Source organism: Lissotriton vulgaris, chromosome 1_2 (assembly GCF_964263255.1).
Source record: "Lissotriton vulgaris chromosome 1_2, aLisVul1.2, whole genome shotgun sequence".
Classification (NCBI taxonomy): Eukaryota; Metazoa; Chordata; class Amphibia; order Caudata; family Salamandridae; genus Lissotriton; species Lissotriton vulgaris.
Window position 1 is genome coordinate 171737488 of NC_141686.1, and position 72089 is coordinate 171809576.

Sequence of the window (72089 nt, forward strand, 5' to 3'; positions counted from 1 at the left end):
CGAGAGGGTGATCAGAGGGACCCGGAACCTGAGACAGTGGCCCAGGTCCCTACCAAGAGAAAGGGCAAGGGGCACGGGAAACCGGCCCCTGAGGTTCCCATGGCCTGGGAGGAGGCGGACCTTGAGGGGGACGCCTCGGGGCCTACAGGGGAGCAGGTAGCCGAAATGGGGGACATCTCTGAGCTGACCCATGGGCAGCAAGAGGGGGTCCCTCCAGGGAGGAGTTCTGCCAGGAGTAGAAAGAGTGCCCTTCTCTGGAGGGTCTGCGGCAGCAGGCCGCAGCCCAGGTGGCTGGTGATCAGTCCGGATCACATTGGATCTATTGGGAGAATGATCTACTGAACAGCGAGCCTACGGTCACAGAACTTGGATCAGCCCATGTGCTGGTGGTACCCCAGCACTTCCGGACCTTCCTACTGGGTCTGGCTCATGATATACCTTTGGCCGGACATTTGGGGCAGGACAAGACCTTTGACCGGCTTGTCACCCACTTTTTCTGGCCTCAAATGTGAAGGCAGTCGGATGTGCATTGTCGGTCTTGCCAAACTTGCCAGGCAAGTGGGGGAGGAAGGTCAAAGCGCCTCTCTAACCATTCCCTGTGGTGGGGACACCCTTTGAAAGTGTAGGGATGGACATTGTGGGGCAACTGGATCCCAAGACCACCATGGGCAACAGGTACAGCCTGGTCTTGGTGGTCCATGCCACCCAGTACCCGGAGCCAATCTCTCTCAGGTCAACGACGGCACCAGTGGTGAGCCAGGCTTTTAATGGGGATCTTTTCCCGTGTGGGGTTCCCCAGAGAGGTGGTTTCTGACAGGGTGACCAATTTCATATCGAAGTATATGACTACACAGTGGAAGGAGTGTGGTGTTACATACAAGTTCACCACTCCTTACCCCCCCAAGGTAACGGTCTGGTGGAAAGGTTCAACCAGACCTTAAAGGGCATGATCAAGGGTTTCGCTGAACCCATCAGGCATAAGTGGGTCATCCTCTTACCATGCCTGCTCTTTGCATACAGGGAGGTACACCAGAAGTCTCTCGGGTTCAGCCCCTTCGAGCATTTATATGGTCACCCTGTGCGCGGACCTCTCAGCTTGGTGAAGGGGGGCTGGGAGGCCGCTCCCAAAAAGACACTCCAGGATGTGTTCAGCTACATGCAGGTATTCCACAACCAAATGGTCCGCTTCAGGAAACTCGCTCAGGCGAACCTCGAGGCCAGCCAGGTAGAAATGAGGAAGTGGTATGACCAGATAGCCGCTCTGGTAGAGTTTCAACCTTGGCAGAAAGTGTGGGAAATGGCCCCTGTGGAACCTTGTGCCTTGCAGGACAAGTGGACGGGGTCATTGTAGGTGGTGGAGCGCAAAAGTGAGGTCATCTACCTGGTGGACTTGCAGGCTCCTCGGAACCAGCTGCGGGTCCTCCACGTGAACTGCCTCAAACCCCACTTCAAGAGGTGCGAAGTGAGCATGCTCTTGGCGACAGACGATGGGGAGGAAGCGGAGAGTGAGCCTCTCCCAGACCTCTTGTCCGCCCAAGAGGGGGATGGATCGATGGATGGTGTGACCCTCTCCCCGGCCCTGACTGCGGAGCAGCAGAGCAGTGACGCCAGTTTGTGGATCAGTTTGCCCCACTGTTCTCCTTGACCCCGAGTGTTACTCACTGGTGTACCCACAACGTGGATACCGGTGACAGCGCCCCGGTGCAACATAAGTTTTACAGGTTGGCTGACCAGGTCAAGGTCAGCATCAAAGAGGAGGTCTCAAAGATGCTGGCGTTAGGGGTGGTTGAGCCGTCCAGCAGCCCCTGGGCCAGCCCTGTGGTCTTGGTCCCGAAGGCAAGGGCACCCGGTGCCCCCCTGGAACTGCGGTTCTGCGTGGACTATCGGGGGCTCAGTGCCGTCACGCGGACTGAAGCACACCCCATCCCCGAGCCGATGAGCTCATCGATAGGGGTGGACGGAAGTTACGTAAGGGACTTACGTGGAGAAGCACGGAGATTTTTTGAGATTGGTGTGTTCACAACGCCGTGGTAGCCCGGACCGGGCTATCCACACAAGGAACTCTTTTTATTCACCATATTTTTGAACTGTGAAATTTTAAGTATAGTATTGTGGATTTTCATCATTTGTGGTCTTGTTTCAATTATATAAAAATATTGGATATTTTTCTAAACTGGTGTGGTGTCCTTTTGTAGTGCGTACACTGTGTTACTGTTGGTTATGTTTAAATGCTTTAAACACTGCCTCTAAGATAAGCCTGGCTGCTCGTGCCATGCTACCAAGCGGGTGAGCAGGGGTTATTTTAGACGTGAAACTCCCTTATTCTGACTAGAGTGGTGGTTTTTGCCTGGCTTTGGCCCACGTCCTAGCCTACCAAAAATCCATTTCTAACAGTACGTTTCGTTGGAAAGTATGGTAAAACTCCACCTTCTTCAGTACCACCAAGAATATCTAATTGAAATTCTTTGAACAGCAAGGGGATAGCTAGAATACATAATGATTAACTGCAGACCAGCCACAAACGCAAAACTGTAAACTTTTTTTAATACAGCACTTCTACTGCACAAGTGAGAGGCCTTCACCAAAAACCAAAAATTTGACAAAAAAATAATTATAACCTACAACAAGACCATTGTCGTGTTCACAGAATTTCTTAAACCTTATAACCCACATGGAAGGCCAAAAAACGCCTAAGGTTCTAAAAATAACTCTTGCTTCATGTTCGTTATATGGTGGAAAGTAAAGAACCGATTGTGCAACCTAAAATATGTTTATATATAGGAAGTGGTGGTTATAATACAGTTGTCACACGCGGTGTGCACACAAAACGTAGCATCCAGACTCACACTCAGGCTTCCACCCTGTACACACATAACCTCAGACCTCTCAGAGCTCCACTGGATCCCTGTCCACAAATGCACTATCTTCACGCTCTTCACACACAGTTATAAAGTCTTGCACAATCTAGGTCTCTTATTCCTGAACAGCTGCATCAATTTCCAATTCATGACCACAAACCTATTTTCGGTCAGCCTTCTGCTCACTGACATGATCTGAATCCACAAATCCAGAGCCGGCGGGTACACCTTCTCATCACTCATACCCAAACAATAGCCTGGAACAATCTCCCCCTGCACAGCAGAGCCACCTCCTTAGTCTCTGTTTTCCACAAAAAACTAAAGACATGGCTCTTTACCTAGACCTAAGACTCAGCCAGTCCAGTGCCCGCCCATGTAATGCCTGGATACCCTCTTGAGTGAGATGTCCGCTCTACAAATAGTAAAACCATAACATGTGTTGATATTGTTCAAAAAGATTCTAGCCCTGACAAAGTCATTGGGAAAAAAAAAACACTAGGAGATGATGGACGGAGCGCTGAAACTTTTCAGACACTCACCCCCAGTTACAGATCTGTGTTGAATCCAGTGGCAAAGTGAGTAAGGGATCCATGTTTGGGCATACCCTGCCAACTTAATGTGAACAAAGCAAACACAAGGAGATGATTTACATCGTGCTGAAACATTTCAGACACTCACCCCCAGTCACAGGTCTGGGTTGAATCCATCATCGTACTTTAGCTCACTTTGCCACCTCAGTTCAGACCCAGCTATGTGCAAATTGGTCTTGACCCTGTGCCTCTTTGAACAGTCCAGCCTGAACTGCCAAGCCAGTCTTCCCTGAATCGGAAACAAGCATCATTGACCCAGTTTCGGGATAACACACCTCTTCAGCCAGGCTAGCTTGAATCTAGTGGCAAAGTGAGCAAGGGACCCACACCTTGGCATACCCTGCCAACTTATGGCGAACAAAGCAAACACATGGAGGCATTGGCTTCACCCAAGGAAGGCGCAGTCTCGTCTAGGCTGAAGCTCGTACAATTAAAAATACTTCACAGAATATACTTCTCAGGGCCAGCGTTAAATAGGATGGGCTATGGGGAGGATTATCAGTGTAGGCGACAATGTGGATGAGATGCCACTTTTCTGCACACGCTTTGGGAATGCACCAACATTAAAAAATATTGGATAGACAATTTCTCCTGTATGGAAGAAACTTTGGGGCTGAGCTAGGCCCTCTGGGCTAAAACGTGTTGGGGAGCGTCTGACTTGAGCAGCAAAGAAAAAATATAGGTGGCTTTGCGCCAGATGGTTGCCAAGCGTAACATCACTAGAATGTGGGGGGCACAGGAGATTCCACCCATAAATACATGGAAGAAAGATATGGGCTGGTGTATGTTCAGAGAAAAAACAGTGTATGTCTCCAGGGGCTGCCCGAAAATATGGGGCAAATGGAATGTATACAGGGAAATATTTGTGCGCCACCTCTTCTCCCCCTTTTCCTCTATTGACAAACCTGAATCTATTGAAAATCACAATAAATAATGTACTCACTGTAGCAAAGATGGAAACCCACATATTTCAAAAGAAGAATAAATATGCTCCTTATGCCCAAAGTTACGTGTGTAATGTTCATAAACTGTCATTAATAAAAAGATTTATATATAGGAAAAGTACTGCAGTGAACTACAAGTCATGTAGTTCAACAGTGAGAAGGTGCAACTGTAGAGAAATATCGTCCAGGTGCGCTACCAAGTCTGAGTGCTGGGAGAGGGGTAAAGGATGTGAAAGGAAATCGGGCAGAGAAGGGGGCCTCGATGTAAGTCCCGGTGGTCCAAGGTGGAGAAGTGTAGTTCCGGGGTAGGGAGTTGATCATTAGGGACTCGCAGTGTTCTATGGCCTTTGGATAGCGAGGTTGTTAAATTAGCGAGGGGGGGGTGGTCATTGAGCTTTGAGTCATGTATGATCCAAACAATATTGAATGGATTTGTCCGATCATGGTCCACGGAGGACTTAAGCCGGGTCATTGGCCTAGTCGGTGGTGTGGACGGAGGGTTGAGGAAAGAGGGGTCCTTAGGTGAGAGCAAAGGCAGTGGTTTTCTCGGGAAAATCTCAGCAGGAGGAACAGTTGGAATCAGACTGGAGAGCTGTGCGCAGAGCGAACCAGAAATGTCACTCGCTTCTGAGTCGGGGGTCCAGAGGTTTGGGACAAGACAAAAGGATACAGAGCCGCTCTACAATCAGCTGAAGGCAAAGAATGTTTTAGATAGAGTGAGGCCCTCCCCGCTGTTGTGGGGGGAGGACTGCATAGATCCTGAGTAATGGTAGGGAGTGTGTAGGGGGCATTGGGTTTTGCCAAAGCCGCGTTTTTGAGTAAAGTCTGTGTTTGTATAATATTGGGTAAATATATTTGGCTGCTGTACTTTGCAACAAGGCTTGTTTAGGAGTAACCGGACAGTAGCACACTCTGGAGGGTCTCTGGAAGCATAATATTCCAGTTTCACCCTCTAGAATCTTTTTTAATTAATGCAGCGGACCGCCTGAATAAATCATTCCTTGGTACCCCTGGCTTTATTTTAATCACCTGAAAACGTCTACTAGCTTACCAGGCCCCACACCCGCACTTAATCTATACGGCTGTTGGAAAAAGATCTCCACCAAAGAGCCCCTCTTTGAGGTGTTGCCCGTTGGGTATTGCACCGCCGACCCAAAAAGGAGCAGGCCCAAATGATGAAGCATGACACATGCAAAGGTGTGTGAGGGCATTAAATCCAACAAAATGGATGCCCAGGGGTAATTCCTCTTTTCCCTAACAACATCCTCCGCATCTCTTGACTCATACCTTTCCCCCCCCTCTCCAGGAACAGCTCAGCACATTTTGTATTAACTTGACCTTTTGGGCACCCTGTAGCTGGACCTTCTGCTTACCTTTAAGTAGTAATAGCCCGTCTCTCCTATATTTGAACCCGTTGTTTAGGAGTCTGTCATACAATGGAGCATAATGCCAAGAGCAGCTGTGGTACATGCAGTGGGCAGTGCTGTCTCTGAGCTTTGTTCACGTCACCGGCCTACAATTACCTCTGGGATCAACACTCTCTTTTATTACAGATTAAGGACTCATACACCCATAAAAAGGAGTCACAACACAATGGAAGCCTCAGGTACAACACAAACAGCCTCTGGTACATTAAGGCCACTCAGAATGACGGTACTTGTCGATTTTACCGCTACCGTCTAGTGAATCTGCTCCAGTACTGTGCCAATACAAATGAAACCACGTGGAATGGGAAATTACCGTGCAGGACTGATTTTCTCAGTCATAAAACAACTCAGAATTACCAGTTCTGTGGGGTTTAACTCATACGTTTACCACCTGTTCTGATCCTTGTGGGACCTCAGGCTGGGGATACTAGTGGAAGTGAGCAAAGTCAGGGAACAAAGGTGTTTTCTGACAGGAGGGAGTATTATATTGCAAAAATGCAGAAAAAATGGGGAATGAGGCTTGGCTGCCACTGCATCCAAAGCCTTGTGTGATTTTACCAAGCAGAAATGTCTGCATAGTAAAATCGGGTCTGGTTCTCCCATATCTTGCAAAAACCGGGGGAGGGCAGATTTACAAGTCCCATGCACCACAGTTACGCTGCCGTTGCGTCACTTCTGTGAGGCAGCGGCGGTGTAAACCATGCGCCATATTGCGCCTTATTTACAACGTCGTGCATCTAGGGAGATGCGTCAGGTTGTAAAGCCCTGCTCCACATGAAACCTGCGTTAGGTTTCATGTGGGTGTTCCGGCGCAGGGTGGATGTTCTGTCGCAGGAACGCCTCGTAAAAGTGAGGCAGTGAAATCTACAAGATTTCACAGAGTCACTTTTATGTCCATGCTGCGTCAAAACCCTGCGCCTCCTTGAAGCAGGTGTAAGGAGTGACACAGCATGTTAGGCATAGGGCGCCCCTGGGAATTGCTGGAGCTGCGTGGCGCTTGCGACACGACTCCAGCAATGCGCCGCCCTTACGCCACAGGATGCAACATGCATCGCCCTATCCTTGCGCCACGGTGCACCACATTGTAAATGCAACGCATTTGTGGTGGCGCAGGGAGGACATTGCATGTCACATCTGTTCTGGCGCATCCCTGCTGATTTGCAGAGATGCGTTGGAGAACTCGTAAATCTGACCCTGGGTGTACAAAAAACCTACTTATTTGGAATCCGGCAGAGTGGAATTGCATGAGATTATCTACATGACTCGTAAGGAGGGCTAGAGAGATCCGCAGGGTCGGAGTGCAGTATAGGGTAAGTACGCAGGCAGCGCCTGATGGGCGGGTTTCATAGGTCAGTGTGATGACTGTGGGGCATATTAGCAAGAACCTCATTAAAATGATTGCTGGTTTAGCTGCAGAAAACTGCCGCTAACACGGCGATAATGGGCTTGCTAATAAGCGTTATAGAATTCCAATAGAAGCCCAGGTTAGATGTGCAGGACATCTAACCTGGGCTTCTATTGGAATTCTATAACGCATATTAGCAAAACCCTTATCGCTGTTTTAGCACCAGTTTCCTGCCGCTAAAACAGCGATAATTTTAACGAGGTTCTTGCTACTAATGTGTTCTTTGGTTGTTTGTTGACCTATTTTGTGGTCTTACAGACACGTTTTTGCTTTTTTTTCTCTGAAATTAATGAAACTTTGCCTGCAGCAGGCTTCAATGCATGCAGTCTCCCATGCCTGGAAAACACTTAAACAGGTTTAAAACTTTCCCAGTTTGCAAACATGGGCCACTTTTTTTAAATTAGCGAATTCATTAATGGGCCCGCTTTTTTTGGTCCCTAGGGATATTTTCGGTCTGAGTGTCGTAATTTGACGATGGCTGGGTTAGCGCTTAGCTTTGCTACAAGTTATTTCCCTTAACTTGGCCTTATTCGAAAATGCCATTTTGTATGTTACGGCGGCCATTTTAGGGAACGAGCGGCCTCGTGTTCAGCACGCCCTTTAGTCCTTTGTCCGTGCCACTGACCGCTCGAGTTTGCCCAGCAACAGGCTATTTTTAGTAACGGTCAAGCTTGTACATGCGCAGTTCCAACTGACCAGTCACCCCTTAGGAATGTTCCGCCAAACTGACCAGTGGAGTTGTAACCCCTCCCATGAGTTGGCTGTGCTCCAAAAATGACCATATATGTACCTAAACTCTGCAACCATGTACCGCCTACCTTTTTATTACTGTAAAATCTCTATAAAAGAAGGACTTGCACCGATGTTCGGTGTGATACTTCTTGCATTGCCGAAGGGTGCTGTAGGAATGTACCACCACCCCATGGGGTCTTAATAAACTTGTCTTTTGTACTTTTCAGTTTCCGTGCCAACAGTTCTTTTGGTGTAAGTGGGTATTCTGCGGAGCATGTAGGCCTTGGGAACCCAATACCACAAACTAGCGACCACGAAGGGACTCATCGGCGACTCGGATGCCCGAAGGAGAGGTCGTGACGAAGGATTGGAAACTCGCCATGGACGCGTACGCTGCCACTGAGTGACCCGAGTCTTGGCACACACGGTGTTTTCTTCCCTTCCTTCTGACCTTCCAGGTGGCACAGGTCCCCGACTGAGATTCTGCTCGTCTCTGTTTCTGTACAGTGCCCGTTTGGCTGATTCGATCAAAGACCTTGGCAGTTGGAATCTGGACATTTGAGATTTGGGGAAGATTTGTGATCGGTAAGGTAGTCTGCGGACGCTTACTGAAGTTCTATGACTGTGATTATGATTTGAGTTAGCTAACATTTTGACTTTGTGAATTTTGAATATATATGTGTAGTGCACTTCACATAGGCAGGCATGTAGAGATGTTTCTCTAACTTTGTTCGTACTTTGAGCGGCACATTTGTGTGAAGTACTGTAAGTGCCATTTTTTACGGTATCACGCTTTCGTGGTACTTTTTAAACATGCCTGTTTTAAGCACACTCCGAGGGATGTGCTGTCTTGGAAATGGTACCACATATAGGTTAACTGAATCTCAGCCGGCTCCCCCAGAGGGAACACCTAATCGTGAGATGTATGTGAAATTCGGCCTTCCCCCTATACTGTACAGTAAATTATGGCATAAATACACTAGAACCGATCCCGAGTTGAAATGGCCACTACATGGGTCGTTTGATTTGCGAAAGGTTCAGTTTGTGGAGCAATGTTTGTTTCAGCGCAGGTCTAGACAGGACGTGTTTGATTGTGTGCGAATGTGGGAGAAAGCAGTGTGTGAACGTATGAAGCGTGAGGTTGCCTTGGCGGACAAAGAGCAGCGCAAGGCTGCTCGAGATAAAGCTTTACAGCTTGAGGAGAAGGAGGCGCAGGAGAAGAAAGAGAGGGAGGCACGGGAACGTAATTTGCAAACGACCGGTCAATTTCCTATTCGTCGTCTGCTTTATCCTGTCCTTAATAATGAAATTGATGAGTTTTCGTTATTAGATCGATCTCCGCCTCCGTATGTTCAGCCTACGGCCCCGTCTGAGGATTCCGGTGATGAAGGTCGGGATAAGTCGAGTACCAGGTTAACAGCTGAGAGAGCCGCGGAATTGCGTAGTTTCGCTAGGAAACTGAATTTGAATCATATAACTGTGTCAGAAGTTGTAGCTGAAAGGGATAAGTGGTCGGAACGAGAATTGATGTGTTTTTTAACTACTTTTGCAGATGAAGTTATTGCTCGATTCCGTAAAAATTCAGTGGACTTAGAACCCAAGGATATGTCAGTCCATCATGAGAATATGCGTAAAGGTTTATTTGTTCTTGCAGATGCAGATGGGTTTTTCACACGATTGCTCCAGCTACGGGATGAGGCGTCCAGATTGCGGGAAGCAAGAAAAGCAGACAAAGAGTCCGTGCCGGGGTCGACGGAGCAGTCCAAACAGTGTTCTATCCTGGGTTCAGATAAGAATTCTAAAGTGCATGTTATGCCTATGCGTGAAGCTGCACCTCTGTATGTTCTCCCTAAAGGGGACGGTACAGATGAAGATAAAATGTCGGCAAATTCAAAGGGGTATTTTATATATAATTGGGTGTATACGCCGTGGAATAGAGCAGATGTTATGGCATTGAAAAAAGCTTTACCTGATCTCCGTAAGAATCCGGCAGCATTGTATGAAGGGGTGGAGTGGGCCATTTCCTCTTGTGTTATGACTCTTGTTGATATAGATCTTTTCTTTGGATTAATACTCCCCCCCGATATGTGGAGATCGATTCGTAAGACTAATGATCAAGCGATGTTTGGGGCAACTTGGAAGGAGATAGGCCAGGCCGATTTAGACAGGGAGCCTGCATGCAAACCATGTGATTTAATTTTAGACCTTCCAACGGCTATTTTGAACAAACTAAAAACGCTTGTTCCTCCTAAAAAGATCGATTGGACTATGTTAGCTGCGTGCAAACAGAAGCCAGACGTATCGGTATCTGACGTCTTTACACGTTTCGAAGAAGCGTTTCATGATTACAGTGGTCAATCATTAACAGATGATACGGGTAGGCATCTGTTTGTTGATAAATATGTGGCTAATCTCCTACCGGAGATTGCAAAACGGTTGAAAACAAGTAAAAGCTCCTGGACCACGGCGACCCCAGCGTCTTTGTTAACTATGGCTCAGTATTATGAGCGGCAGGAATTAGAGGCTAAAGAAAGTGTTGATAAGAAAACGAAGGAATTGAAAACGAAGGTGATGTTGGCACAGGTTCGCGATACGCAATCTAGAGGAAATGATAGAGGCAGGCGGGGAGGGGGTAATGCGTTGTACGGTCGTAACGATATTGCCGAGGACCAATGTGCATAATTAAAGAGTTTGGGCATTGGGCTGAAGATTGTCCGGTGCTTCGTGAGCAACATAGTCAGCGTGGTCGAGGAGGTGGAGGGTCGAGGAATAGTTATTCGGGAGCAAGTAGGTTTGAAGCGAGGGGTCGTGGTCAGGATGAACGATATATCTTCGATAGACGGAATCAGTATCAGATATCGGAGGGTGAGAATGTGGAGCATCAGGATTATGTGCATGCATAGGATTGCGTAGGATGGGGTGCGGAATCAGTTGAAGTGCCAGTAGATCAAAGAGGTCCATATGTATCAGCGGGCATTTTGGGTTCTACTGATCAGTTTTTAGTTGACACAGGAGCTACTCGTAGTGCATTGTCTAAAAACTTGGTTCCAAGGGCTCCCCTGTCTGGCGAAACGATAACATGTATAGGGTTTGATGGCACACCCTCTCCTAGCCCATTATCACAACCTCTTGCACTTTGTATTGACACATTTTTCAGCTTTTGCCCATTTTTGTTGTCACCTCACACTCCAGATAACATTATGGGCATTGACTTGCTTAAATATTTTCGAGCAACGATACGCTGCGCTCCTGAAGGAGTGCGGGTTATTTTGAACGACAATTACCCAGATTCAGACAGATTTTGCACAATGAAGGAAATTGAAGCATTAGCCTCTCTCCCACACACGTTATGGGCGACATCAGATACGGATGTGGGACAGATGCTCATTCCGCCTATTCGAATTACTGTCAAGGAGGGAGTACTTTTGCCACGTGTACCACAGTATAAGTTCTCTAGGGAAGGTGAAATTGCTCTGACGCACATCGTTCAGGATTTGATCATTGCAGGAGTAGTGGAGAAAGTTCCTTACAATGTCTGTAACAGCCCTATTCTTCCGATCCTTAAGAAAGACACTGACGACAAAGTTGTAGTGTAGTTCCTAGTTTCCCACTAGGCCCTGCGCATTGGAATAACATAAACAGTAGTATCGACGTGGAACTGCGGATATTCCAGGCCTCCACTGACTATGCTAAACTTAATTGGGTGTGTTACCAACTAGCTCAGAGGTCACTGGAAACTTTCTTCTCTGCATGGGAAGTGATCAGCTTCCCTGGCACAGACAAGAAGGGATTCAGCTTTCCAACAACCGTGCAACATGACAACTTTGCTCCTCAGATCAAGAGTCAATCTCTAGGGTCGTGTGAAACAATAGACATGTATTTCACTCAGTCAGTTTAGTGCAGTTTACTTTCACGAGATGTAGAGAATAGAGAGACGGGCGTTTGTCAATAAAGGGTTAACATTTATTGAACAGTCTTTCTTCTCGTACAAGAGAAATGTATTGCCACAATTGCAAGACTTGTTATTATAAAAAGTACGTACAGTAAGATAAGGATTGCGAAATAGAACTGTAAAAGCATTGATATGGTTTCTTAGCCATACAATGGTTTAAAAGTAATAAAACATATATACAGTCATATATACATTAGGCTAAAATACTCAACTGGTGCTTCTAACTAAGCCTACCCCAGTGTGCCTGACCTAAGCCTAACACGTGGAAGGGGAGTAAGTAAGTAGCTTTAAGTTAAGTTGGTTTTGCCAAGGTTTGCTTCAAGAATTCTCGTCTAAGGGTTTAGTCAACACCATACCTCTGAATAGAATGATGGAAGTCTGGTATTTCCTTCAGGGGGCACTCGGTATCCCAGTCACCCGCAAGGGTAGACCGGAAACGCTGGAGCTGGATTTCTCTGCAGGAGAAAGGCAGCGGCTCTCTTCAGCGCGTCGAGGAGGAGGAGGCGGGGGACAGCGTCCGCGGCAGCTGGAATCTGCTGGATGTCTTCGCAGAGGGACGGCTGTTCAGCTCCTAAGCGTACTGCACCATCGTTCGCGCTTTAGCAGCGATAATGGTATCAGTAGCTTCACCACCAAGGGGACAGCAGTCTGCAGCGACAGGGTGCTAGCTTCACCAACACGGGGTCTTGCAGACAGCTAACAACAGGCAACGAGCAACGAGCTATTGCTTAAGGCAACGTTGGTAATATTTATACCTGACAGGTGCCGGGTTTGACGCAAGTTTGCTGGACATAAGACGTCAATTAAAGATGTCACTAGGAAGTGATAGTTATCAGTTGCTCATTAGAGTTCCATTACTAATCAAAACACAGCAAGCGGGGATTTCCAGGTTTGCTGAGTTTTTATCTTGTTGAAGAACTCGGAGTGTTAATCTAGGAATATCAGATAGTGACTCCTGCCCTGTCATTGCACTAATTGGTCGCAAAGGAAGTGGCAGAGAGCTATGCTGGAATGTGGCTCTGTTCGTGTGAGGCCAGAGATGACTTCTCTGAAAATCGCACTTGAACGGTTATGCCAATATAGGGAATAAATGGATTTATAGCCGAATAGGGGCATAAGGTCACAGTATCGATCAGGAACCTAGATAAACACATAACACCCACTCCACGTATTCATGTCCATCAAATTACTAAAACTAGAGCAATAGGATGCATGTGTAACATTGCCCACCCCAAAATACATATATGCATTCGAAATAGGCGTATTTGTCATACGTGAAATGTAGGTACTGTACGTTTTTTGAAGCATAGAAATCATTCAAAAAATTTTTGCATATGAAATCAATGAACGATTATGCAAAAAGAATTACACATGAAGTATCTCTGACAGAAGAAGGGCGAGATAAATCATCACATATAAATGCATTGCAATAACATGTGCTAGAGGCTGATGTAATGTTGTTATGTCTCTAGATGTGTTTAAAAATAGAAGTTTTGAAGCTTCTGTTCTCTAAGAATAGTTTTTACGTTAAGCAAAGAATTGTTCGTGCCAAAAAAAAATCAATATTAAAAATATCCAATTCAAAAAGAATTAATGCTTGAACGGGGAAATAGAGTTCCAACACTTTCTGCAGTTTTTGTTGATCAAAACTGAAGGCCGAATTCAGAGTTCATGAGAACGCTGTGAGTCGGAAAGCTTCTCAAAAGTTATTGTTTCTGTACGGGTGAGAACATCGTATCAGACAGGCTCTCAAAGAATTGGTCTACAAAATCAGGTGATAGTTCAACCAAATTAGATAGCGCTGTAACTTGGCAGGTGTGAGAATGATTGCTGTCATCGTAGTCAGGAGCAGCAATGCTCACAGAAGGTCGTACCTGGGTGATGTTGCTTTTGTCACTCGCTCCACTGTTACCACCTAGTCGTAGTACAGGAGTCTCAACGAATGCTGTCATCAGGATTGGTAGCCGCTGGGGACAACACAATGCGTGAGCCGTTATTGGACTGAGCAAAGTATCGACGTCCATTGGTACTGCTGATGGAAGTGAAAGACAGATGTCCAACACGCATTCATCGCCGCATAGCATACATCTTAGTACCGGTAAGATACAGTTCTGCCATATAGGTCTGAATGAAAGGAACCAGGTCATGTTTAGATCTCTCAGCCTGGCCAATCCAAGGACGTTAGTTATCCTGTCCCGGTAGCGCATTGCTAGGATTGTCTCTTCCATTCCCATGGGAGCTGTGTCTGAGTTTCGGCTTGCCATAACGAAGCAGGAGGGTCACAAATAAAATCCCTGCGACGAGTCCCAAAAATAATGGTATGCCGCCAAAAACAGAGTGTACAAAATTAGGAACGATTCCCAAAATTGCCTGGAAGGGTGTTAGAAGTCCCGTAAAGACTGTCTTAAATATGTCTGGGATGCTTGTGGCACTAGACATGTTAAGGAGTTGGCTCAACATTTCTACGAAATGCACGGGGCAATTTGTTGATAAAAGGTCATGAACTTCAGTAGCTGTCCTTGCAACTAGAAGATCATACGTCTCTTTTGATGACGTTATAGGCACTGTTGTCTGTAAAAGTACAGATTTCATTTTGCTTAAAGTATCAATTCGTATAGAATAGAGATTCAGACGAGGCCAGATGGGAGTCACTGTGTCTGCAGGCCCACTCGGAAACAATGCTTGCATACAGCATTTAACCATGGATGTTACTCTTACTAGATAACTTTTCCCTGGCACAAGGCCACAACATCTGTGATCCGTTCTAAGAATGTAACTCCCGTTTGAAAGTTGCATAAAGAAGGGCTCTATCTGAGTTGCAGGTGTGACTATCTGGTGGCATGAAAGGTTGTTAGAATTTCCATCACATGCTCCATGTAAATTAATACCCTGACACAAAAGTATACCGCTTAGTGAATGTTTACAGTTTTTACCACTAAGAAATACATTTTTGTCGCTGTCACTATAGCAAGAATGAGTGTATGGTAATTTCCATTCTGATTTTACATATCCTTTACCCAATTGTTCATACTGGCCAGCAGGTATGTACTCAAGGCACTTTTTAAATCGGAAAGTTGTTATCGGACTTGTGATAATTCCGTGTATTATCCATTCAATGACAGGACTCTCTGACATTGTCAATGGTAATCTCTCGAGTTTTTCGATGCTCAGGATTGTATAGTCTGCTCCTTTCTGTGCCAAACTGATCTGTTTATCAGTAAGGTTAAAACTGGAAAATAATGACGTTGTGTTGTTTAAACGCCAAGGCACATAGCCTGAACGAAGATTTTGCAGCGTCCAGCCTAATTCTATAATAGAGCGTAATTGCGACTGGCCATGTTGTAACATTAGCAAGTCTCTGTCTATCACATCAAAGGCAGAGGATACAATATTGTCCAACGAATATATTCTGGAAGACAGAGTCATTAACCCATTGTCTACCACAGAAAGTGATTTTTCCAAATTAATACGATCAATTTCTCGTATTTTTTCAGCAGTTTCAATTTGTTTGACTTTCCAAGCCTCGTTGTTAGCAGCATAGATACTGATCGCTATGAAACGCTTCTGACGCTGTTTGCGTGGTCCAAGAATGAAATCGCGCAAATCAGCACCATCTTTTAGTAAAGACAAGTGTTGCTTAATTTCAGCCAGTGTGGATGATGTTAGCCATTCAAGGCAGAGTTTCCCTACACTGTATGTTGTTATTATCCCTGGATGTTGTCTCTGGGAGTATCTCGGGTCTAGTCTGGTCATTTTTAACCCCTGTGTTTTATTCAGGAATCTATCTTGACAGCTGTTTGTGTCAGTAGGCCAGATTAACCACTTTTTCCAATCAGGATGTGTTCTGTTGAAATGTAGAATTTGTGATACGTCTAACTCAATATCTGAAGTTGCATTCTTAGGTATTGGCTTTGGTATAGACGGTGTTTTAAGGTATTTGATCTTAGCTAGGCCAAGACAGGATGTTTGGTGTATTGTGTCATTTAAAAACAACATTTGTTCTGGTATCATGCAGGTTCTAAATAGTGCTTCAATGCCTTGCACCTGCCAATCTTTTGTACCCCAAATTGTTTTCGTTTCAACATTATTTTTCCAATAATCAAAACCAAATGTCATCATTTTGTCATAAAATGCTTCTGAATATATCAATTTAGAATTTGTCAGCATTGTTTTCATTCCTGTTTTATCTAACAGTTTGTAATAAAACGTTTCTGCATTACTGGTGTTAAACCCTGAGAAGTATTTGAATTTCTCAAAAAATGCTTTAGAACTTCTTTTAGGTGGTGTAGCACAATGTTCCCATTGATTATACATAAAAACATTTCTAGGCTGTGCAGATTTGTGCAAGTAGTGATCACCATAGTGGGTGTAACAGAATAACTGCTCATAACTAGATGAACCTTGTAAATAATCATGATCTGTGAATCTAGCTGACATTATTAAATCAGACATCATGTCATTAATACTGTTAAAGTCCCAATCATCAGAGAATGTACTAGGTTTTACAAAGTCACTTAAGGAAACCTTTAGTTGATGAGGATACTTCAGGATTTCGACCGGACCATATATCTCATAGTCTGTTTTCTCCCATACTACCCCACCAGGTATTGGAATTGCTGTGACATTTACTGTTGACAGTTCTCTTTTCTTCACGTGGGATGATCTGTGTGGTTTCAGGACTAGGTTGATGTTCTGACTTGCTGTGTCCATTCAATTGTAATAAACTTTCCTAAAATTAAAACTAAAATTAGGCATAGTAGGAGTATGAATACCCCTGAGATAATCCAATGCTCCATCAACGGTGAATCCAGATATAATTCTTTGGTTTGTTGAAGGAGTCCTGTTGTATTTTCTTTAGAATACTTTTTTGTTTCTGGCATCACTTCGGGGTCGTATTGATCTTCAGAGAAGTTGTCGAAGTTGATGAAATAACCAGAGGCAGTTCTGTCAATTGATGGGATTGTTCTTTCAATCTGTCTCTCGGTAGCACTTTCTGATGCCACATCATTGTATACTGGTGTTGTTTCTTGACGAACTGTTTCAATCTGTGTTTCAAGAGGCACGAGTTCCATGGCATTATTGCATAGTCCTTCATTGTGCACCGCAGGCTGATCGAATGTGATGAGTCTTTCAGTTTGAACCTCTTGGATTGTTGCAAGTTTGGGTATTCTGTTGTTTCTTGGGAGTCCACTGGGCCTACTGTTGATTATAGGCCACATGCTTGTGGTTTTACCAGGTTGATGGACACAACTCTGTTCTCCTTTTTACCAGCAAGGGGCGGTAGCACAACTGATCTTGTTCCGGTGACTGCCAAGACAGGTACTGCTTTTCTATAAGAAGGCCCAAATTCCTTCTTAACCGCGATCTTTTCTCTGACTAGATCCCTAATCTTTGGAATCCAGACAGGCCTTGCTGGGGCTGTTGCTGGTGGTGCCTCGTCAGTGGTAGTTGGCTGTTGCTTTAACTTTATGTTGCTTAAGGATTTTCTTGTTTCATTCAGTTCCTGTAAAACAGCCAAACGATCCTTTACATCAAAGTGCGTTGTTTCTTCTTGTACCACTGACATCTGACTATCGAGGTCCTGAATACGCATTCTAATTCCGAACAATAGTTCGTATGGGCTGAAACCTTTTAGAGAATTTCTTGGCATGTTATTAAGACTAGTCTGGACACTTATTAAATGTTTGACCCACCCAGTGCCTGAACCTAATACCTTCGCTGTTATAGATTGCTTTATGTCCCGGTTTTTTCTTTCTACCACACTATTCCCTTCGGGGTGCGACGGACAAGAATACCGCAACCCAATTCCCATGCTAGCCATGGCCTCCTTATAGGCTCGAGAGCTGAAAGCAGAACCCTGATCAGAATGGAACGTGGTAATTGCGTATGTGCCGATAAAGACTCGCAAATCTTTTATAACCGTTCTAGCGTCAGCCGAGGGCTGGAAGCCTCATTTTTTAAGTGTGTTTAGCCTTAACTGTGTACAATGGGGCGCACTTCTCTTCTTTGATTGCGCAGATAGACCGCCTTATGCTGTCTAGAAGGGATCCTGAAACTACACTGGCCTGTTCATTACTGCGATCTCTGTTGCAGTCTTCACAATTTTGAGCAAAACATTTGATATCTATGCTCATTCCTGGCCACCAGTACTCTGATTGTAATTCTTTCAGAGAAACCTTAATTGTTTGGTGTCTCAGACCCAACCCCATGTGTGCTTCCAGTAAGAGGAAGCCCCTCCTGCTCCTGTTTGGAATTACTCTGTCCCCCACTCCAGGGATTCGAGCAAAAGGAACGGAGTTTGCATCGATTACGTATGCATAATTGAGTGGATAGTTTACGGGTAGTGCTGCACAGTCGCCTTTTACGGTCGTTTTTACTGCCAGCATGGTTTCCCCGTCTATGTATTTTTCTGTACGCTTTTTTGTGGCTATGGAAGCCGGTTTAGTTGCTTCCGCTGTGGCTGTATTAGCCAATGAATTCCCTGCAACGTGAACGCCATCACGTTGAAGACTCTGTGCGTGAATCACGTGAGTCTTTTGTAGTTCTTTGTAAAAAAAGAGCTACCTGTTTCCAGAGCATTTTATGCTTTATTGTGGCACCTGTGTCATCTTTGTAATCGTTTTCAATCCAACTCTGCAGTTTATTGTTGTAAGAGTTGACGCAAAAATGAGAATCGCACACGATAAGTGTCGAGAATTCACGTTCTGCATTTTCGAGCGCCATCTTTAAAGATCTGATTTCAGTTCTCTGAACCGAACAGTTTCTTACAGATTCAGTTTTTGTTACTTTCGGTCTGAATTTACCGCACAGCCAACGACCTTTAATGATCGCACATGCTGCATCGTAGGATTTTCTCTCTACGTTGAAATGCTGTACAAAGCTATCTGTATAGATTATACAGGCGTATTGTGGGAGAGGCAGAATTTCGATTGGCATAGGATATTCTTCTTCATATTCTAAATCATTCAGTTCTTCAAATTGCGGGGCGAAATAGTATTTCATTTCTTCCGCTCCTAGAGAATCTATGCACTGTATCCATTTCGGATCCAGTGACACTGTAGGCAGGTTTACTGGGCTGAATAGCGCCTCGAAGGCGGATTCCGCTGTGAGGATGTTAATCCTTTTACCGTGTGCTAGTTCTCGTTCATTTGCTAATGCGATTTGCACTGCTTTCACAGTTCTTTCTGTGTGACTGAATGTTTTTTCTGCTTGTGTGCACAAGTGTGATTTAATTGAAATTGGTACCTTTTCTCCCTCATTAGAGGTTAGGTATGTGAATCCGCATCTTCCTGGGATGACTCGGATTACAAGATCACGTGTGTTGTCACGTGTATCTAACTTTATTTTTGCTAACATGTCTGTTTGCAGTGATCTCAAAATTTCTGTGTGTTTTTGAGTCCAATTGATTTGTTTAAAATCAGGTTTAATTAGTTCGTAGAGAGGTTTAACCCTCTCTGCGTAATTTAGAATATAAGTTCTTCCGAAATTCAGAAAACCTAGAATGGATTGTAAATTCTTCAGCGTTTTTGGAGCTTGGAGTACAGCGCACTTCTCTAAGAAGTTGTCCGCTAGGCTTTTCCCTTCACTTGATAATTCGTACCCTAAAAACAGTACTGTCAGATGGGCAATTCGAGACTTTTTAAAGTTGAATTTGTAACCCTCTGCTGCGAACCCAAGTATAATGGTGTTCACTCTTTTCAAATGAGTATCCAAGTCGTCTGTGAGATAAATATCATCTACGTAAGATAATGCCTCATCATCATAGATTTGTAGTAACTCTGTTACCCTAGCTGAGAATAGTCCTGGGCTGTTCTTGAACCCCTGTGGGAGTCGACAGAATTTTTTCTGCGACCCAAATGCAGAGAAAGCGGTCAAATATCTGCTTTCTGGTGCAATGTTTTGACAAAAGAAACCATTAGATATGTCTAATGTCGTTTTATATTTTTTCCTAACTATGTTATTCATTAGGGCTGCACTATGCGAGTTTTGTACTGCAAAAGTTTTACAACACGAGTTAAGGTGTCTGTAGTCCAAAACTAGACGATATGAATTGTCTGGCTTGGAGACAGGAAACAAAGGATTGTTCATTTGAGAGGTGCATGTTTCAATCACCCCCTGGTATTCAAGTTGATCTAAAATCTCCCTGACTTGTTTTTTAGCTTCTTGTTTTATGGGATACTGCCGTTGGGCAGTTGGTTCACTTTTTAATTGGATTTTGTGAGGAGGAGAATCCTCATCCCATCCTACATGATTTTTATACAATGCAGGTGCCTGGGCTACTGCCCATTTCCTTGCATATGTATATTTTTTGTGAATCGGAATGTGATTCGAGAAGGCAGGCATAATCACTTCTTCGCCACGAGGGCACTCCCTGACAAACTCTGGGGGCCAATCTTTTTCAGCTAACAGAATATCATAGCCTTTTGAGAGCTTATCCCAAAATAGACCTCTAATTTTCCTAGTCTTATCACCCTCCATACGCAATGTTATTTCGTATATTTTATGGGGCTCGCTAAGTCTGGTGTCGGCAGTTTCAACCTGAATGTATTCATTCGTGTCCACTGTCTCCAGATGACTCATCAAGATCTTGCGCGCTATACTGATTTCTGCTGCACTGTCCAACATTGTCAATGCCCACACCCCGTTTTTCAACTGTGTCCTCAGTATTCTCGGCATGGTTGATTACTCTAATACTGGCTACCTTCTTTTTCTGAAATTGAGATTTTTTATTTTGAGCAGGTTCCTTGTCTTTGGACTTGGTGTGCTCTCCTGGGTCTAACCGTCCTCTTCTTTCCGAATTCTGTGGAAAAGATCGAGAGGGACGTGTATCAATACTTTGATATCTATCAGGTTTTTTCAGATTATCCCTATTTCTAAGGTTATATCTTTTCTCAGAGGGCTCCCTCTGGGGAGACTGGCGTTTCTGGCACTTCTCTAAGAAGTTGTCCGCTAGGCTTTTCCCTTCACTTGATAATTCGTACCCTAAAAACAGTACTGTCAGATGGGCAATTCGAGACTTTTTAAAGTTGAATTTGTAACCCTCTGCTGCGAACCCAAGTATAATGGTGTTCACTCTTTTCAAATGAGTATCCAAGTCGTCGTCTGTGAGATAAATATCATCTACGTAAGATAATGCCTCATCATCATAGATTTGTAGTAACTCTGTTACCCTAGCTGAGAATAGTCCTGGGCTGGTCTTGAACCCCTGTGGGAGTCGACAGAATTTTTTCTGCGACCCAAATGCAGAGAAAGCGGTCAAATATCTGCTTTCTGGTGCAATGTTTTGACAAAAGAAACCATTAGATATGTCTAATGTCGTTTTATATTTTTTCCTAACTATGTTATTCATTAGGGCTGCACTATGCGAGTTTTGTACTGCAAAAGTTTTACAACACGAGTTAAGGTGTCTGTAGTCCAAAACTAGACGATATGAATTGTCTGGCTTGGAGACAGGAAACAAAGGATTGTTCATTTGAGAGGTGCATGTTTCAATCACCCCCTGGTATTCAAGTTGATCTAAAATCTCCCTGACTTGTTTTTTAGCTTCTTGTTTTATGGGATACTGCCGTTGGGCAGTTGGTTCACTTTTTAATTGGATTTTGTGAGGAGGAGAATCCTCATCCCATCCTACATGATTTTTATACAATGCAGGTGCCTGGGCTACTGCCCATTTCCTTGCATATGTATATTTTTTGTGAATCGGAATGTGATTCGAGAAGGCAGGCATAATCACTTCTTCGCCACGAGGGCACTCCCTGACAAACTCTGGGGGCCAATCTTTTTCAGCTAACAGAATATCATAGCCTTTTGAGAGCTTATCCCAAAATAGACCTCTAATTTTCCTAGTCTTATCACCCTCCATACGCAATGTTATTTCGTATATTTTATGGGGCTCGCTAAGTCTGGTGTCGGCAGTTTCAACCTGAATGTATTCATTCGTGTCCACTGTCTCCAGATGACTCATCAAGATCTTGCGCGCTATACTGATTTCTGCTGCACTGTCCAACATTGTCAATGCCCACTCCCCGTTTTTCAACTGTGTCCTCAGTATTCTCGGCATGGTTGATTACTCTAATACTGGCTACCTTCTTTTTCTGAAATTGAGATTTTTTATTTTGAGCAGGTTCCTTGTCTTTGGACTTGGTGTGCTCTCCTGGGTCTGACCGTCCTCTTCTTTCCGAATTCTGTGGAAAAGATCGAGAGGGACGTGTATCAATACTTTGATATCTATCAGGTTTTTTCAGATTATCCCTATTTCTAAGGTTATATCTTTTCTCAGAGGGCTCCCTCTGGGGAGACTGGCGTTCTCGAGTCGGAGTTCTTTCCCTCCGTCGAGGAGACCTTCCTCTGGACTGGAAAACTTTTTCCTTGGGAGTGGATTGTTTATTTCCATCCCAGCTCTTTTTAGGAGTGTTTAAATTATTTTTAATAAATAATTTTTCAGGATTTTCGAGCAGTTGGGGCTTTACCGGTTTCCCACCCAAGCTGTCTCTACCTAATTCTTCATAGCATTGTTCTATGATTTTTGCAAGCTCAACAGGATCTTTTATATCTGTTTCCCTCAACTTCTGGCGGATCGCCACAGATGCTGCTTCTCCTTTTACGTTGGCTAATAATATAGCCGAGACCTGCTTGAAGTCTTTCAGTAATTTCATACCTAGATTTAAAGCGGGCTCTGGACCGTATTCATTTTGAATCTGTTTTAGCACTTCTGGTATTACCGCCATAGACGGAACACCGTGTGTTTTTGTGTAAATGGAAGCAAAGACTGTACCCCAAGTGTCGCAGTCCTCCACGTGTGGTGCGATTCCCATAGGAAGGCAGATGGTCAAGATTCTGTGTTTCTCTATAAGGGTAGTATCAGGAAATACTGCCTCTATTTGAGTGATTTTCTGTGCTAACCAGAAAGGAATTTGTTCCCGTTTTACGGGTGTTTTACCAAGACATGACTTTATGTTCTGTGGTGTGATTTTATTAGTGTTCCCCTGATGAGGGGTCAGCTGTGGTACATTAACAGCTGGTTGGACTGTTGCAGTCCGCATTACATATTGGACTAATTGCCTATGTATTTTTATTAATGTGCTTAGCTGTACTAACAGCTCTTCTCTAGACATTTTTACAATGTCAGGATGTGGTGTGTAGCTGGCTAGAACCGGCCACGTTGCTCCTGGTCTACCTAGTGGACCGAGCCTGGTAATGTGATCATTGTGTTTTAGGGCGCCATTAAACCAGAGCAGGTGCTCTTGAAATTTAAGTGGAATTTCAATCTCCTCGAAAGGAGCGTACTCTTCCGGAGGTTTCTCTATTTTGTAATAGTGAAACTCTTTTGTTATAGAGTTTACCGCTGGAAAGTTTATCCATGAATAGAATACCTCTGTCTGCCGATATTCGTGAGCCTCTATCACGAAAATTACTGTACCACCTTGTGGTGTCAGTCCATTTTCTATAAGTTTTAAAGTTATAGATTTTCTTAAGTGGACCGGGATGATAATTGCATCCGGGTCTGTGTGTTCAAGACCTTGCTGAGTCGCATCTACTGCGGCCCCAGTGGTTCCGTTATTTTCTGGCATTTGTAAAAATGCAAGGTTTGCAGAGTAGGTCTCCAAGGAGACAAAGATTAGGTGCACAATATTTTGGAACACTGTATCCTTCAACGTTGAATAAACCAGAGCTTTACATAGGAATCTCTTCCTACTGAGTTCGGGAGGATTTTAACCTTTCACCCACTCCAGACGTCTATTGGAGTATTGACGGGAGAAAGGGGTCTGTGTGAAATATGCACGACTGAGTTACTCTAACGTCTTGCGTTAGTTTATCGCCTTACCAAACGTTGGACGCCATGTAGTGTAGTTCCTAGTTTCCCACTAGGCCCTGCGCATTGGAATAACATAAACAGTAGTATCGACGTGGAACTGCGGATATTCCAGGCCTCCACTGACTATGCTAAACTTAATTGGGTGTGTTACCAACTAGCTCAGAGGTCACTGGAAACTTTCTTCTCTGCATGGGAAGTGATCAGCTTCCCTGGCACAGACAAAAAGGGATTCAGCTTTCCAACAACCGTGCAACATGACAACTTTGCTCCTCAGATCAAGAGTCAACCTCTAGGGTCGTGTGAAACAATAGACATGTATTTCACTCAGTCAGTTTAGTGCAGTTTACTTTCACGAGATGTAGAGAATAGAGAGACGGGCGTTTGTCAATAAAGGGTTAACATTTATTGAACAGTCTTTCTTCTCGTACAAGAGAAATGTATTGCCACAATTGCAAGACTTGTTATTATAAAAAGTACGTACAGTAAGATAAGGATTGCGAAATAGAACTGTAAAAGCATTGATATGGTTTCTTAGCCATACAATGGTTTAAAAGTAATAAAACATATATACAGTCATATATACATTAGGCTAAAATACTCAACTGGTGCTTCTAACTAAGCCTACCCCAGTGTGCCTGACCTAAGCCTAACACGTGGAAGGGGAGTAAGTAAGTAGCTTTAAGTTAAGTTGGTTTTGCCAAGGTTTGCTTCAAGAATTCTCGTCTAAGGGTTTAGTCAACACCATACCTCTGAATAGAATGATGGAAGTCTGGTATTTCCTTCAGGGGGCACTCGGTATCCCAGTCACCCGCAAGGGTAGACTGGAAACGCTGGAGCTGGATTTCTCTGCAGGAGAAAGGCAGCGGCTCTCTTCAGCACGTCGAGGAGGAGGAGGCGGGGGACAGGGTCCGCGGCAGCTGGAATCTGCTGGATGTCTTCGCAGAGGGACGGCTGTTCAGCTCCTAAGCGTACTGCACCATCGTTCGCGCTTTAGCAGCGATAATGGTATCAGTAGCTTCACCACCAAGGGGACAGCAGTCTGCAGCGACAGGGTGCTAGCTTCACCAACACGGGGTCTTGCAGACAGCTAACAGCAGGCAACGAGCAACGAGCTATTGCTTAAGGCAACGTTGGTAATATTTATACCTGACAGGTGCCGGGTTTGACGCAAGTTTGCTGGACATAAGACGTCAATTAAAGATGTCACTAGGAAGTGATAGTTATCAGTTGCTCATTAGAGTTCCATTACTAATCAAAACACAGCAAGCGGGGATTTCCAGGTTTGCTGAGTTTTTATCTTGTTGAAGAACTTGGAGTGTTAATCTAGGAATATCAGATAGTGACTCCTGCCCTGTCATTGCACTAATTGGTCGCAAAGGAAGTGGCAGAGAGCTATGCTGGAATGTGGCTCTGTTCGTGTGAGGCCAGAGATGACTTCTCTGAAAATCGCACTTGAACAGTTATGCCAATATAGGGAATAAATGGATTTATAGCCGAATAGGGGCATAAGGTCACAGTATCGATCAGGAACCTAGATAAACACATAACAAAGTCTATTGATTTAATATTGATTTGAGAGAAATTAACAAAATTGTCATTCCCCAATATCCGGTGGTGTCTGATATCACGACATTACTTACATTGGTACCCCCAACTGCAACGACCTTTACTGTTATTGATCTTAAAAACGCGTTCTTTTCCATCCCCATTCATCCTGACAGCAGATACTTATTTGGTTTTACGTTAAATAATAAATCGTACAGATTTTGTTGTGTTCCCCAGGGTTACACAGAAAGTCCTAGCATCTATAGCCAGGCTTTAAAAAGACAGCTTGACTCTTTTGAATTGCAATCCGGAGTAGCACTGTTGGCTGCAGACACCTATGCACAATGTGAGGAGAGTACACTTGCTTTGCTTTCCTTTTTGGCTCAGAACAATCACAAAGTCTCTAAGAAAAAGCTGCAATACTGTAGACCCAAGGTGACCTACCTCGGTCATCTTTTGTCTAAGGAGGGGCGTGCATTAACATCAGATCGAATTCAAGCGATTTTAGATACGCCAGTTCCCCGCACTCAGAGAGATGTACGCGCCTTCATAGGATTAACGTCCTTTTGTAGACAGTGGATCATGGGGTTTTCGCACATTATCAAACCTTTGTTAGCGTTATTGTCCAAAAATACACCAATGCCCCTTGAATGGACAGATGAATGTCAAAATACTTTTGAACAATTGAGACAGGCCCTTTGCTCTGCACCCGTGTTAGGTACACCAGATTACACAAAGATTTTCACGTTGTACGTGCACGAGAAAGATGGGTGCGCGTTATCAGTGTTAGTGCAGGCACACGGGGATAAGCAGAGGCCATGTGCGTATTTTTCAGCCATCCTTGATCCTGTAGCGCGAGGGTTACCTGGGTGTTTCCGAGCAGTTGCAGCAACAGCAGTAGCTATATGCAAAGTGAGGGAATAGTTTTGTCGCACAAATTGTTGGTGCTAGTTCCCCATGCAGTAGATGCTCTGTTAAATCAAACAAAGACGCAGTATCTCACGAGCACACGTTTAACAGGATATGAGCTCACACTCCTGGTGCCACATATCACACTGAAAAGATGCACTACCCTGAACCCTGCCACGTTATTGCCATATCTGGTTGAAGAAGGCCAGGAGGAAAAACACCATGATTGTGTTTTCCTGACCAAGGAACAAACAAAGGGTTGTGTCGACTTATAGGATATGCCACTTCCAGATGAGGATGGGGAACTGTGGGTTGATGGATCATGTTTGAGGCTGCCAATGGCACAACTTCTGCAGCATATGCGATCACGACACTTAAGACGGTGGTAGAAACAGCACTAATACCCCAGAAATCAGCCCAAGCAGCGGAGCTGATAGCTTTGACAAGAGCCTGCGAATTGAGTGCTGGCTTATGTGTGAATATCTACACAGACAGCCGGTACGCCTTCGGAGTAGCGCATGACTTCAGCCTACTCTGGAGAGAACGTGGGTTTTTGACTTCGCATGGAGTACACATTATGCACGGAGAACTAGTGCGTGATCTCCTAAATGCGTTGCTTTGTCCAAAGAAAGTGGCGATAATCAAATGCAGTGCACACAAAAAGGTCACTGACAATGTGGGACAAGGCAATGCCTTTGCAGATTTTATAGCAAGACAAACAGCTATGTCACGAAACGACTTCCCCATGTATGTAGTGAAGTCGCAGGCCGAGCGATGGCATGATGCTAGAGCAGAGATACTAGACATCCAAAAATCAGCGACTGAAGCAGAACTTGTAACATGGGCAGCAGAAGGGGTGCTGGATGATGAGGGTTGTTGGAGGAGCAAGGACATGGAACGATGGAAATTGCCTGCAGCTTACTTGCAAGCGATGGTCCAGATGACACATGGGTTGGCACATGTTGGAGCTCTTGCAATCACTCGATTGTTAACACGAGTTTGGGAGCATCCTGAGATTGCCAACACTGCTAAGAGAGTAGTGCAGACTTGTTTGATATGTTTACAGCACAATCCTGCAAAAGGGACGCATACTCCGAAAGGAGGGTTCGTTCCACCTTCTGCACCATTCGAGGTACTTCAGATGGATTATATCCAGCTTGAGCGTTGCAATAACCTTAAGTATGTCTTAGTGGTGGTATGTGCTTTTAGCAAATGGGTTGAGGCCTTCCCCACGAAAGATAATACGGCTTTGACAACGGCTAAGGTTTTGCTCAAAGAGTACTTTCCTCGATATGGAGTTTGCAAATTTTTGTGAAGCGATAATGGTCCTCATTTTGTTGGGAAAATTGTGGAATATGTGCTAAAGGGATTGGGGATTCAGCAAAAGTTCCATGCTGTGTTCCATCCTCAATCAGCAGGTCTTGTCGAGCCGTACAATGCCACGTTGAAGCTAAAACTGGCTAAGATTGTGGCGTCCACGTCTTTGAAGTGGCCGGATGCCTTGCCGCTAGCATTACTCTCTATTAGATCAGTGCCCCACTCTCGAACTGGTCTCACACCTTACGAAGTGGTGTTTGGAAGGCCAATGAATATATGGGGAGTTCCTAAGCCGCGATTGTTACATGATATGCCTTGTATAATGATGAACGATTATTTGGCACGATTAACAAATGATTTACTTTCTATTTACCAACAGGTTCGAGAAGCGCTCCCTGACAATTCCATTGGAGAGGCTCACAATCTTCGTCCTGGTGATTTCGGTATGATAAAATCGTTTGAGAGAGCGAACAGCTTAGAACCAAGGTGGCGTGGCCCCGAGCAAGTCCTGCTTGCGACTCGAACGGCTGTGCGAGTGACCAACAGGAAGCGGTGGGTGCATTCAACTCACTGCCGTCGCGTCTCTCCCGACCTGGTGAATCCTACTGTGCTGTCTGACTACAGAGATATCTTGGACGAGGAAAAGAGCCCAGCTGTGACGTCGGCCGAATCTGAGGGAGCCTTCCCGGACCACACCGTTTCTGGACAACAGCGCTACAATCTGCGGCCACGATAGGAAGAAGATTTTTTTTTTTGGGTGCGAGACTGGTTGGTTACCGCTCTGGGGTTTGTGAAACGGAAGCCGGGAATCTCAAGGGGGGGGGATCAGTTCTGCCAAGAGTAGCGACACCCGTCTTGACCCCGGAGAAGAAAACAACGGCTACCTCGGAGCTCAGCACTCACATTTTTATTTTTTAGTTGTATATTTGAGACATTGTGAACTTTTTGAACTATGGCGCCTTCTGCATCACGAGACAAAATAATTCTTGGTGCTATATTGTTTGTATTGACAATTGTGGTAATAGCAGTGATAGCCTGGGTAGTAGAACTTGTGGTGCCTGTACGAGAACATTTGCTGCCGACTACCCCGGCTCCATCTGAACATTTTCATTTCACCATACCCTACCATGAAGAACGGCATTGACAGGCTTATTTGAACAATAGCTTCATTCAAATTTTGCATCATACTCACAATATGACGAACACTTCTAACTGTTGGGTGTGTGGGATGTTGCCTGGGCACCAGAAGAAAGGAGGCACACCACTTATCCCATTCCCGTTTTCCCACAATGGTTCCTGCAATGCTTGGTATACTCTTCGATTCACTTTGCGCTGGCCAACAAAAGGGGGGGTGCTTTTCCGTTTAAACAAGATATGCTATCATGATCGGGACGGCTATACACAAGCTGAGGGTACTCGATTCGAATGGGAAGAGTACCGTCCCGACAACGTGTCTGCACCCCGAATCTACAGTAATCAACGGAACATTAATATGTCCAGCTCTCATGTCATTAATGTTATAGATACTAAAGCTGATCTTTGCATACGAAATAAAGGTACAATCCCTGTTGGAAAAAGTGAATGTAACACTACACTTACATTTGACAGTCTGAATGGCATATCATTCGTAGCATCCCGAAATACATATTTTATCTGTGGCAATAAAGGTTACTATCGTCTCCCGTTAGGGTGGTTAGGTACATGTTATATCTCTTTTGTATTGCCCCCTGTATTCATTGCCCCACCAATGTACCATAATGACTATATATTATATCATGACTTTGTGTTAAATAGAGTCAAACGTGCTGTAGTCCTGGAAGACATTGATCAGACCGATACTGCACTACAACAATATGTGGATTTTAATTTGGGTTTGTTTTCTTTTGTGGGAGCTGCTCTGAACAGTCGAAAGATACGACGAATGACCCGTGTTGTTGAGGCTGTAGCTAATGATACCGCTTTTGCATTGGGAAATATAACTGAAGAGCTTCAAATATCTACAATTGTTACGCTCCAGAACCGGATGGTTTTAGATGTAGTTCTAGCTGATCGAGGGGGGGCATGTAGAATTATCGGAAGTAGCTGTTGCGTTTACGTTCCTTACAACTCACCATCTGCATATGATGCCGTATCTAAATTGCATAAAATTGCTGCTGAAATACATCCGGACAATGGTACATGGACCCTTTCGGGGTGGTTCTGGTCAATGCTTAGTACATGGGGCTGGAAGCTACTGACAATCTTATGTATCATAGTTGGGATATTATTCTTCTTGTGTTTATGTATACAATGTGGCCCTGCATTATGCTCCAAGTGTTTATCAGCTTGTATTCCATCTAGACGAGCTCTTGCCCAAAATGTATTGATGCTTCATAAAGAAGTGGCTCAAATCATGTCAATTGATATAGAAGATGAGTATCCCGACTATGTCCATTATGAGGTAGCTTCAGCTAAACGCTAAAAGGGTCGTCTGTCGTAATTTGACGATGGCTGGGTTAGCGCTTAGCTTTGCTACACGTTATTTCCCTTAACTTGGCCTTATTCGAAAACGCCATTTTGTATGTTACGGCGGCCATTTTAGGGAACGAGCGGCCTCGTGGTCAGCATGCCCTTTAGTCCTTTGACCGTGCCACTGACCGCTCGAGTTTGCCCAGCAACAGGCTATTTTTAGTAACGGTCAAGCTTGTACATGCGCAGTTCCATCTGACCAGTCACCCCTTAGGAATGTTCCGCCAAACTGACCAGTGGAGTTGTAACCCCTCCCATGAGTTGGCTGTGCTCCAAAAATTACCATATATGTACCTAAACTCTGTAACCATGTACCGCCTACCTTTTTATTACTGTATAATCTGTATAAAAGAAGGACTTGCACCGATGTTCGGTGTGATACTTCTTGCATTGCCAAAGGGTGCTGTAGGAATGTACCACCACCCCATGGGGTCTTAATAAACTGGTCTTTTGTACTTTTCAGTTTCCGTGCCAACAGTTCTTTTGGTGTAAGTGGGTATTCTGCGGAGCATGTAGGCCTTGGGAACCCAATACCCCATGAGTCCAACCCTGGAAATACTCTCCTGGTTTAGCACACCTCTCTCTCCACAGGTCCTTCCATATGGCAGAAGTGTAGTAGGCTCTGAACACATCCCTGCTATAAAACCGTTTCACTAGCCGGCTCGGAAGTACTTGCTTATACCGCTCCGGAGCTCCTCTTCCACCTTATAACCTGACATGTATTGGCACACGTGTATTTCGACAATACGGCATGCATTTTTTTAGTGCTAAATTCTCGTTGTGAATTTTCCTCAACGAAAATATTCCCAAAATATTTAAATGCGACGGTTATGAACTATTTCATTTCTGCCACCTTTTCTTTGAGCATTTAGGGCCCGATTCACAGAATGAACTTAAGACCCAATCCTAAACTTACTACTATTTTGGTATTCACAGAATGCACTTACTATTTTTGCCATTCACAGAATGAACTTACTACTTTTGGTATTCACAGAAGCTAGGATTTTGTCTTAAATTAGTCTTAAAACAGACTTAAGACAGACATAAGACACAATCCTAACTTAAGTCTGTCTTAAGTTTGTCTTAGGTCTGTCTTAAGTTTGTCTTAAGACAAACTAAAGACACAATCCTAACTTCTGTGAATACCAAAAGTAGTAAATTCATTCTGTGAATGCCAAAAGTAGTAAGTGCATTCTGTGAATACCAAAATAGTAATAAGTTTAGGATTGAGTCTTAAGTTCATTCTGTGAATCGGGCCCAAAGTATCTATTGAGATTGCTGGTCCTACCAAAGAAGCATTATTGGGAAAAAAACACATTTGTTCCACAAATCAAGTATCACAAAAGGCCGTATGGGTGCAGTCAATTGAAACAGTTTTCCCTCGAGAGGATTAGAAAAGAATACTTGAGGCGTGTCTGCCCGCCAGTGGCTTGGATCAGAACTACATATTAAGAAAACGTATCGTTCACTTAAATGCCAGCGTTTGCAGAAGTGGCACTGACTCTGATGACATCACAGGGTTGGTCCTGGGTGTCACTACGGTTTAGAATTGGCGGAGATTAAAAGCTGACTTTGAAAAGAGTCCCCCACTCGGTACTATATTCATGCCCTGCCCTTAAAATAACAGGTGAAACACAGATCAATTTCTCCATAATGGATGTCAAAATCCCTTAAATTAATACATGTACAGCGATGCAGTTACTTTATCTTACATTCCGTATCGGTATTTGCTTTTTAGGACTGGCCTATGAGGCAGCTCTAGTTGTCTCACTATATCATTGTTTTTCCAGAGAAAGCGTACATAATATGCATTCCTACAGGGTTTTCTGGTCAGAGGTGCGGGGAATGAGATTTTGGTATCAATTTATGATCAATTTAATAATTTATCTCATTCGTCGATTTTGGACCGATAGTATCTGTCATTGAGTAAAAGACAACCCCCACATAGGTTTAGATAAACCCCATTAACTGACGCCACTCTGAAGAACCACTTACAACTGACAAAGTTTAAAAGTTTTATATAAAAGTCAAATTTAAATGCAAATACAATCCTCTCAGGATAAACCTCAAAGTATACAAAGAATACAAAATCAATTCCTTAATCAGCAATTTAAAGTTTCGATGTGAAGTGGTTCCTTTGCGTCATCTACAGAAAGAGAAAAATAATCAAATTAAATCTGTCCCTACTCTATACTAGGTGACTTCCCTATTTTCCAAGTTTCTTCCCTAAAAAGGTGTCAGCAGTTTGACTTCCAAAGAAGTTCAAACTCTCTTAGCCTCTAAAGGTAACTTAAGTTTAAGAAGCAGTACCCTCTCTGCCTACCCATCCGCTCTTCTAAGGGTCCTCGGCCTACTGCTCCCTTGCGCTCTGATCTCTCTCAGTGCATCTGCTCAAGGCATCTACCCTCTAACTTGCCTCTCGCTGTTCTCTCTGAGCTCTTGCCTTCGCCTTCGCTATCTTCTCCCCGGGGTGCTGTCCCTAAAATACACAATCACAGTGTGGGTGGAACGCCCCTTGACGCCCACCACGGACTTTCCCCGATGATGTCAGCTTCTGGCTCTTTCCATTGCTTCATCTCTTTGCGTCGTTGGTTAGGTTGACCCTTCTCCTTAGATGTCATCTTCATCTTCTTGTTGACAACTTTAATTGACACTTTCCAGATCAAAAGTCAAAATGAACTTAAACAAGACTTTAACTTACAACTATTTCTTGACCTTACTAGATCCTGCGAATGGTCATTCAAAACAAGACTCAAATTCCAATCGCCTCCTCTCATGTTTAGGCAATAAACTTTGTTCGACATTTGTCACCTTAAATCTAACAAATGCTAGACTCTTCGGCTCGCACCTTCAAGTGAAGACTATTCACGACTCCTGTGAGCCCACTAAATTACATACATTGGACTATGCTCCTGCGAACTCTTGGTTAGTCAGGTTATAATCACAAATGACCTAAACTCTTCTAACATTCCTACAAGCTTCTTCTACACAGTATAACCTTTAACATACATTTATATATAATCGCATTTAGCAAATACTTTGTTCATGTGTGAATACATCTTACATAGAATACAGTTACGTAGAATATGAACCTTAATACATAGAATATAAATTATATTCTCATTGCTTGTCGTTATGCGTACGCTCTCCGCACATTTCTCCATGTTACATTTCTCGCCGTTTCTGCATTTAAAGTTACACACGTACATGAACTCTACTTTACACGTTCTTCTGTTCATAAGCATTTCTACGCCTTACTACATTAGCCCACTACGTATACAGGCCTTCTAAATCTAATACATTCTAAAGTGAATACAGTTACATTTATTTCTTATACCACGTTGTCACTTCTGTTGACCTTTGTGCTATAGTCGTCAAGTTTACGTTCGATATACATTTCATTCCTACGTTACACGATATGCTCCTAAATATGACTACGATATACATTCCATTCAAATTGCGCTCTCTCAGTTCCCCCCTTTGATGACTTTTAGGAGTCATCACTAAATGCAATTTGAATAGCACCTTTTAAACCAAACTAGTTACATCATTTCCTCTTTTCATCATTTCAAGTGCTCTCAAGCTTTTATACTGTTGATCTTGTAAAGCAGCTAATCTCCTTTCCTGTTCTCTCATAGATCTTTGTAACCGGTTCGTCCTATACCATTTATATAGTTTCACAAATCCTAACAATGTAATTATGCAGATTAATACTATTAATACAGGTTTTAATATGTACCACACTATACTTTTGCCAAGGTTAGCAAACCAACTTCCAACCTTTCCTACTCCTTTACCTACTTTTTCCCAAACATTTATTTTTGTCAAATCTTCGATTTCTTGATGAATCTGTGTAATGTTTCTTATGGCCTTCTCAAGTGGTTTTGAATTATCAGGAATATAAGTACAACATTCCTGAACCTTCAAAGCCTTGCAAACTCCGCCCTCTTTTGCTAATATCACATCAAGAGCAAGTCGATTCTGAAGAACCATTGCTCTAATCGATTGCATCTCACCTTCTATTAGCATTAATGACCTTGCAGTACTTGCAGATAATCTATCTACGACTGTAGCTAGTCTCCTGATCTTAACATCGTTAAGTATTAAACCTAACATAGGAAACATCGCTCCAAATACGTCTCCTACTACTTCTGCATCTCCTACTTCTCTTTTCGTTCTTGTCGAAACCTTTCCTTCTATGATCGCTAAATCCTTTGCATGATATATTTTGGGGAAGACAATTGCCAAGTAACATGAACCATACCAATTGTCAGGCAGTTTTACATAGGCATTTCTCCCACACACAAAATATACATTAGGAATAGCCTGCATCCCTTTCATAAAATCTTTCGTATAATACTCTAACTTAAAAGCATGCTCACAATAAACTTCACCTACGAATTCACTCTCATAATATGTCTTGCTTTGAGTTAAACATAACTTTCCTTTCTGCGTTCTATCCAATGCTATTGGACCATTGCTCCCTTTCTTTTTATGTGCCTTCTCTTCTTCGGTCCAATCAGTTTTCCACTGTCCTGACATTTTTAGAATCTTCTGTCTTCTGTATCGGTCATCTACTTGTGCTATGAACTTTTTCTCAATCTCTGACACTTTGCAAGTCAAATTATTTCTACGTGCATATGAAGTATCTAATGTATCCCAAGGAAGAAAGAATTTGGCTAGTCTATCCTCCTTTTTGTAATAGTCCCACTTATTCATCTGCTTATAATTCGGAACTTCAGGCAGTACCGAATCATAATTTGAAAAGTAGTACTCAAACCCTTCTCTACCATAAAATATACTAAGCAGTAAACTACATGTTATCCCATAAGTCAATGGGAGATGATGATATCGGATGCCCTCATCTACAGAAGCCGGAAATTGCATACAAACGTAGCAATCTTTGGCCTCCATGGCATCGATATATTCGTATAACAGTTTAGCATATGCGTTTGACCTAAAGTTTCCCTGTGACTCGTCTACGTGTAACCTACGAGCTTCATCTACTAGTAACGTCTTTTCACGTATAACATTGCTCTCCTCCTTCTTTCCCACAAGAGCAGGTTTCAAAGTCGTTACAAGTTTTACATCTGCTATTTCTTCATCGTTTTCACGTCCTATTATGTATGATATTGTCACTACTGTAATTATGAGAAATATTACTACAGCTACAAGTGTACCTATTATGCATCTAGCTTTTCTGTTTGGGTTGCCGTTCTCCATGTTGTCAACACAGCGCAACTCTTTCTTTTGCGAAAAAGTTTTTCAGTTCAGTCCTTAGTTTGCCTTGTTTTCTTCTCAGTTCGTAAAGTGCTCTTTTATCAACAAAGTCTCTTTTTCGCAACAATGTCTCTTTATGTTTAACAACAGACAACCCTAACCCTTCTCCGTCCTCTAAATGTATCCCTAATTTTATTCTTCTTTCCACTCGGTGCTAGGTTATCTTCTTCTTTATAACCTATATACAAAGTCTTTATGTATCAACAATTATTCTCGTACCTGCAGCTCTTGCAACTAGTTCCAACAACTCAAAACGAATGACTTTGTCTTCTTCCTCGGATATTTGATGACCAAATGTTGGAAATTGTAATCTGTTTAGCACTAAATCTTTAATCTGACTCAAGTATGGGGGTATGGGAAGTGTGAAAGTCAGTAACCCCTCAGTCTCGAGTCCAGGAGTCAATATCCATATCTCCACTGCCACAAATGGATCGAGATCGATTACTTTCACGCTCTTCACTCTCCCAGATTTCTGTCCCCAAGACATCTGCTAGGTAAGTCCACTCTGGGGTGGCGTACCTTCTGCAGGGCACACGTACCCTTCTCGACCTTCGTGGACTCTCAGTTCCTGAGTCTGTCGTTTCTTCCTCCTGATCCGATTCCTCAGCGATCGGGACAAGAGTTCTTTCTTGCTTTTCTTCCGAGCTTGGCCTTTTCTTTCTCTCCGGCCAACTGGCTTCGTCACTCCTTGTTCTTCTGCTCCTTGTTCTTGGACCAGTCTCTTGGTCACTCTCAGTTTGTTCAGTATCCGATTCAGTCTCCCAGTTACTTTCTTCTCCTGAGGCGACTTCGGTCTCGCTAGTGTCCTGACCTTCGCCGTCTTGTTCTAACTCAGTTTCAGTTTCTTCGATCACCTCCACAGCTTGGCTTTCCCCCTCTGTGGCTTCTCCGTTTTCCGCCGGATTCTCATCCGAGAGAGGAGCTGTTTCTTCTAGAGGTGTTGGCACTCTTCGGGTGTGTGAGGCATGTATCCAGTTTGGCAGGCCTCCACACTTCACCGCAGTGTTCGTGACAAGTATGACTTGAAATGGTCCTCTCCAGCGCACATCTAAGCAGTTCTTCCTGACATGCTTCTTCACCAGGACCCAGTCTCCCGGACTCAGGTCATGGCACAAATCTTGTGCTGATGGAACCTCTGCAGCCTGGACCTGGAGGGACACAGAATTAATGGCATCAGATAGTCCCTTGCAGTAGTCCAAGATCAAGTCGTCTGTGATGTTCACTAACGCTGCAGTCGGAACCGATGGCAATCTCATAGCTCTCCCCATTAGCACTTCATGTGGAGAGAGGCCTGTTTTCCTATCAGGTGTGCTACGTATGCTCATAAGAACCACTGGAAGTGCGTCTGGCCAACTCAGGGATGTCGATGAACAAACTTTAGCCAGTCTGGACTTGATTGTACTGTTGATTTGCTCTACAATCCCTGAAGCTTCTGGTCGATAGCTGCAGTGTAACTTTTGATCAATATTCAAAGCTGAACATAGCATCTTCACTATTTCGCTGTTGAAATGAGTTCCTCTGTCCGATTCCAAAGAGGATGGCACCCCAAACCTCGGTATTAACTCTCTAAGTAACAATTTCGCTACTGTAAGTGTATCGCACCTACGTGTAGGGTAAGCCTCAACCCATCTAGAAAATATGCAGACGATCACTAGAACATATCTGAGTCTGTTACATGGAGGCATTTCTATAAAATCAAGCTGCATTCTATTGAAAGGCCCCCCAGACCTCCCAATGTGACTCAATGTAACTGGTGTTCTCTTTCCCACGTTTAGTTGCTGACAAATCGCACATCGCTGACATACTGCTTCTGCCGCTACTCTAAACTTAGGATTGAACCACGTTTGTCTGAATACTCTCACCATGGCATCTCTACCTATGTGTGCTGATCCATGCAATTTCCTTGCCATTGGACTAACAAGTTCATTTGGTAAAACTGCTCTCCCATCGGCAGAGACCCAAAAATTCATCTCGCTTTTCACACAACCCGCTGTTTCCCAGCCCTTTTTCTCATCATCTGGTGCATTCTCCTGAACACTCCTTAGCTCATCCCACGTATCTACAGTGTCTAACAACATTGTCAATTCAGTTCTTTCCTGTACTCCCCCCACTTTCACATCAGTGTGAGAATAGCCTTGCTCTGCGCAGTAACGCGCTACTTCATCCGCATAGCGGTTACCTTGTGATACAAAATCTGTACCTTTTGTATGCGCTGCGCATTTGACCACTGCAATAGCTGTCGGTCCTTGCAATGCCTCTAACAAAAGTCTCACGAATTCTCCATTCCTAATGGGAGAACCCGAGTAGGTCATGTAACCTCTTTGAGACCATAACTGCCCGTAATCATGAACTACCCCGAAACCATATTGGCTATCGGTGTATATGGTGACTCGAATTTTGTTACCTGCTAAACAAGCACGCGTCAAAGCAATAATTTCAGCTACCTGAGCGGAGTGTACTCCTTCCAGGCAAGCGGCTTCTACAACTCTGGTAATTGTACAAACTGCATAAGCTGCTCTCAGCTGACCAATATCGTCTCTTACGCATGAACCATCAACAAAGAAAATTTCATCAGGGTCAGTCAATGGCTCATCTACGATATCGGGTCTCGGTTTGGTGCATAGTTCAGTCACATCAAGGCAGTCATGATCTGTACAATTTTCATCATCCACCTCATTTGGAAGTGGCATCAACGTAGCAGGATTTAAGACGGAGCATCTTTTTAGGGTCACATTCTCGGCAGCCAGTATGACTTGCTCGTAGCGTGTGAGCCTGCTATTCGTCAGATGCTGAGTCTTAGTCCTGGTCATTAACAATTCCACAGAATGCGGTACGTACACCACTAACTGATGTCCCATTACCACACTTTCCGATCTTTCAATGCTGACACCCGTTGCAGCTACGGATTTGAGACATCCGGGCAACGCTGCGGCTACTGGATCTAATGTAGCCGAAAAGTACGCCACTGGCCTACGCGCATCTCCGTGAATCTGGGCCAAAACTGCTAAAGCGCATCCCTCTTTTTCGCAGCAGTAAAGCAAAAATGGTTTTGTGTAATCTGGCATTCCTAAAGCCGGGGCACGACATAAGTCCTCCCTCAGCTGCAAAAACGCCATCAAACAATCTTTGTCCCATGGTACCGGATCACTCACTCCTATGTGCGTCAGTTGTAATAAAGGTTTTGCCTTCAGTGAAAAGTTAGCTATCCACTGCCGACAATAACCGACCATGCCCAGAAACATCCTGACCTCTCTTTGTGTTGTAGGCGCGTTCATTTTCATAATCGCCTCTATTCTGTCTGGAGACACCTTCCGTTTCCCTTTTTCAATCCTGTGGCCCAAGTATTGCACTTCAGTCTTACAATATTGCAATTTACTTGGTGACACCTTGTGCCCATTCTCGGCCAAGTGATTTAACAAGGTGATGGTGTCTTCTCTGCAAGCTTCCTCTGTTTCTGACGCAACTAGGAGGTCGTCTATGTACTGGACTAGAACTGAGTTCTTGGGCAGTACTAGACTTTCAAGATTTCTCTTTAATAGCTGGTTAAAAATCGATGGGCTTTCTGTATATCCCTGAGGGATACGACACCATGTTAAAACGCGATCTTCCAGCTTAAAAGCGAAAAGATACTGGCTATCTTCATCTAAAGGTATCGAAAAGAAAGCCTGGCACACATCTATCACTGTAAACCATTCAGCTTGGAACGGTATCTGAAATAATATCACTGATGGATTCGGTACCACTGGACAACATGAGACAACAATATTATTAATCTTTCGAAGATCGTGCACTATTCTGTATTTTCCACTAGGCTTCTGTAAACCCATAATCGGTGAGTTACATGGACTACCCACGATCTCCTTCAGTATTCCCTGTTTAATCATGGATTCGATCACAGGCTTTATTCCTGCAATTGTCTCCGGTGTCAACTTGTATTGTGGTGTTCTTGGATACTCAGCATTGGGTCTTACCATGATCTTTACTGGTTCTACCCCTTTGATCAATCCTATTTCTTCTCCAGTAAAATCCCACACCTCAGCTGACACTTTCTCCCTCAAATCCTGTGGGAGCTCCTCCACTGTCAGGGTAGGATATAGTTCCACACATTCTTGCGAGTTCACAACTTTAAAATCAGCATCTTCATCGTTGGTCTGCAGTTCTACTCCTTCAGGTGTGCAATGTATTCTGCAATTCAATTTACACAACAGATCTCTTCCTAACAAACACACCGGGCTAGAATCACAGATCACAAACTGATGTTCGTCACTGTAATTCCCTATCTTCACTGACACTGGTTCCGTCAGAGGATTCGTCATCCTCTTGTTTGCGACTCCTACCACCTGAATCATCTCTCCTGATATCGGCAGACCTGGGACTACCGCTGATCTCAAAGTGGATCGAGTGGCTCCCGTATCCACCAAAAAGGTCGTAGGACATCCAGCTACTTCAGCCTCTACGTATGGTCCTCTCTGATCTACTTCCAGGGCTGCTCCTAAAGTACAGTCTTCTTCCCTATTCACTCGTTGCCCTGTAAGAGGATCAACGTAGTAGCATTCTTCTCCTCCTACGAATAATGGCATTTGTCTATAGGTTTTCCCTCCATTCGCAATTCGAGGCGGTTGAGGAAACGGGGCTCGAGGAGTCTGAGTCCCCCCTTTGATAAACTTTCCCTTCGGGACTGTTGCTCCCTTAAACACGTTGTTCTGTACCTCTTCCTCCTCCTGTTCTAATTCCCCTGTCTCAATATTGTAAGGACACTCGCGTCTCCAATGTCCCACCTCGTTACACTGATGACACCTGGTTGTCCTTTTCAGTGTTGCGATATCCATTCTCGGTCTCGGTCTTTCTTCCTCTTCTCTGCTCTGATTATTCTGTTTCTTTGCCTGCGTTCCTGTTCCCTGCTGTCGCTGTCCACCCTTTCCAGCTGCTTGCATTTGTACCAGCATTAACTTCTCCTTGAGCTTCTTTGCCTTCGAGTCTATCTCATCGCTACAGTATCTAGCATACCTCAGAATTTCGTCTAAAGGTTTGTTCTGCCAACAGATCAAATGCTGTTGGATCATCAGACTTATGTCTGGTCTCAATCCGAGAACAAACTTTGACACAAACTGTCCTATGTCCTTAGGATCCATTACGTCTAGCCCACTGTACTGCTTGAATGCTTTCAATAGCCTCTCATAGAACTCATGAACTGTCTCTTTAGGCTCCTGAGTTGTTCGATCTATCTTAACCCAGTCTATATCCTGCACCGGCACTTTCTCTTTTAGCCATGTTATTACTCTTTCGTATTTTTCCATGACCCTGTCTGATGGACCACCTGTCTGGGTATCTCTCTGAGGCTCACAAGTGGGCCATTCAATACTAAGTTTGCATGCCGTCCACAAATCTCCGGGTACCACGATATCGAACAATGTGTTCAAATCGATCCACAGTACCTTAGAGATCTTCACGAATCTCTCTACCTGCTTGTACCACTCTACGGGATTTTCTCTAAGCTTCGGGAAGGAATTAGTGAATGCCGCTAAATCCCCCCTACTCCATGGTACATGCACGTAGTTTCCGTTCGCGATTTCTCGCAAAGGAAAAGCTTCCATTCGCATTAAGTCTGTATCCTGAGACTTCACAAGTGTACTCCGTCTGACAGATCCCTTCTTGGACCATCTTTCCTCCCATCTATCCAGATCTCTCCATATTCTAATACACATGACCAATTCCCTTATGTGTACTCTCAGCCCAATCGTTCTGCGCTCATCTAAATCTAGGTCCGTGCAATTCAGCCTATGATTGGCCTGTAAAGCCTTAGTTCGTGATATGTCTATCATGTACTTTTCTGCCAATTCAGATAACTTTTCATGAGCTGCTCTCGCTTTCCGAGTAACATCTTTGGATAAAAACAGTATCTCATCTGGTGCGTACAGCTCTAACCTCTCGATTGCCACTGTGCCGTCAATTATTTCATCTAAGTCTGATTTTAAACTCATTACATCTATGCGTCTTGCTTTTATTTCAGCTTTCAGTACGTCAGTCCTAGGTTGTTCTCTTATCTCCCTTTCTCCTCCACTATGCGCCCTACGCCTGAGCACAGGTGAGTTATGAGGAATCTTTCTTCCATCTCTTTGTTCCCACCTCTCTAAATCCCAAGCCTTTCCATCTTCCCTTGGGGTGTGGTGGAACAATGCTCCATCCTTCAACCCTACATTCCGTCTTTTCGATTCCGTTTCTCCAGATACGAGATAGGATCCTCCGTGCTGTTCTAAACCACTGTAACTCGCTTGCTGTCTGGTATGACTCAACAAACGATAAGGTCCTTCATGGCTCTCCATGCTCCCGCGATCTCGTTCGTGATCACCGGATGTATGGCGAGACGTTTCGCGACTACCTATATTCTCATGACTTCGTTCTTGATCACCGGACGCATGGCGAGACCCTTCGCGACTCTCCATGTTCCCGTGATTCCAATGTTGCGCATTTTCATCCGGAGCATGGTGTGTACATCTGAAAGTGTTTCGGTATTCCTGCGTCCTTCGTTCTCCCTCACTGAAGGTGACGCGAGGCACTTCGCCACACCCTGTACTCCTATCATCGCACATTTGCCTATTGCCGCTAATGGTAGGACACGTATCTCTTCTGCTTTCTTGGCTCCCTCTCTCCCACTCCGGGCTGCTTTCGCCAGCTCCACAATGAGAGAGGACCTTGTTATCCTGATTTCTCCATTCAGCTCCTGTTTCTAAACTTTTATTCCGAGCTTCTTCGGCAGTATCCCATTCTTTCAGATATTCCCTTAATTCCTTATAGGATTTCGGTTTTGGTCCCCTCAAATCCATTGATCCTCTTTGACCCCCTTGTTCTATCCAGGGACCCGTCGCGGAATCTAATGGGGTACTCCGACTCACTGGTGCTAATCTCTGTCTTTGAGGATTCATCGTGTTATTCCTATTCTCCATCTCTGCCCTTTCCCTGTCCCATCGTGCCTGTTCCTCCTGCTGGACCCCTTCTGGGTTGTAGATTGACACTATAGGGCCTATGGTAACAGGTACTTGTAAAGCGTCTGGCATTTGGTACGACCGTGCACATTGCGTCTCTGGCACCTTCTGGACCACAAATCTTCCCACTACTCTCTGTTCGGAACTAGTTTGAGGTATTTCCTCACTCTTGTTAGCGTCCCACTCTGTTACTGGGATCGATTTATATTCTCCCCATCTAGCTCCGTCCCCTTGCTGTAATATGGGACTTGCGGTTTCGCCACTATATGGAGGTGGTCTATCTGTTAACAGCCTCTCTATTAGATCCTCCTCCGTCTCGCTTTCCTCATCTTCTTCCTCTAGAGGTTTCTTTTCTCCCGTAGCTTCTATCATGGTGAACAGTTTGTCTGCTTCTATCTTTTGCACTCTCCACTTCTTAGCTTCCTCATCCCATTTGGCATCCTGCACTGCCTTTACTGATCGCCTCACTCTTTCTTGACGCCTCTTTAAACTCTTCTCGTGTGCCGCTCTAAACCATGCACTAAGAGCTTCGAATTGTGTTGGCCTCGGTAGAGGTCTTGTCGCAAGCATTACCGCTTTCAGTTGGTTCAACACGTCTAGTTTAAACGTTCCGAATCTCGGAAACGTCAGTTCCTTTTCCCCTTCTGTTAGCCTAGTCCACTCGGAGATCCATAATATCGAGTGTAAACCGACATTTACTGCCATATGATAAGCTGGTGTGCCTTCTGGTGGAGCTTCTTCTCCAGCATATAAGTTTCTTCTATTCCTCCTAAAGATTTTTCTTAAACCCTTAAAGCACTTCATTTTGATAATCTACGATTTTCCCTTACTAATTCTCTTCCTTATTTACGTCCTGATGACAACCACCAATCCCTGTGCGACTCTCGCTAATCAGCCTATCCCAGTGCTGTTCTACGCTGACCGACCAATCTCAGCGCGGCTCTACGCTGACGTCACTCGTTCCCTCTGCAGCAATTTCCTTCGTTTCTCAACTCGTCTCGCGATCTCACATGCGTTTCATTCATACGCCGAAAAATGACTACTTCCGTCCAAGCGATCACTTTTCTCTGACTGTACGGCCACAGTCTAACTGTAATTGTCACCTCAACTGGCGAGACGTCTTTCCTCTTACAGTCGGACGCTTGCCTCAACTGATAGGTTACTTACACACAGTAAACGTACGACCAGCATGCGTTTACTCATACACTCACTCAAACGCTCCCCCTATCATCGGTCTGCGGGCGATCAATGGTACCTCATGACCCCCTTTCAATGGTAGACAAATTACTCTGGGTGTTCGATACACCCGAACCACTTAAGCCCTCTGGACATAAGATTTTATCCGGTTGCGCGCGCTCACAACCTTCCCTCAATCACACTACAGGCATTCAACTCCGCTTGACATTACAACACAGGAACAACATAAAATACCGCAATCTTACAACGCATGACCCTTATACTCACTCTCGACCGATTCTGCTGCTTTTCTCTCGACGCACCGTCAGCACCTTCTTCGGCAGGGATTCTTCTTCTGGTCGTCGATGACTAGGGACCTTGGGGTAAACTAAACCTGGCCTAGGTCGTCTTCCTCAAGAAGATAACCATCATTACTCTGCTACCAACTGCGGGGAATGAGATTTTGGTATCAATTTATGATCAATTTAATAATTTATCTCATTCGTCGATTTTGGACCGATAGTATCTGTCATTGAGTAAAAGACAACCCCCACATAGGTTTAGATAAACCCCATTAACTGACGCCACTCTGAAGAACCACTTACAACTGACAAAGTTTAAAAGTTTTATATAAAAGTCAAATTTAAATGCAAATACAATCCTCTCAGGATAAACCTCAAAGTATACAAAGAATACAAAATCAATTCCTTAATCAGCAATTTAAAGTTTCGATGTGAAGTGGTTCCTTTGCGTCATCTACAGAAAGAGAAAAATAATCAAATTAAATCAGTCCCTACTCTATACTAGGTGACTTCCCTATTTTCCAAGTTTCTTCCCTAAAAAGGTGTCAGCAGTTTGACTTCCAAAGAAGTTCAAACTCTCTTAGCCTCTAAAGGTAACTTAAGTTTAAGAAGCAGTACCCTCTCTGCCTACCCATCCGCTCTTCTAAGGGTCCTCGGCCTACTGCTCCCTTGCGCTCTGATCTCTCTCAGCGCATCTGCTCAAGGCATCTACCCTCTAACTTGCCTCTCGCTGTTCTCTCGGAGCTCTCGCCTTCGCCTTCGCTATCTTCTCCCCGGGGTGCTGTCCCTAAAATACACAATCACAGTGTGGGTGGAACGCCCCTTGACGCCCACCACGGACTTTCCCCGATGATGTCAGCTTCTGGCTCTTTCCATTGCTTCATCTCTTTGCGTCGTTGGTTAGGTTGACCCTTCTCCTTAGATGTCATCTTCATCTTCTTGTTGACAACTTTAATTGACACTTTCCAGATCAAAAGTCAAAATGAACTTAAACAAGACTTTAACTTACAACTATTTCTTGACCTTACTAGATCCTGCGAATGGTCATTCAAAACAAGACTCAAATTCCAATCGCCTCCTCTCATGTTTAGGCAATAAACTTTGTTCGACATTTGTCACCTTAAATCTAACAAATGCTAGACTCTTCGGCTCGCACCTTCAAGTGAAGACTATTCACGACTCCTGTGAGCCCACTAAATTACATACATTGGACTATGCTCCTCCGAACTCTTGGTTAGTCAGGTTATAATCACAAATGACCTAAACTCTTCTAACATTCCTACAAGCTTCTTCTACACAGTATAACCTTTAACATACATTTATATATAATCGCATTTAGCAAATACTTTGTTCATGTGTGAATACATCTTACATAGAATACAGTTACGTAGAATATGAACCTTAATACATAGAATATAAATTATATTCTCATTGCTTGTCGTTATGCGTACGCTCTCCGCACATTTCTCCATGTTACATTTCTCGCCGTTTCTGCATTTAAAGTTACACACGTACATGAACTCTACTTTACACGTTCTTCTGTTCATAAGCAATTCTACGCCTTACTACATTAGCCCACTACGTATACAGGCCTTCTAAATCTAATACATTCTAAAGTGAATACAGTTACATTTATTTCTTATACCACGTTGTCACTTCTGTTGACCTTTGTGCTATAGTCGTCAAGTTTACGTTCGATATACATTTAATTCCTACGTTACACGATATGCTCCTAAATATGACTACGATATACATTCCATTCAAATTGCGCTCTTTCAGAGGCTACATCCATTGGTCTGTTAAATTGTCATTCAAATGCTGCTTCCATCTAGCACAGCATGGGCAGCCCTGCCAAGTGTCACGCAGCAAGGGTTAGGAAATGTATTTTAGCGTTGGTCCCTGCATTACTACACTAAGGCGGAGATTTACTAAGTTTTAGTGATGTGTTTGGGGAACAAAAATGACCCAAATTGGCGCTAAATCTTTTTTCCAGCACTAATCTTGTTTAGCTCTGGAAATAATGGAAAAGTAAGGCATTACTTTGCGCCATGGCGGCGAACCAAGGGTGGTGCTTGGGCATTCCCATTCAACTACCCAAGGTTTCTCATGCTAAACCCAATTTACTAAATAAAGTAGATTGGGGTTAGTTTGGGAAAACTGCGCCCTTTTCAAGTAGGAAAAGATAGGAGAAATGCTTTATTTTCTCCTTCCTTTTTGGACTCTGCATATGTGCTGCATTTTAAAGCACACATACAAAGTGGGAAAATGGTTAAAGTGAGTCTGTGCATAGTATTTTGTGCTGAAAGGGTTCCTTCCAGTTCAAAACCCTTTTCTTGACTCATGCAAACACCCTTGTACCTGGCGCAAAGGGGTCTCTGTGGCGCACAGCAGCTGATTTCAGCACCAGCACTAGTGAGGATAGTGCCTTATTTTAGTAAATAGGGGGCTCTCCTCTTCACATAGCGCAGTGCAGCATTTGCTGTTGCTGCAGTGCGGTATGTGAAAAACCTAGCAAATCTGCCCCTTTAATGTAAAGTTACGCGTTATGAAGCCCCTCTTGCAAATTTCTCTGGGGTGTCCCCAGGCAGTGTGAGCCGAGTTCGCGGAGAGGGTTGTGATGAACACCAGTCATCTCAGCCTGGACCCGGCTTGTTTACTTTATATCTGTTCCCCCTCTTTTCGGGGCCAGGTCCTCTCTGATGTGAGATGAAACAGGTGCTCATGTTCGCACCTTCTCTGATGATTCTGCATCCCCGGAAGAGATCAGCTACAAAAACACAAATTCATATGCATTTGGGAAACAAGCTGCATCAGGGGTGAACTGATAGTTCCCTTTCATGTGCTCGAAACTGAAATAACAAAGTGCAGGTACCTGCTTATAACCAAGAGGTGAAATGCTCCATACTTTCATTCATCGCACGGGCACTGGTGTTGTATCCTCCTGCAGGTAATTCCATAAATCAAAGGCTGCTGGAGACAGAGGAGGCTTGTAAAAAAAATGTTAAAAAAAGAACAACTGGCATTTGTTATGAGCCAGTGCAGAAAGTGTTGTGCTCAGGCCATTAATTGTCCGTATCACAGCCTGTGACCAATATGTCTCTTTAAGGCGTCCTATTAGATTAATCAGATAAGGAAATAAACTGGGATTTTATACGTGTTCTTCAAATGACAAAAGGTAGTTGTGCCCCTGTGTAGTTAGTGACGTGCGTTTCAACCCCACACAAGTATCACTGGGATACTGAGGGGTCCTTTTATTTGGTCCAGAGCATTGATGCCTTTAGGTTTAAAAAACTTCAAACAATTGGCTAGTAACTCTCAACATGTATTTGTGTGAATATATGCTGTTTGTATGTGTAGATCTATATATATATGAAACCAAAGCTCCTCCTCAGCTCGCTCTGCGCTCGCAGACACCGCCTCGACGCCAGCAGAAATGAGGAACGGACCAACGAAGTCACCAAAAAGGTGTTTTTATTTTCCCAACAGAATCAGCGACGCGTTTCGAGCGAAAAGCCCTTGTTCACGCTGCATATATATTTTGCATTGGAAACAATGTCTTCACCTTTGATAAGAACATCTATACTCAAATATGTGGTTGCGCCATGGGTGTTTCCTTCTCTCCAAGCTATGCCAATCTCACCATGGGGTGGGGGGAGAAAAGCATAGCTTGGAGAGAAGAAAACGAGCCATACACCACCGATGTGGTGTTATGGCTCAGGTTTATTGATGACCTGTTTCTCCTATGGAAGGGTTCGAAGCAAAAACTTACTGAGTACATTGACATTTTAAATGAAAATGAGGTAGGACTTAAATTCACCTCAAACATTCAAAAACAAGAGATAGAATTTCTTGATAAAAAAATGTACATAAAAAACAACAACTTGGAAACTACAGTATTCAGAAAAAAAACATCGACAAACAGTGTACTTCACGGAACAAGCTTTCATCCTGTTTCATTAAAACAAAGCATCCCTTACAGAGAATTTTTACGGATGAAACGCAATTGTTCTGCAGAAAATGAAATGGAAAACAAGTTCAAAGAAACCAAAGATCGCTTTTCCAAACGAGGATACAAACATGCAGACATAATAAGAGGAGAACAAAAAGCTAGAGCAAAATCAAGAGCAGAAACTTTGGTACCAAGGAATAGATCTGTAACAAAAACTGATGAGGACAGACCACAATTGATTCTGACTTATTCAAAGGAAAGTTATAAAATACGACAAATCCTGATGAAATATTGGAACGTGCTGAAAAAAGACACAGAAATAGGCACACTCTTAGGTGACAGATGTTAATATCATACCGGAAAGCACCCTCAATTCAAAATACTCTAGTTAACAGTCATTTTAAAAAAGTGAAAACTCTGACATGGCTAGAGAAACGCCAACTAGGATTCACCAAATGCTTATCATGCAAAGCATGTAAAATCGGTCAAAACATCAAGACCATTAAAGATCAAGTCCCTTGCTCATTGCACCATCAGGATTCAAGCAAGCCGGGCCGAAGACGGCTGTAATGCCAGAAACCGGACCCCGGAAGCTTGTTTCCTTCCCAGTGAAAGAATTGGGTTGGTAGTTTGGTCTGCCCTGTTCCCATGATGCACTGGGCCAGGGACAGACTAATTTGCATATAGCCAGGTTCTGAGCTGGGATGGTGCAGTGAGCTAAAAAACGGTGTTGGATCAAGCCCTGATCTCTTGACTGGGTGAGAGTATTCTGCTTAATTCAGAAACTCTGTCCATCACCACCCCCTGTTGTTTAATTATTTTGTCCACCATAAGCGTGGAAGGGTATACTGAGACGTGAGTCCCTTGCTCATTGAACCATCAGGATTCAAGCAAGCCGGGCCGAAGACGGCTGTAATGCCAGAAACCGGTCCCCGGAAGCTGGTTTCCTTCCCAGTGAAAGAATTGGCTTGGTAGTTTGGTCTGCCCTGTTCCCATGATGCACTGGGCCAGGGACAGACTAATTTGCATATAGCCAGGTTCTGAGCTGGGATGGTGCAGTGAGCTAAAAAACGGTGTTGGATCAAGCCCTGATCTCTTGACTGGGTGAGAGTATTCTGCTTAATTCAGAAACTCTGTCCATCACCACCCCCTGTTGTTTAATTATTTTGTCCACCATAAGCGTGGAAGGGTATACTCAGACGTGAGTCCCTTGCTCATTGCACCATCAGGATTCAAGCAAGCCAGGCCGAAGACGGCTGTAATGCCAGAAACCGGTCCCCGGAAGCTTGTTTCCTTCCCAGTGAAAGAATTGGCTTGGTAGTTTGGTCTGCCCTGTTCCCATGATGCACTGGGCCAGGGACAGACTAATTTGCATATAGCCAGGTTCTGAGCTGGGATGGTGCAGTGAGCTAAAAAACGGTGTTGGATCAAGCCCTGATCTCTTGACTGGGTGAGAGTATTCTGCTTAATTCAGAAACTCTGTCCATCACCACCCCCTGTTGTTTAATTATTTTGTCCACCATAAGCGTGGAAGGGTATACTCAGACGTGAGTCCCTTGCTCATTGCACCATCAGGATTCAAGCAAGCCGGGCCGAAGACGGCTGTAATGCCAGAAACCGGTCCCCGGAAGCTTGTTTCCTTCCCAGTGAAAGAATTGGCTTGGTAGTTTGGTCTGCCCTGTTCCCATGATGCACTGGGCCAGGGACAGACTAATTTGCATATAGCCAGGTTCTGAGCTGGGATGGTGCAGTGAGCTAAAAAACGGTGTTGGATCAAGCCCTGATCTCTTGACTGGGTGAGAGTATTCTGGTTAATTCAGAAACTCTGTCCATCACCACCCCCTGTTGTTTAATTATTTTGTCCACCATAAGCGTGGAAGGGTATACTCAGACGTGAGTCCCTTGCTCATTGCACCATCAGGATTCAAGCAAGCCGGGCCGAAGACGGCTGTAATGCCAGAAACCGGTCCCCGGAAGCTTGTTTCCTTCCCAGTGAAAGAATTGGCTTGGTAGTTCGGTCTGCCCTGTTCCCATGATGCACTGGGCCAGGGACAGACTAATTTGCATATAGCCAGGTTCTGAGCTGGGATGGTGCAGTGAGCTAAAAAACGGTGTTGGATCAAGCCCTGATCCCTTGACTGGGTGAGAGTATTCTGCTTAATTCAGAAACTCTGTCCATCACCACCCCCTGTTGTTTAAGTATTTTGTCCACCATAAGCGTGGAAGGGTATACTCAGACGTGAGTCCCTTGCTCATTGCACCATCAGGATTCAAGCAAGCCGGGCCGAAGACGGCTGTAATGCCAGAAACCGGTCCCCGGAAGCTTGTTTCCTTCCCAGTGAAAGAATTGGCTTGGTAGTTTGGTCTGCCCTGTTCCCATGATGCACTGGGCCAGGGACAGACTCATTTGCATATAGCCAGGTTCTGAGCTGGGATGGTGCAATGAGCTAAAAAACGGTGTTGGATCAAGCCCTGATCTCTTGACTGGGTGAGAGTATTCTGCTTAAGTCAGAAACTCTGTCCATCACCACCCCCTGTTGTTTAATTATTTTGTCCACCATAAGCGTGGAAGGGTATACTCAGACGTGAGTCCCTTGCTCATTGCACCATCAGGATTCAAGCAAGCCGGGCCGAAGACGGCTGTAATGCCAGAAACCGGTCCCCGGAAGCTTGTTTCCTTCCCAGTGAAAGAATTGGCTTGGTAGTTTGGTCTGCCCTGTTCCCATGATGCACTGGGCCAGGGACAGACTAATTTGCATATAGCCAGGTTCTGAGCTGGGATGGTGCACTGAGCTAAAAAACGGTGTTGGATCAAGCCCTGATCTCTTGACTGGGTGAGAGTATTCTGCTTAATTCAGAAACTCTGTCCATCACCACCCCCTGTTGTTTAATTATTTTGTCCACCGTAAGCGTGGAAGGGTATACTCAGACGTGAGTCCCTTGCTCATTGCACCATCAGGATTCAAGCAAGCCGGGCCGAAGACGGCTGTAATGCCAGAAACCGGTCCCCGGAAGCTTGTTTCCTTCCCAGTGAAAGAATTGGCTTGGTAGTTTGGTCTGCCCTGTTCCCATGATGCACTGGGCCAGGGACAGACTAATTTACATATAGCCAGGTTCTGAGCTGGGATGGTGCAGTGAGCTAAAAAACGGTGTTGGATCAAGCCCTGATCCCTTGACTGGGTGAGAGTATTCTGCTTAATTCAGAAACTCTGTCCATCACCACCCCCTGTTGTTTAATTATTTTGTCCACCATAAGCGTGGAAGGGTATACTCAGACGTGAGTCCCTTGCTCATTGCACCATCAGGATTCAAGCAAGCCGGGCCGAAGACGGCTGTAATGCCAGAAACCGGTCCCCGGAAGCTTGTTTCCTTCCCAGTGAAAGAATTGGCTTGGTAGTTTGGTCTGCCCTGTTCCCATGATGCACTGGGCCAGGGACAGACTAATTTGCATATAGCCAGGTTCTGAGCTGGGATGGTGCAGTGAGCTAAAAAACGGTGTTGGATCAAGCCCTGATCTCTTGACTGGGTGAGAGTATTCTGCTTAATTCAGAAACTCTGTCCATCACCACCCCCTGTTGCTTAATTATTTTGTCCACCATAAGCGTGGTAGGGTATACTCAGACGTGAGTCCCTTGCTCATTGCACCATCAGGATTCAAGCAAGCCGGGCCGAAGACGGCTGTAATGCCAGAAACCGGTCCCCGGAAGCTTGTTTCCTTCCCAGTGAAAGAATTGGCTTGGTAGTTTGGTCTGCTCTGTTCCCATGATGCACTGGGCCAGGGACAGACTAATTTGCATATAGCCAGGTTCTGAGCTGGGATGGTGCAGTGAGCTAAAAAACGGTGTTGGATCAAGCCCTGATCTCTTGACTGGGAGAGAGTATTCTGCTTAATTCAGAAACTCTGTCCATCACCACCCCCTGTTGTTTAATTATTTTGTCCACCATAAGCGTGGAATGGTATACTCAGACGTGAGTCCCTTGCTCATTGCACCATCAGGATTCAAGCAAGCCGGGCCGAAGACGGCTGTAATGCCAGAAACTGGTCCTCGGAAGCTTGTTTCCTTCCCAGTGAAAGAATTGGCTTGGTAGTTTGGTCTGCCCTGTTCCCATGATGCACTGGGCCAGGGACAGACTAATTTGCATATAGCCAGGTTCTGAGCTGGGATGGTGCAGTGAGCTAAAAAACGGTGTTGGATCAAGCCCTGATCTCTTGACTGGGTGAGAGTATTCTGCTTAATTCAGAAACTCTGTCCATCACCACCCCCTGTTGTTTAATTATTTTGTCCACCATAAGCATGGAAGGGTATACTCAGACGTGAGTCCCTTGCTCATTGCACCATCAGGATTCAAGCAAGCCGGGCCGAAGACGGCTGTAATGCCAGAAACCGGTCCCCGGAAGCTTGTTTCCTTCCCAGTGAAAGAATTGGCTTGGTAGTTTGGTCTGCCCTGTTCCCATGATGCACTGGGCCAGGGACAGACTAATTTGCATATAACCAGGTTCTGAGCTGGGATGGTGCAGTGAGCTAAAAAACGGTGTTGGATCAAGCCCTGATCTCTTGACTGGGTGAGAGTATTCTGCTTAATTCAGAAACTCTGTCCATCACCACCCCCTGTTGTTTAATTATTTTGTCCACCATAAGCGTGGAAGGGTATACTCAGACGTGAGTCCCTTGCTCATTGCACCATCAGGATTCAAGCAAGCCGGGCCGAAGACGGCTGTAATGCCAGAAGCCGGTCCCCGGAAGCTTGTTTCCTTCCCAGTGAAAGAATTGCCTTGGTAGTTTGGTCTGCCCTGTTCCCATGATGCACTGGGCCAGGGACAGACTAATTTGCATATAGCCAGGTTCTGAGCTGGGATGGTGCAGTGAGCTAAAAAACGGTGTTGGATCAAGCCCTGGTCTCTTGACTGGGTGAGAGTATTCTGCTTAATTCAGAAACTCTGTCCATCACCACCCCCTGTTGTTAATTATTTTGTCCACCATGAACGTGGAAGGGTATACTCAGACGTGAGTCCCTTGCTCATTGCACCATCAGGATTCAAGCAAGCCAGGCCGAAGACGGCTGTAATGCCAGAAACCGGTCCCCGGAAGCTTGTTTCCTTCCCAGTGAAAGAATTGGCTTGGTAGTTTGGTCTGCCCTGTTCCCATGATGCACTGGGCCAGGGACAGACTAATTTGCATATAGCCAGGTTCTGAGCTGGGATGGTGCAGTGAGCTAAAAAACGGTGTTGGATCAAGCCCTGATCTCTTGACTGGGTGAGAGTATTCTGCTTAATTCAGAAACTCTGTCCATCACCACCCCCTGTTGTTTAATTATTTTGTCCACCATAAGCGTGGAAGGGTATACTCAGACGTGATTCCCTTGCTCATTGCACCATAAGGATTCAAGCAAGCCGGGCCGAAGACGGCTGTAATGCCAGAAACCGGTCCCCGGAAGCTTGTTTCCTTCCCAGTGAAAGAATTGGCTTGGTAGTTTGGTCTGCCCTGTTCCCATGATGCACTGGGCCAGGGACAGACTAATTTGCATATAGCCAGGTTCTGAGCTGGGATGGTGCAGTGAGCTAAAAAACGGTGTTGGATCAAGCCCTGATCTCTTGACTGGGTGAGAGTATTCTGCTTAATTCAGAAACTCTGTCCATCACCACCCCCTGTTGTTTAATTATTTTGTCCACCATAAGCGTGGAATGGTATACTCAGACGTGAGTCCCTTGCTCATTGCACCATCAGGATTCAAGCAAGCCGGGCCGAAGACGGCTGTAATGCCAGAAACCGGTCCCCGGAAGCTTGTTTCTTTCCCAGTGAAAGAATTGGCTTGGTAGTTTGGTCTGCCCTGTTCCCATGATGCACTGGGCCAGGGACAGACTCATTTGCATATAGCCAGGTTCTGAGCTGGGATGGTGCAGTGAGCTAAAAAACTGTGTTGGATCAAGCCCTGATCTCTTGACTGGGTGAGAGTATTCTGCTTAATTCAGAAACTCTGTCCATCACCACCCCCTGTTGTTTAATTATTTTGTCCACCATAAGCGTGGAAGGGTATACTCAGACGTGAGTCCCTTGCTCATTGCACCATCAGGATTCAAGCAAGCTGGGCCGAAGACGGCTGTAATGCCAGAAACCGGTCCCCGGAAGCTTGTTTCCTTCCCAGTGAAAGAATTGGCTTGGTAGTTTGGTCTGCCCTGTTCCCATGATGCACTGGGCCAGGGACAGACTAATTTGCATATAGCCAGGTTCTGAGCTGGGATGGTGCAGTGAGCTAAAAAACGGTGTTGGATCAAGCCCTGATCTCTTGACTGGGTGAGAGTATTCTGCTTAATTCAGAAACTCTGTCCATCACCACCCCCTGTTGTTAATTATTTTGTCCACCATAAACGTGGAAGGGTATACTCAGACGTGAGTCCCTTGCTCATTGCACCATCAGGATTCAAGCAAGCCGGGCCGAAGACGGCTGTAATGCCAGAAACCGGTCCCCGGAAGCTTGTTTCCTTCCCAGTGAAAGAATTGGCTTGGTAGTTTGGTCTGCCCTGTTCCCATGATGCACTGGGCCAGGGACAGACTAATTTGCATATAGCCAGGTTCTGAGCTGGGATGGTGCAGTGAGCTAAAAAACGGTGTTGGATCAAGCCCTGATCTTTTGACTGGGTGAGAGTATTCTGCTTAATTCAGAAACTCTGTCCATCACCACCCCCTGTTGTTTAATTATTAAAGATCAAAAAGGCAGGTCCTTTGAAATAAAGGACAAAATAACTTGTGAATCACAATTCGTTGTCTATCAGATACAATGTTTCTGTGGAAAAAAGTACATAGGCTCAACAGTCTGCCCGCTCAAAAAGAGAATATTAGAGCACACAAGGGATATCCAGAACAATGACTTCAGTTATGCAACTGCGAAACACTTAAAAACTCACCCAGGAAAAACTTGGAAAGACATGAAATATGCTGGGATTGCCATGGTGAGCGAGAATAAAAGAGGAGGTGATCGAATTAAAAACTTAAGATGCCTTGAATCTAAGCTTATAATAAGATTTAAAACAAGAAGCCTGTGGGGATTGAACGCGGATGAAGAGTTATATGTTCATTTATGAAGTTTCTGTCAAATTCATGAATTAATACTGTACTTAATGATAACTAAAAATGAAATGTACTTTGTAACAATAATGATAGAAAGAGTGGTTAAATTAGAAAAATTAAGTACATGTGATAAGGATACAATTCAGTAACAAAAATATTCTTCATGGCACTGTTAAACTGTGAGTGGGGCACGAACGACACAATTGGACTATTTGGCACTTAGCCATAACCCTACAGTATGGACACTCAGTCAATCATTGTATAAATATTGCGCTATTTAAATAACAATTACAAGTGAATGTCGACAAATAACCACCTGTCCACATTATGCGCAAATGTCAAACTTGACTTAAATATTTAATTAAATATCCGCTTGTGTCGCAAACTGCAACAATCCGGTGATATACTCTGCCATGATTGGTTGAATACACAACTTGAAACTACTGAGCCCACAATGCATCTTAACAAGCCACGTGGTGTCATCAGTTGTATATAGTAAACACAAATGAAGGACATTTGTTTGTACCGTGATAAGGGACAGTTCTTGTCCGAAACGCATAGGTGGGGAACCTACAGAAAATAAACTAAAGATTAATTATCGAAGTGGTGTGCGGCGTCTTCTTCATGAAGGTTTTTGCTAAAAGCATTATCTGCGAGTGCGTCCCGAACCTGGCCGCCAGCACTAGACACAAGTGACTTTCTAAACAAACTACAAAAGATACAGTGGAAAGACTCATATCTACTAATGGTTCTTGATGTATCATCGCTCTATACGTAACAAAGAGACAAGTCACAATGTGGAACATAAGAAAATGTTGATGGATATGATTTTATACTGCCTTACAAACAACATGTTTATGTTTAATAACATCCTATATCAGCAGATTAGAGAAGTGGCAATGGGGGTCAGATTCTCCCCAAGCTATGCCTGCCTACACAGCTATGCCTGCCTGCCCGTGATCCGACCCCGCCCACCACCCATTTCCCCACCCCCCCATGGAGGGGACCGCTGCAGACGGAAAGACCGTTCACCGCTTTTTTCGTCCAGTCATCGAGTTGACCAGGTGTAAAAGGGTTTAATATGGTGGCGTGTCTGTTAGACACCGCCAGCCATATTACCATGGGTGCGGAAAGATGGAATGGACTGTGGGGGCCCACTGCAGGCCCCCAGGTACTATGGGGGTGGGGGTGCACATGTTAACCTTATAAATAAATGAGTGTTTGTGGTGGGAGACCTCCCACATCCCCATCTACCCATAATAATGTTTAAAGGCATGTGTATTTATTGGGGAAGACCATCCATACCCCCATCTACCCATTAAAACGTTTAAATAGCATGCGTGTTTGTAGGGGGAGACCCCCCACACTCCCCAAGTACCCATAATAATGTTGTAAAAGTATGTGTCTTTTTTGGGGAAGACCACCCACACCCCCCATCTAGCAATCATTTCCTAGAATAAGCATAGATAATTGTGAGGGGTGACTCACCGCACCCCCCCCCCCCAAACTTCCCTGAAATATGTTGTAAAGACCTATGTTCATTAAGCAACATGCTTAGAAATAAAAGCTGATAGAAATAAAAAAAAAATTCATTCAAACAGATTTATTAACAATGTCAAGCAGGAACCGTGCATCATATGTGAACTCTCGGACAGGGAATAACCTTCTAAAGTATGGTGGGTACCTCTATTGTAAAGATAAAAGTGTTTAACCCAGATGTCATTGGAGGTGTGTGCAATACTTCTCGTCCCATTGTAGAGGCAGAGCGGTTACTCTGGAAGAAACTGTGGTTAGGACAACAGAGCATAACCACTCTGCCTCTGCAATGGAAATAGAAGTAAGAGAAAATGTTCAACAGCTCAAACTTCTAGCACACACCTCCAATGAAAATTGTGGGACAATACTGAGGGAAGTGGCTCAGAACGTACCTTTGCATGTTGCAGGGAGCATGCCCTCCATCCCCAACCTTAGGCGGATGGTTCAAAGAGAAAAAGTGTCAAGTAATCCACACCCAGTAACACCCTGTAATTTTGAAGATAATAACTAAGCATGGGCGGAAAATCCGTGACGCTCGGGATTTTGCGGATTTTCAGTAAATTCGCAATCCGCAAACGCTCGCGAATTTACCGAAAATCCGCAAATTCGCACGCAGCGGATTTTTTTTTCTTGGTGATACAATTTTGCGGCGTGCGGTGTAAGTTCGCAATTGCGAACATGTAGGTGCGGCGGGCAGCAACAATCTCACACTCGCGAAATTACAAAAATTGCAATTCTGCACAAGAAATCTACTAGCAAGCAGCATAGACCTTCTGAAAATGATGATTTTTATCAGAATAACCCCTCAGGTTGGCATTTGCCTGCACTTTTTTGGATTTGAGGCCTTTTGATTTTCTTTGGATAACTTTTGGATTAGAAATCAACTTTCTCATATAAGCTTGATTGGGGCATTACAGTTGCTGTAATGCTGTTCTGCAGAAAAACGAGTTTTGCAAAAGTGAAAGCAGGTTCAAAAGTTCAAACTCATCATTAGTAACCGTTCCCTGTAGTGCTTCCTGACAAGTGCCCCTCCAGAGTTCAGTTGCTAGTTGCAACAATTGTATGACCCTGCTCTGACCCTCACAGCAGGCTCATAGAATAGCTACAAGTAGGCCACAAATGTCCTGGAAAAAAAATTGAACTGCAACAGAAAGCAAATTACAGATAAGGAAGCAGGTGCCAGACTGGAATTGTAAAACAGTGACACATTAATAAATCAACCCCAAATTAATTCATGTCAGTTGAAGCAGGCAGGTGTGCTTGCTTTTTCCCCCCATAATCTACAGTGGTGATGAACCAGAGGGTGGCATTGATGTGCCAGAGGGTGGCATGGGTGAAACAGAGGGTGGCAGGGGTGAAACAGAGGGTGCTGGGAACCTGTGATGATGAACCAGACGTAGAAACAACATAATCGTGACTGTTGCGAGCCGACATGTAAGTTCGCAATTGCGAACTGGTACAAAACCCTCGCGAACTGGCAGAAATCCTTGCAAACTGGCAGAAATCCTTGCGAACACAAAAAAAGTCCGCAAATTCGTGAGAATTCGTGGATTTTGCGGATTGCGAGTTCGCAAATTCGCAAAATTCGCGAACGCCAGATTCGCAAAATTCGCCCATGCTTACCAATTAACCTAACTTCAACTATATGTACATTGAGTAAAATGTAGACATTTTTTATAAAGATATTTTTGCACAATTTGAGATTTGCAACTTTGGGTTGATTCAGGACTTATACTGGTCTTCAGATTAAATTGAACTTACAGCATGGATAGCTTTGGGTTTGGGATCGGTCCTAAATTCTGGCAAAGCTGACTAGAGGTCTAGTAGTACTTGGTGGCTCTCACAATGCACAAGGATGCCGTGCCACAGGTGGTCACTAAAGGCCCCTGATGGCATCTGCCAGGCATTGCACTATATGTACACCAGGGTGCAGTACCACAGGCTGTCACTAGAGCGTCCTAATAACCTCCATCAGGTAACACACTGTATAAACATCAGGGTGAGATACCACAGATCATCACTAACCAAGTCAGCCAGGAAAAACACTGCCTGTACCCCGAGAGTGCAGTACCACAGGAGGTCACTTGGGGTCCCAAATAGCATCAGCCATGTTTCGCACTGTATAACCATCAAGGTGCAGTACCACAGGTCCTCACTTGGGGTCCCTAATCAAGTCAGCCAGGCACCAATTGTATATACGCATGGGTGCAGTAACGTTTAATACCACAGGTCATCAAGGGGAAAGAGGAGGGGGTAGGAAGGCGTCCTAATCAAGTCCACCAGGCACCAACCTGTTTATACACCAGGGGTGCTGTGCCAGAGGCTCTGGGAGACAGTGGATTCTTTACCTGGGAGCTCCAAAGACCACAACTAATAAACTTCAGGTCACACAGAACTGTGCCGCAAGACTGCTCTATCAAATTCCACGGAGGCAATCTGTGAAGCCTGTCCTTAAGAAACTACACTGGCTGCCCATAACAGCTAGGATCCAGTTCAAAGCTATGTGCATTACGCATAAAGCAATTTGGAAGACGGGTCCATGCATGCAGTAACCCAGGGGCATATTATCAAGGACCGATGTTAAAATTATCGCCGTTTTATCGGCAGACAACTGCAGCTAAAACGACGATAATGGGCTTGATAATTTTGCTCTATCTGATTGGACAAGTCGGAGTTTGCCTTTGCTTCCGACTCGGGTTGCCTGGCTACGAGCTTATTTAACGTCCCGGGCTCAGGTTCTCAGTTCGAGCATTTTACCCGGACAGCTCGTTTGGCGCTCATTCCTGTTCGCTAATCCAAACTTCGGATAATACTGCACCGAGGGTAAGCGATTCTACTTGCTGTTCTGAACTTATTTATATGGACTTCGGACCTCGGACATTTACCGAGGTTAATCCGATTCACCAAAGCAAAAACAACCAGCCAACGTAAACGTTGTAGCTAACTTGTGTCAACAAGTGGGTAAAGCACTAACATCTGCAAGCGCCACTACCAATACATGTATACCCCCAAACACCAAGGAGGTAGGAAATGGGGTTAATGTTTATCAGCCGGCTGTTAAAGCCCTAACAGCGCCCCTAGCTAATAGCAATCGGGTGCAGAAACCTGCCCTTCAACCTGTTCCCCAAGTTCCCAAATCAATACCAACGCCCTTGCCAAAGCCACCTCATAGAAAACCCCCAATCAATCTAACTCCAGACTCCTTCCCCTATGTGGCAGTTCTCATCAATGTACCACCTTTACCCCCAGGACAGAGAGAGAACTTCCAGATGCTCAAAAACAAGACCATGCACTGGTTAAAGGAAAATCGTCCTCTGCCGGGTGGTATAGATGGGCTAATAATAGGGGCTAGGAGAATTGACTGGATGGGCTATACACCAAAAACCCTGGGGGGGGAATGTATAGTGGTTAATTTCCAAGATCCTAGGGTGGTGGGATGGATAACAAGGCAGGGATGGGGAACAAATAAGGGCGGTATTGGTATTGTGGACCTTACCTTTTTCTACCCCAGACCTACAAGTGTAGCTACAAGCCTCCTAAATGAACCTATAATCCCCCCCATTGCGCAATGGCCAGTTGTTTCTTTACCACCTCCCCATGCTAGTTTTAATTATGCTCCACAAACATACAATAATCCCCACGTAGGATGGCAGGATTCGGGCTGGGGATATTGACACACTGGTACTGACAGCATGGGCGGATTTTCAACAGAAGTAGAGGCGTTGGGTGATGTCTGTGGTAATATTATTGCGACAAATATAAAGGAGAACAACGCAGAGGCTGGGTGTGTGGCCGAAGAAGGTGGCTTTAGACTAGGAACATCAAATTCAAATGCAATATATCCTGTAATGGACGACTTAGTTGTGGGTTCAATGGATGACTCAGATAGGCTGGCTAATTTAATGGGAATTTCTATGTCATCCCACGAATCTTCGCTTGCCAAAGTTTGGGACGGAACAAATGCAGATATTGGTACCCTTTTGTCTTGGAATATCGCCGGGTTGGCCAGCAAGCTGGACTCCCAGCTTTGGGTAGATTTCATAAGCGGCTTTGACATTTGTTGTTTTCAAGAAACCTGGGCTTGCGATCCACTTTTTTGCTTAGGTTACGTGAATTATTATATACCAGCAATCAAAGGGGTAAGGGGGCGGCCGAAGGGTGGCCTAACTGTGTGGGTCAGACAGGGTTTGCATATTGATATAAAAATCCTTGACTTGGGAAATAGTGATTTACAAGCCCTTAGAATCTCTGTTGCAAACGGCCAACCAATAGATTTATATAATATCTATGTGAGGGGTGGCAAAGTAACAAATCTATCCACCATAGAGCTGTTGTCTGATGTTATGGAGGCTAATTCCCAGGGAAATGCAAAGATAATTGCAGGGGATTTAAACAGGACCTTTGAACCCTTGAACTGTATAAATGACCCTAATGAGTGTGAAGAGGATAATCTCTGGGGAGTACCATCTTTAAACTTACAACCTGTGAAGCGATGGACCAAAGAGATTTTACAGTTAAATGGAATGTGTTTGGAATGTGGTATAAGAGCCCTCAATGGTAGGACACCTGGTGATAGGGAGGGCAGTTTTACTTTCGACAATGGTATTAACAGGAGCCGAATTGACTACATACTGTGTAGTCTCCAGCTGTGGAATGGGGTTATTGACATGGCCGTTAGGCCCCGGGTTGAAAGTGATCATAACCCCTTATGTGTGTCACATAAGTGGTGGAATGCAGGTTTAGGAAACCCTACTGAGACACACGACGAAACCCCTCTTTTAAGTAACGATGAGCGAAGGCTAAAATGGCCCAAGGTGCTAGCAAACGACGTCACTATGACGTATATCATTAATAAGGTTGATGATGCAATCTCCGAGATTGAAGCTGCCGTCCCAGTGGCTCCCGGGGACAATGTTATCACTGAAATCCACAATAAGTTATTCTCCTCTTTAAGATCATGTTTTTTTATAAAGAAAAGAAAAGGGAAGAAAACTAAAGAAGTGGGTAGGTGGTTCGATAATCATTGCAGAGCTGCACGTTTAGATCTGGGGCAGGCAATAAGGAACAGGGATCGAGCTGCAGTGATCAAGCATAGGAAATTGTACAATGCAGCCATCTATCGTGCAAAAAAGAAATGGGACGAAGACCATTGGGCCAAATTAAAAGAAGCCTCCGATAATAAAGATTCAATGTTATTTTGGAAAATCATCAAGTGGGGTAGTGGTGCGGGCCCAGCAAAACCTGATAATAACGTACCAGTGGAATCCTGGGTCGATTATTTCGGGCCCCAGTATGCGGGAAGTAATACATCCGTGATAGCTGAAGATATAGTCCCGGTCTATGCAATCGAAGATCTATTCTCCCTCAATGAAACAGAAATTGCCATTAGTTCTGCGAAATCTGGGAGGGCGCCTGGCCCAGATGGCATCCCCCCTGACATTTTTAAATATGATGTGGCTAGATGGGCGAGATACATCCTGCTTGTAGCAAATGCCCTAGCAAAGGGGGCAATGGTTCCAGATATTTGGAAAGGTGCAACCATTATCCCCATCCACAAGAAGGGCGATCGCTCATTGCCTGCAAATTATAGGCCCATAAGCTTAATAGCCACTGTGCAGAAAATAGTTGGAAAAATGGTAACAAACCAGCTAATGGACTGGGTAGAAGACAACAGCGCCCTCTCCCCATATCAAGCGGGATTTAGGCGAGCTACTAGTACCATTGACCAGGTCTTTCGCTTCACAATATTGAGGTGGAAGACCGTTGAGCTGGGAAGGGGCAGCCTGTATGTCGCGTTTGTCGATCTGCGGGCTGCGTTCGATCTAGTCCCCAGGTACAAGCTATGGTCGGTGCTCCAAAAGCTGGGGATTCCTGCAGAATTGCTAACATTAATTATGCGACTGCACGAATCCAATTTTGCCAGAGTCCAATGGGGAGGAAGTAGTGAGACAACAGTGGACTTTCCTGTGGAAAGGGGTGTTAGGCAAGGCTGTTCTATGGCCCCTCTACTTTTCTCGTTATTTATTAACGGGATAGTCGAGAGAATGCTAAGGGCTAGTGTCGATGCCCCTTCGTTGGCGGACACCAGGGTTCCGATCCTGATGTTCGCTGACGACACTCTTATTTTGTCCAAGACTCCCATGGGGCTGCAGCGTGCATTAAGCATTTTTGATGCTTTTTGCGTGGAGCACGGGCTAGAGGTAAACGTAGGAAAAACCAAACTAATGGCCTTCACTGCTGGAAGTAGAAGCTTTCCTAAGATAACCCTAAATAACAGCAGGCTTGAATTAGTCAATGAATTTACATATTTGGGAGTGCAGATTGCGGGGGGGACTGGCTGGACGCATCATGTGAACAAAGTAGTCCTAAAGCACCAGCAGCTATCAGGTGCTTTAAGGGGGGAACACCGTAAATCAAAAACCAAACCTATAAGACCCGCACTGACAGTGTATGATGCGAAGGTTTTGGGTGCCACCTTATATGGCGCTGAACTATGGGCTTGGAATAGTCTGATGGCTCTTCAGACCTCCGAGAACAAGTTCATGCGCGGGATTACTGGACTTCCGCAGAGTACCCCCCTGATCCCATTGTTTATGGAGCTTGGTAGACGAACGATCGTCGACAGAGCTCGATTGCGACCAGTTCTTTACTGGAGACGCCTTTGGACGACTCCAGAAATAAGACAGTACGCGGAGGGCTTTTTGTGGATAATCAAGGAAGATATCTTCCATAAGATAAAATGGTTAAAACATCTGAAGACCATGTTGGAAAATCTAGGGTTTTCAAATCTTTGGAATAACCCTGAGGGGGAAACCTTCCCAAGCAAAGAAGCCCTCAAAGAGCAATACTGGGATTGGGTGGGAGGCAAGATGCTGAATGACACCAGGGCAGATTCAATGTCTGGTCGTTTCCTGGAGACTAAAATTTTACCTGTCCTAGAAAATTATTGGGATAACATCACGGTACCAATGGACAGGAAACTTATTTTCCAGTTAAGGTCAGGATCTATCCCTCTTAAGAAATTGACATCTGGTTGGCACAGACCCACTAATAGCCTATGTCCTGCCTGTGAAAATGCCGAGGAGAGCCTAGGCCATTTTCTCTTTTCATGTGTAGCCTATGAGAATCCAAGGAGGAAATGGCTCTCGCCGGTATGCAAAAATTTGGGGACACGTGATAGTTCCGTGGCCCTAAGAATCCTATGTACAACATATCAGGATTCGATAGTCATGGGTGTCGCCAAATACATGGGTTGGGCTTGGGCGATAAGACGACGGTCCATAGGGGATTGCAGGTAATTTAGGGATTCCTTTTAATTAATTAATAAATTTTTATGTATTGGTATAAACTGTTTTATCTGTAATGTTGTATGAGCTGCACTGTGTTTAATGAATTTTTACTCTGTATTATGTATTTTGTGTAACTGTTCTGATTTTATGTGCTTTTATGAGAATTGTCTCGAATAAAGCTTATACAAACAAGCAATTACTTTGCCTCTTTTAAATAAACTCCCGCTAGACTTCGGATCTCGGACCTGTACCGAGTTTCTATTTTTTTTAAAATCACCTAGGCACTTCTCTTGCCAGCTCATAATCACTTAGCCACTTCCAATAGTAACCCAAAAGACCCACTAGGTTAACTTAATTAACACTATCACCAAGGCACTTCGATCCTTATTCTATAACCACCTAGGCACCTTAAATATTTGCCCACTTATTATTGATGTGGTCATAGCAATTCAACTCCACATGGTCTAAATAGTTCCTTTCCATCTAGGTTGACCGACAGGCTTCCCTCTGAAATCACTTACCGATCGACCGATCCCCTTGTAAGTAACCTTGAGCAACTCATGTCAATTTTTGACGCTAAATACAAGCACCCCTCTGATACCTCTTTCCCTTCCTTCCAGCCCCCCTGTCTTGATAAAGACCCGCCGCGACCACCAATTGGGGCGCATCCAGGGTCGAAACGTCGACGCTTTTACTTGGCCAAGATAACTCCAGGAATTTGGACATTAACCATCTGTTTTCCTTGGAACATTTACTTTCACAATACTGGCCCTACAACGACAGAAAACACTTCGTTTTTTCCCCTTCCCCCGCCCCCCCCCCCTGTGGTTTTATTGTAAATATATGTTTTGTATATAAGTGTCACTATATGCAATGCACTAGTCACTTTGTTCACCACAATCACTATTCACAAATTTGAAGTATTTATTAGTACTATAACGGAATGAAGTAATTCCAGTATATTGTTTATCCTTGTTTTTAATATATAAAAACTTTGCCTTCAGAGAGGTTTGCTTGTTTTGTGTTTCTGAGCTGTTTCAGCCTTCTTTAAAGTAATTATTGTTACTACCCAACAGAACGATTGTTTGTTAATTCCCTCTAGTAACAGCAGATGGTACTGCGCCTGAAGCTTCCTGGACAGTACAATCCCCCTTCCGCTCTCTCTCTCACTCACTCTCTTTCACACACGCACGCACACACACAAAAAACAAGCATTGGATATGCAATAGGTCTTGTATTTATTTGAGTTAGAGTTTTTGTTGTTACAAATGGTAATGTGTTTTTAAACTATGTAGTGTGTAGTTAGTGGAATTATGTGTGTTGTATTGGGATAGTTAGTTGTGAAGCAGTATGAAGTTCCATAGCCACCAAGGTTTCAGATTGCTTATGTGTGACATTTTCATAATTTCAGTGTAATTATGAGTGACATTCAACAACTATGAGTGACACTTGCGAGCAAAATCAAGAAGTGAAGACGAGGGAAACACACGCACGCATGTGCGCACACAGACACACATATATGTCAGAAATTACACCCATTTGAGCAACAAGAAACTTTAAGAAGATTTTAAAACTGCTGTAATGTACCAAAAATAGAAGGTCACTACCGTAGTAAAAAGCAGTAACTCGCAGCCAATCCTCATAAAGTACAGTTTTGCGAATAGGCGTGGTTAATGTTCTGTATAAAGCAAGTTAACTCTGTTCTCAGTTTGAAATGTAAATTAAGAAAAGCATGTCTCATTAACTTTGTAAACTGACTAAAATCGCTGGCATAGTGTGTTTAAGCACATGCTGCAGAGATCAGATGAAGTTCAGAGTGCAGAGCCTGGAGAATGAGGGGCAGATTTACAAGCCTCTTGCGTCACTTTTGCGCTGCCGATGCGTCACTTCTGTGATGCAGCGGCGGCGTAAAACATGCACCGCGTTTCACCCTATTTGCAACGTGACGCATCTAGGGAGATGCATCACGTTGTAAAGCCCTGCGCCACATGAAACCTGAGTCAGGTTTCACGTGGGCGTGCCGGCTCAGTAAAGCCTCGGAAAAGTGCCTAAGTTAAATCTAGAGATTCCACTCAGTCACTTTTCCGACGCCGCTGCGTCACAACCTTGCTCCTGGCATAAGGCGTGACGCACCACGTTGTGTATGAGCAGGCCACGAGCATTGCTGGAGTTGTGTCGCGCTTGCGACACGACTCCAGCAATGCGCCACCCTTCCGACGGGAGATGCATCACGCATCTCTTTATCCTTGCACCATGGTGCACCGCATTGTAAATGCGGGGCGTCTGTGGTAGCGCAAGGTTAAACTTGCATGAGGCATCTTATCTGGCGCATCTCTACTGATTTGCAGAGATGCGCCAGTCGTCATAAATCTGCCCCTGAATGTGCATGAATGACAGCGTTATTACAAGTGACACAGCTGTTCGCGATGTCGATCTGAGGAAGAACAGAAACTCTCTTTCCTGACTTTGCCCCAAACTGCCTGCTTTGTGAGCAATGGACAGCATGCATTTTTGGCATTAGGAAATCTTAGGCACAGAAACTCAAACATCAGAAAAACACATGCTTCACTTATTTGATAGCAGAAAACCATAACTGACCCTGGTATTTTTTTGTGTCCAGTGGGTATAGTCACTCAGTCTGTTATGGTTAAAGGAAATCCGACGATGGGTCAGTAACTGTTTGACCACCGTTTTCCACATAAATAACAATGTAATTTAAGTGGGCACTCCGAAAAAAGTATTGCCTAACACCAAATTGTTTACCCAGTCAGCGAAAAACAGGTTCTGGGGGCCAACAGAAAGAGTCATTACAGGGCTTTCCCGATGCCTGACAATGCAGTCAGCTCAGCCCGCAGTTCTACGTAATTTGCAGGCTCAGACTGCGCTAAAATGTTATTAGATCATTAATGTTCTAATAAAATCAACATCATAACATTAATGCATATACTTAAGACCTCTGTCCTATCAGAAGCTCATCTCTACCAGGGCATAAAGACTCATGGACACGTGCCCTGGTCAAAAAGGAAGATCATCCTGGAGTGATTCTGAAGTCATTGGATGACGTCTCCTGCAATTATCTGGGGACGTCATCCCAAACCATCCTGAAGTCTGCCCACAGGGGCGAAAATTTAAATGGGATGACTCTTACTGTAATCACAAAAACTATTCTAGGATGGTGTTCTGATGACTCTTACTGTAATCACAAACTATTCTAGGATGGTGTTCTGATGACTCTTACTGTAATCACAAAAACTATTCTAGGATGGTGTTCTGATGACTCTTACTGTAATCACAAAAACTATTCTAGGATGGTGTTCTGATGACTTCCACTGGCAGGGAGTGATTACCTTTTACAACTCCACAAATACTAACTGACAACTTTAGGATGAGTGTGAATTACTCCAGGATGGGCCCCAGACAATTTAAGGATGATTGTGGATTATTCCTGCATGATCCTATTACCGCTTTAGGATGGAAGTGGATTACTCTGGAATGATCCAATGATAATTTCAGGATGAGTGTGGGTTACTCCAGGATGATTTAATGATAACTCAAAAATTAGCATAGATTATTTAGGATTACACTTTAAAAATTCCATGTTACAAGCACATTAGCCGATTGCCAGTATTCCCTTGCAGGGCCCCACTATTACTTTAGGAATATGGATTTGCTGGTTGGAAATATTTAGAGGATCACCTCCTCAATGTACCTTCCTGTCAAAAACAGGGCTCTTGGGTGCAATATGCCTTCTTTATACAATACCATGAATTATTTGCAATGCCATGAGTTCTAAAGTAAGGCCTATATTTTCAAAAGTGTCACTTAACGCAGCATAACACCCAAATTTGCTGCGTTGCATCACAGGGAGAGAGCAGGAAAGTGCCATGTCTAACCCTCTCCCTTGCACCACTGCACCATTAGGCTGTCGAGCACCATGCACACGCATTTGCACTATGGTGCAAAGGTGTCTGCGAGAGTCTAGCTTAGGTTCTTTACTGGAAGGGCCCCCTTGCAGTACAAAAAATACTATTTGTAGAAAAACCTGAAAACTTTTCCCATGTGGATGAGTGTTGTTACAAATACCAATTTGCTCTGGTTTATAAATGCTGGAAAGATTGTGTGTCAAGTCCGCACGATAAAACTTAAGCAAACCAAAAACAATACTTCCATAAATCCGTGCCCAATTATAACATCAATATTCTCCTACTCAGGAAAGATTATTTTTTAAACTCTACTGTGAGATGGGGGCACTGTACAAAATAAATCTTAGATCCCTTTTGGCTCGCTTTGTGCTGTAGCAATACCACATGCATACAAAAGTAGTGGCTTCAGCAATGTTATACTTTGCATTCAGAGAAGATTAACAACTTGTGCAGCTACTCCCATACTCCTGACTCACTGGGACTTGCCTTACTTTGAGCTACAGAGCATTATATGAAGCGGTTTAATGTGGTGACCAGTAGCAAAAGACTGAAAAAAGTAGGTTAAATGAAAAAGCATCAATGGGGGTTGTGTTAACATGTAATTTTATTGATATAAAACACACCTTTGGCCCCACAGGAGCCAGGATACTGAACAAGAGAACATAGAGAAAGTCCAGGACACTGTTCAAGAGGGGAAGAAATGCCAGAATACTACAAAAAGAACAAAAAGGCTTAATGAAAGGCAGCAACTTCAATGTTTATTTTTAGATTGAGTTTTCTTTAGTCCTCTTCCAGTATTGCAAATCTTTATAGCCAGCTTCCTTCTAATAGTGCTGTTGTCCAGTGATCGCCAGCCTTCATCCCAGCACATAGACTTCATAGAGTCTGGAGGAAAAAGAAATAAACATACATCAGAATCATGTTAACACCACTATTTTAGGTTTTTAATAGGACTGGGCTGCCTTTAAAATGTTCCAATCCTTTTATTTCATATAGTGTGCCCAATGAGATATGGTTACAGGGGTTCATAAGTTTAACATTAAGGTTACTTGGTCAAAGAGGTAATGGGGAGAGCAAGGCATTGATTAAGAGGTAGACAGGAGGTAAAGAAGACTCACCTGTCCAAGTGAAGAAACCGCCGCTGTTGCTCAGACGCTGTCACGCTTCCTCTGCAAACAGAAAACAATCAATACCAGATTTCAATTACAAAACCATCATGGAGGCAGCCATGTTGAGCCTGAACTCTACTTACAGTATTCTTATTTGGAAAACAGTCTAAAAAATTACCATACTAACCAGAAATCCAAATAGGAGCTTACAACCAAATGCTAGGAACAGGGCACCCGATCTAATTATTGGTAGAGCGGCAATTAAATTCCAACTTAAGGCTATGCACCAGATTTGCATGCCATTTGTAGAGCAAATTCTCATTGAGTTACGACCCCTCCCCAATTGCTCTTTTGCAGACAGCTGTTAGTTAAGAGAAGAGTCCTTGTACAATAATATGATCTAGGACCACATATGCAAACATTGGGCCCAATTCACAGAACTAACTAAAGACAAAATCCTAAACTTATTACCATTTTGGTATTCACAGAAGGCACTTACTCATTTCGGTATTCACAGAAGTTAGGACTCCTAACTTTAGGACTCATAAATGCCTTCTGTGAATTCCGAATGGTGGGGGGGACGGCTTTCTAATGCAAAGCAGAAGGGGAATCGAAATGGGCAGAAGCAGCGAATGAAGAAAAGCATCAATAAAAAAACATACAAAAGTTCTTACACAAAGGCTATAAGGAAGGCAAGCCCTAGTACACTGTACTTTACCAGTGCTCCTGAGTTTTCATAGGAAGTGAAGCATCGGCAGTGGGAACACGACAGGAGGCAGCAAAGAAGTTCAACGCTGGAATAAACCAATTGTAGGCAGGAATAAAGCGGTTGTATTGATTACAGAAGGTCTTGCTTGCAGCAACGCTTGCGAGCTGCCAAAGCTCAACCTAAAAATGCATATTTGTTAACCATACGGAATAAAAACAAACACTTTAGAAAAACATATACAAATGATTTACATTATGTAGAAATATATTGCAAGATTTCCCAAAACCATCAACGATAACCATTGAGTCAATTTTGCTTGGGTTTGTCACAGCAGGTAAATAGAGGAAGTATGCAAAATGGGGAGATGAATGGTAAGGGTATGTGAAGCACAGAAAGGGAGAAAAGGTGAGGCTAAAGAAGACCGGATGTATTAAAAAGGACTACAGGCAGAAAAGTCAGAGCTGAGCAGAAGGGGAGAGAAGCGTTGAAGGGAGGGGGAGAAGGGAGGCTGAAGAGGAGACTAAGACTGAAGAATGCTGGCAGGAAGCAACTGAGTGGAAGGGAAGGAGCAAGAGGAATGAGGAAGACATACCCGGTGAAGAGAAATAAGGTATAAGAGGCAAAATGAAGGACATTGTAGGGTTAGGAAGGTCTAACTTGTGAAGTTTGGGGAATTAAGTATAATAACCTTTTTTTTTTTAACACCATCGATGCTAGTGTTATTTTCCTCCTGTGCTGAACTATGATAATTCCCATTGTTCATGACGAGCTCAGCTCGTCATGAGTGTATGGAGATGTACATCATGACGAGCTGAGCTCGTCATGAGCGTCGAAGGAGTTAGTTTCATATAGCGCAAACTCGACCCAAAGATTTCAGGTATCAGAGCGATTTACATGAACACCAGCTTCGTTACAGATGGACACATTAATTTTTGTTAGGCGCAAGGAGATTAAGTGATTTGCATCAACATTATACATGTTTGGCCTGAAGCTTTATGACTAGAAGAATTGGGCATGTTTAGCAATTAAAGCACCAGTGTACATAAAGGGCAGCCATTCTGAATCTTATTTACTCTTTACAAGGATGTAAGCTCTCTTGGTGAAAAGGGATTTATCCTGATAAAAATGCTAGCCCTAACATCTTCAAACATGCAATTGTTTTACTTTACACTTGCTATAAAAATAAGTGGTGGTTTGTGATTGACAGCTATACACAACAAAAGTAAAGATGATCAAGAACTGGCGAGTTTTACCAAAATTATACTGCCCATGGTTACATTCAGATTCTAACGAAAAGAAAATACAGTAAAAAAATTAGTCACATTTTATGATCCACTGTATAGTTGAGGATTGTCTCTCACATTACTGTTCTTGAATTTGCTATGGTAGACAGGATTACTTGAAAATGCTACATGCCCAACTAATTCACATTTCCTTAAGTGCCACATAAACATGCTATAATAGCAAGCAAAATAAGAGTTTTGTTTAAGGTGGCCCATTTGGTTAACAGACATCAAGAGGAATAATGGGGGAAAAAAGAGTCGTAGGATTAAGTTCTGTAGGTTATATGGCCAAGAAAAATCCTGGCTTTTAATATATTATCAATCACTTACCTTTCAAAGAATCACCCGCAACTTAAAAAACTGTCACTTCTGCCTGAAACAATGTGCTTTCATTCAGGGATCCAGGATTAGGACCCAGATCTTTTGACTGGGTTGAATGTGTGACATTGATCCTCATTCGGTCCATCACCTGTTGTTTTTGCAATTCCGCTCTAAGTGTACTGGGGATGCCCAGACGTGGGTCCCAGGCACTCCACACCACTGGAGTCAAGCTAGCCGGGCTGATGAGAGGTGTTACCTCGAAACCGGTCCGGTCCTCGGATGCTTGATTCCGTTCTGGGAAGGACATGGCTTTTGTAGTTCGGACTGGACTGTTCCCATGGGGCACAGGGTCAGAGCTGATTTGCATATCGCCATTGTCTAACCCAGGGTGGTGTGGAGTGCAAAAAAACGATGGATTAGGACCCAGATCTTTTGACTGGGTTGAATGTGTGACATTGATCCTCATTCGGTCCATCACCTGTTGTTTTTGCAATTTCATTCAGGGATCCAGCAGTGCAATTGATTCAATAGCTGTCATTTCTACTAATAAAGGACAGTGAATTCCTTGAGGGTCAAAGAAAATAATTATTAGGCATATGCATGAGGAAATTAAGCCCAAAAAACCAAAACAGGAATATGTGTAACTGTTACTACAGTTGTGTAAGTTCAGTGTTCTACCCACCTACAAGTAGCTGTTTAATGGTAGATGAATTAGTTCTGTTTTTGTAGACTGTTATTGGCAATGGCAAACCAAAGAAGAAATCCATATCAATGCTGATGGAGCGAAATGAAATTCATTGCAAGACATTTTGTAGGGTTGACTATTTACACACAGAGGTTTAATATTCAGAGTTCAGGGACAAATCATGGAGCATAGTATGCCCTTGCAAACAGGTTCAGCGTGAATAGTCAGTTCTCGAGTATGATCCCATTTTTTGGACACCAACCGATAAGAAGTTGAGGTGAAATCACAGTTACAAGTTACAGTCTCAACTGGAAAATGCGTAGGAAGCTATTTGGTTTCTGTCATTTAACAAGTGGAAGAGCGTTTCATTGTATGAGTTCGAGGTGGTGAATGAGCGGAATCTCAACTGTGCTGAGAACAATGTCAGTGTGGTTAGGAAATGATAAAAAGCTGAACTTGCATTGTTTGAGCGGAT

The 72089-nt window shown here is 44.1% G+C and overlaps 1 protein-coding gene and 1 long non-coding RNA gene across 2 annotated transcripts; one reads left to right on the plus strand and one right to left on the minus strand.

The window, feature by feature from the left end:
- The first annotated feature begins 15165 nt into the window (after positions 1-15165).
- Positions 15166-30464, plus strand: LOC147734780 (protein NYNRIN-like). The gene is made up of 2 exons (XM_086953060.1): positions 15166-19430; positions 24987-30464. The coding sequence occupies exon 2, from the start codon at positions 26500-26502 to the stop codon at positions 27490-27492; it is 993 nt and encodes a 330-aa protein (XP_086809186.1). The 5' UTR covers positions 15166-19430; positions 24987-26499; the 3' UTR covers positions 27493-30464.
- A 37631-nt stretch (positions 30465-68095) lies between these two features.
- LOC147734781 (uncharacterized) lies at positions 68096-69504 on the minus strand. The gene is made up of 3 exons (XR_015307607.1): positions 69335-69504; positions 68626-68676; positions 68096-68392 (listed from the first exon to the last, which is right to left on the minus strand). It is a non-coding gene; the product is annotated as an uncharacterized LOC147734781 (long non-coding RNA).
- Positions 69505-72089: the final 2585 nt, after the last annotated feature.

Excerpts from the sequence above, each read along its gene's own strand:
- LOC147734780 (XM_086953060.1), top strand. The coding sequence starts at position 26,500 with ATGTTTGAGGCTGCCAATGGCACAACTTCTGCAGCATATGCGATCACG.